A 69,222-nucleotide genomic window follows, 5' to 3' on the forward strand; every position below is an offset into this window, starting at 1 on the left:
TTCCTGAGGTGTGGTCACGTGCTAGCACAGGGAATCCGGTCATCCCTCAGCAAGGAACTGGGTGCTCTCCCCTATTGCACCTAACACGTTCAATTGAGTCATGTTATAAGACAAATTATAACTGATGTTACCACTAAACACTGTTTATAAGGACAAAGGGGCAAATTTACTAAGCGGCAAAAATTCGCCAGCAACGGCTTCGCAGGCAGTGCAATACTTCGCCAGGCGAAAATTCGTGCAGACAACTCTCACTGAAATGCAAAGTTGCGTCCAGGGCGCCAAACGCTGGCGAAGTTGCGCTAGCATTAATTCAGCAAGCAGAGCGATTTTGCGCTATCGTTGGCTAATTTGCATACGGCGGGAAGTTAAAGTTGAATGGCGGTATATGTTGCAGCAAATACATTGCATTACACAAGCCCAGGGAAGTTTAATAAAAGAAAATAGAGTTATTATATTGCCCTACACATTGGCCCAGTGTATAGTTTATGTGCCATATGTTAGGAAATGTCGGGGGGAAGCTGGTTACCCCAAAAACAATTTATGCTCTTTTGCAGCCTATCATCCTGAAAAAAGGAAAAGAAGCCAGCGTTTTTTGGGACTTAGAAAACAAAGTTCTATCTACTCTATTGCACTTCGCTTGGTCTGAGGTGGTGAAGGCAAGTCTGGAGCAAGAGGTAGTGTTCAGTAAAATCTGCATCTTAGTGAATTTCTGCAGTTACATCCCTTCCCCAGAGCGCAACTTCGCCTGGTGATTGAGTGTGAATGAGCGCCAGCGTCAGTCTCTTTCGCTAGCGAAGTTATGCCTACGCCCATTAGTAAATTGGCAAAGTACCGAAATGACGTCAATTAGTCACTTCACCCTTTAGTAAATTTGCCCAATAATTTAAAGGATATTCACTAAACCACTGTTTATAAGGACATAATTTCCAGGATATTTATGAATCGTCAGTATTATAAGGATATAACTAAGAATGGGGACTTCAGCAGGTACCTTTTTCATACATATGCACTGTAGGTAAGAAAGCTGCTGATAAGTTGGATTCCTATTCAACAGTGTAAAAAAGTTAGGGAACTACAACTAGGGTTATTTGATGAAGGAAACACAAGAGCCTTTACAATGACTTTTAGAATGTAAAACTAGGCACCCTGAACCTCTGTTAATATGGGTTTGCTTCTGCAACTGTCAGACGCTAGGAATATAAATGACACCCTGGCTCTGTTCCAGCTACTTAAACAAATAATTAAACTAAAAGGACTCCTATCCAGCTTCTAAAATAACTGCTTACGGTGCAAGAACATTTGCTGAAACTGAATAATGTGGATGTCTGATTCATCTGTAGTAATAGCAGGTTAAACTGCTGGGGTTGTTCTTCTGTCTGCAGTAATGAACAGGACAAGGAACAGATCTGGTCTTCCTGCTTCAGTGACTTTGCATAAATTAGTAGACTTAGATCCAGGAGATTATCTATATACCATCTATGCTACTATTCTATGTTTAACTATTGAACTCTATGTTATACTTTGGGAAGAGATAATGAGTCAGTAAAGAGTACTATAATGGCAGACATTATGCAAAAATATAGACTAGAAAGCTGAACCTGGAGTCAGTGTACTGAATGGTAAGCAAAGTTAAAGAAACAAGTAAACTGAGCAGTTCAGGTAGGGTTCAGATGATAATACACAGCAAACATTCAGAAATGGAAAGAGGGCCATTATTTTTATGCCAAGTGCAATTTCAAAATATTTTTAACCACAGTGCAGGGATTTTGCCCCCATAATTCCAGCATATTTGCAGGCTCGATGTACCTGACGTAAAGATAAACCAATAGATTAAAATATGCGCAATTGTACTTGCCCTTCACTTCACAGTTGTGCTGAAAATCTTTGTTCCTTGGATTGCGGGACTTCAGGTGCTTGTCATAAGAATATATGCCTGCTTCAGATTGTTGGGATGTAAATGCATTGCACCAAGAAAATCCTGGAGCCACCATCACTTTCGGATCCATTGTACACAATTTACAAGAGGGCTGCTGCACCAAGCGCAATTATGATGTCTTTTTAAAAATGGATGATAAGGACTTTGATTTCTTGTTATAATAAAGCTGTGGCCAACCCTTAACCACATATAATCTGGTATCTGGTGTCCTTTATTTACAACAAAACATTATAAAAATAAATCCAGCAGCACTCCGATATGTGATTCAAATGTTTATTCGTGCCACCAGCAAAGCGACGTTTCGGGCTTTTCCAGCCCTTTATCAAGCCCTTTATTTAAGACAAAACATTCTACTCTGTCATCAATAAAGTAGGAAATGATAAACAAAGAGCAGAAGGAGAAGTTAAAAAATAAGCAGTAAGTGAAAAACAAATGAGAAAATAAAAGGAAAAATAGAAATATAAAAACTTGATTTTCACAATTATCCAGCTACTGCAAGGAAGGATGCACACAGATACAAAATCTTACAGATAACTAAGTACCTTGACTGAAGCTTCAATTTAAATTTCACAAAGGCAAGATGATAGAGGGAAAAAAGAAAAAGATTTCTCAACCTTTTCAAGAGCTGGTCACATTGGAGAGGATTGGGATTAGGGGTTGGCCCAGCAGGAGGCCTCTGATGATGGGAAATAGCAAGATATCGTTCTTATAATAGCATCTAAAAATGAACATGTGCAGCAAGTTTTCCCATAATGTTTGTGCCTACATATACGTTTTGTGATGCTAACATACAGTGCCTTGTATCTTTAGACTGCCAGCAAAACAACAATACACATTGTAAGCAAAAATGTGACCATAGATTTACAATGCTCTCCGTTGCTCAGTTTACAGTGCTACATTTATTAGCATGCAGCATGTTGTACTATGTGGACCAGAATTATCAGCATCACCAAGTACCCTACTGCAAATGCTACTGGTGCATACCAATTGTCAGTTTAATAGTTATAATAATAATTTTTAATAATTGTAGTTCAAAATCAAATTTCTGTAATATAGAAGCAATGTTACACTATTCTCAAAGGAATATTGGAGACCAATGGTCCCAGTTTTCACAATATTCGAGAAAGTTACCACCGCACCCAAACCTGCATAAATATTTTGTTTCCAGTAGTTTTTTATATAGATTATATTTCACATTCATAATTTAACAGTAACAAAAAAACATCCCAGATAGGCCTATGGGGGGTATTGCCAAATCAAAGTAGGTTTCAAGACCATCAACCATTGTTTCTATATAGATATTAGATGCTTACCATACATCTTAGCAACTCATAATTTGTCAATAATCGAAATTAGCCTCTCAGGTTGGAAGCATATGGTGACATTGTCCATCATGTTCAGGTCATTTCCCACTTAAAATTATATAATTTGTCCTGTGAACTACTTATTTGACGTCCACTAGAGGGGATGTCCAAATAATTCCTATATGGATTTTGGCTGCCAAGAGTAGTTTTTGGACAAATTTATTTTCATATTTAGTTAAATTGCATATTTTATTTCCCAATAGTACTACTTGTATGGTTGGTGTTGTATTGATTGATGCCAATTCTGATATCATTTCAATGATCTCCCCCAAAAAAGCTGAAGGTTTTAGGGCAGCAAATGTGATTAAAGATTAATTCTTGGTTAAAATTTCTGGAACACATTGGATCAACTTGTGCAGGGATCTCCAACCTTTTGAACCTGTGAGCAACATTCAGAAGTAAAATGAGTTGGGGAGCAACACAAGCATGAATGTTCTTGGGCTGCCAAATAAGTGCTATGATTTACCATGTGGTAGCCCCTACATGGATTGTTAACCTACATTGAGGCTCTGTTTGGCAGTACACCTGGTTTTTATGCAACCAAAACTTGCCTCCAAGACTGGAATTTAAAAATAATCTCCTGTTTTGAGGCCACTGGGAGCAACATCCAAGGGATTGGAGAGCAACATGTTGCTCACGAGCTACTGGTTGGGGATCACTGAACTTGTGGGTAGATCTTATGTAAGGTTTTTGGTGTGAAGTAGACCGTGTGTAGTACCTTAACAGAACTTTCCCTTAGGAATACTATATGTTGCCACTGTTAGCCACTACAGTATATGTATATAGTGTCTGTACATATATTTGGTAAGCATGGATGCAGTCAGTTTGTACACGATAATACCACGGGGCACATTTACTTAGCTTGAGTGAATGAATAGAATAAAAAATACTTCGAATTTCTAACGTTTTTTTTGGCTACTTCGACCATCGAATTGGCTACTTCGACCTTCGACCACGACTTCGAATCGAACGATTCGAACTAAAAATCGCTCAACTATTCGACCATTCGATAGTTGTAAGTACTGTCTCTTTAAAAAAAACTTCGACCAACTACTTCGCCACCTAAAACCCACCGAGCATCAATGTTAGCCTATGGGGAAGGTCCCCATAGGCTTTCTAACAAATTTCTGATCGAAGGAAAATCATTCGATCCATGGATTAAAATCCTTCGAATCGTTCGATCGAACGATTATTCCTTGGATCGTTCAAACGAACGAATATCAGTAAATATATATCAGATATTCGAAGTTGAAGGATTTTACTTCGACGGACGAATATCGAGGGTTAATTAACCCTCGATATTCGACCCTAAGTAAATGTGCCCCCACATGTTGCTGGCATGGAAGCAGTGCGACAATCTCTTGAAGAGTAGTTTTGTCCTTATTCTGGTCCTCCAATTACTTGAGTTGACATTATACTTGAACTATTTTCATTTTGAACAGGATTATTATTTAAAGGTATCTGGTATGAAAATGGGTGCTGCCATGCACCTGCTTATGCCAATTTATTTATGCACCAGTATGAACAGCGGCATATCTTGCCATACTTTAATGAGAGGTTCCTTTTTTTTTTCTTCGCTACATTGACGATATGATTATTGTGTGCATGCCACTGAATTTCAATACATAGAAATGGTAAATGAGCTTAATTTGACAGCTTAGTACGGTTTATTTTTGACATCCATCCTTATGAGTCATTTTTTGGATGTTGTCCTTATGTTGAATATCAATTTATATATCGCTTAGATTACTCCTTGTGTAATAAACCTACGGACAAAAATGTCTTTTTACATTATGATAGCTACCATCCTAGCTCTATGAAAAAGTCATTACCAATTTCTCAGCTCTGCAGGGTTTTGAGGCATAATTCTGTCCATACTGTTTGTGAAAAACAAATAACACATGTGGACCCAGTTTAAAGAAAGAGGGTACACGGCAGAGTGTTATGTGTGGCTTTAGATAAAGCCCAAAAATGCCATCAGGGGTTAACTAAACAGAATGAAAGCCACTCCGGTATGGACTTTAGTACTACATACAACTTGTGCACAAGGAGTATGGACCGATTTGTTAGAAATCAATGGAATATTATATGAGCTGACAAAGATCTGGCTAGAATCATTCCAGATCCTCCCAGGATTTGTTACAAGAGAGGCACTAACTTGAGTGATATGCTGATCAAACATGATCCAGTGCATTGTTATGTTAAGAAAACGCACACATGGAGAACTGGAGCTAAACCTCTTTGCTTCCAGTGTCCCAAAATGTCCCAAATGTAGGTATATGACACCAGGGCAAACTTTCTTACATACACAAACTGGCAAAAGGTTTATGATTAGACACCATATTACTTGTAGTACTATTTATGTGATATACTAAATTAAATGCCCTTGTGGTTTGTCATATGTGGGAAAAACCGGATCCTTAGACTAAGGATGGATGCACATCGTTCAGCAATAAGTACTGCTTTCAGAGATGGTATGTCAAATAAGCCGGTGGCTAAACATTATTTAGAGCAAAGACACTGACAACCTTTAGTTATAAAGTATTGCAATTGACCACATCCCATCGCTGAGTCAAGGTGGCGATAGATCCAAAATTCTTCTCCAGAGAGAAGTCTTCAAGATAAAAAGACGGAATACCCTGGCCCCTCATGGATTAAACGAAAATTGTTCTTTAATGTGTTTTTTAAATCAAAGGTGACTTCCTTCAAGCTCTTGTAACAATATCATTCTATGATACATTTTTTGATACATTTTTTGTAACTGTAATGCTGTATCAGGGGAATGTAATAAAAGTTGCAAAGAGCAAGACAATTTGCACCAATAAGAACAAAAATCCTCATCTCGCAATGTAACATTGTTCCTTAAACTGTTATTACATTGTGAATTTTAATTGCGCACTCTTAAGAAGTGCTTAAAGGTGTTGCAATCTTTTGGAGCAAACATAACGACTTTTTTCAGTAAGAACTTTTATTACATTGACGCAAACTATAAAATTTGCGGACGGTCTTCCACTGTCGGAAGTGGTCGCTTAACAGTTTCCATGTTCACAAAAGCTATATTAAATTCGTGCAAAGCAAAATTTGTTTGTGCAAAGGCATAACATTTTGCTTTGCGAACAGTTTTTCCATTACCGACTTTTATTACATTCCCCCGCATATATTTCTTATTTTCTGTGTCTTATGTTTTTAAACAAAGTAACTTCTTGGTTATGTGGATACTCTACATCTGTGTTGGTTTTAACATTCAATGATTTTTTTCTCCTTGGTACAGGGTTGTCCCCTTTTACTTTGCATATTACCGGGGTAGATGTACAGTATGTAATTGGATGGTGCTCTTTTGTTCATATGACTTTGCCTATTACACATTATTGAGTGAGTGATTCTATTTTAATTAATGTGGTGGTTTAATATCAATTATGGTCTTGAAATAAAATAATGTTTTTTAAAGAAGAACTAAACTCGACCAGAAAAAATCAAGGTTTAATAAATGGCTGATAGCTTTTTTGCATTATTTATTGGCTTCCTTTTACCTAATAAATGTTTTGGTTGTCCTAGCTAACTTGAACGCCTTAAAAGCACGTATTTTCTTACCCACTTCAACACCAACACTTCTATCAAATCACAAAAGCTATATTTCTGAAAGGATTTCCTCATACATTGTAAGATGACTATTCTCTGCTTTTGCTATTTTGTTGTACTATAATCTAAGGGGCCGATTCACTAAGCTCGAGTGAAGGATTCGAATGAAAAAAATTCGAATTTCGAAGTATTTTTTTGGTACTTCGACCATCGAATTGGTTAAATTTGTTCGAATACGAACGAAATCGAATGAATCGAACGAAAAATCGTTCGACTATTCGACCATTCGATAGTCAAAGTACTTTCCCTTTAAAAAAAACTTCGACCCCCTAGTTCGGCAGGTAAAACCTACCGAAGTCAATGTTAGCCTATGGGGAAGGTCCCCATAGGTTTGCTAACCTTTTTTTGATCGAAGGATTTTCCTTCGATCGTTGGATTAAAATCCTTCGAATCATTCGATTCGAAGGATTTAATCGTTCGATCGAACGAAAAATCCTTCGATCGATCGAACGAACGTTTAGCGCTAAATCCTTCGACTTCGATATTCGAAGTCGAAGGATTTCAATTCGAGGGTCGAATTTCGAAGTATTTTTTACTTCGAAATTCGACCCTTAGTGAATCTGCCCCTAAGTATATTTGAGTAATCTGAGGATATCATAATTGCCCAGTAAAATTTACTGCCATTCTCTCAATAGATTATATAAAAAACATTTTATTTTTGTTAATAAAAGTGTCATATTCCTCTCATTTTCTTTGTTATCCCATGCAGGAATAAAGTGTGGGTTGGCTTTGTTTGTAACAGTGTGAACTGATCATTTATATTGATGGGGTCGAATCTGTGCTGTTTTGCTAATTTACTGCAAATTTGTGCCTGGCAAATGTATTTGCCCATCACCAATCATTTATTTCAAAGGATACGTAGATTGTGTCCTATTCCAATGAACAATGGGCCAAATTCACTAACCTCTGAAAATTCACCAGCGACGGCATCGCTCACAGCGCTTGGCCAGGCGTAGATTCACCAGGACAACACTAATTCACTAAAATCTGAAGTTGCGTCCAGGGCACTGAATGCTGGTGAAGTTGTGCTAGCGTTACTGTGCCAATCGAAGCAAAGTTGCTCTAGCGTTGGCTAATTTGCATACGGCGGGAAGTTAAAGTTGAATGGACGTATATGTTGCAGCCAATACATTACACTACACAAGCCCAGGGAAACCTTAATAAAATAAAGTTGTTATATTGCCCTACACATTTTTTAGCCTATCACCCTGAAAAATTTCGGACTTATAAAAATTTTCAACTATTTTTTTTAGGAACTTCTATCGACTCTATTGCACTTCGCCTGTTCTGAGGTGGCGATAGCAAGTCTGGTGCAAGAGGTAACGTTCATTAAAATCCACATCTTAGCGAATTTGCATAGTTACGTCCATTCACCAGGCGTTAGGGAGCGAAGTACCGCTAGAGTCGATCTCCTTTACATAGCTAATTTTCGACCTGCGTTAGTCACTTCGCCCTTTAGTAAATTTTCCCCAATGAGTTATTTAATTGTTGATATGCTTTAGCAAATTTATTATTTGAATAGTGTTCTATAAAAAAAACATTCAAATTACTGTATATGGTTTTGCTAGGACTCTTTAAGCTTAATTCCTCTGTTTTCCCCTGAAATATTTTAAGCCCTGCAATATTACTTATTTCTGAAAGTAAACAATATAAATTGGTCAGAGACACTAATGGTTCAATCAAGGACAGCAATATATCATCCACAAAAAAACAGAATTTATATTCTGTATTGTGGATATTAAATCCTTTAATGACTTTATTTGTTCTGATCAATATTGCTTTTGGTTCAATCACTATCAAACAATGCAGGGGATAGGGAACAGCACTTTATTGTTCATTTTTGAATTTCAGTTGATTGTGGATAAATTGGTAATTTTAAGTTTTCTTGGAGTTGACTATGAAGATTTTCATTCATCTACGTCAAATAGGTAAATCTAAAAACAACTGGACTTGCTGAGTAATCAATGAAGATGTTTCACTACTCATCCGAGCAGCTTCTTCAGTTCAACTGCCGGGATACAGATGTTAGAACAGCATTGTATGTAGCAGACAGGTGGTGTCGAAGGCCCCTGCCTCTATTCAGGGATAGTTTCTCCACCTTGACAGCTTGGAGTTTATGATATAAAGTTTTTTTATTACTGTTATAAATCAGTCTGGAAATTGCATGTATTCTAACAGACTTTTCACTCAGCTTTTTCTGTATCCAATGACACATGGTGGTTATTTACTAAACTCCGAATGCAAAAATCACAAAAAATCCTTGATTTTTTCTTTATAAAATCTGACTTTTAAAAAAATCACGAATTTTTCATAATTTATTAAACCCTGAGGATGGAAAAGTCGGAATCTGAAAATCCGGCATCTCAGACCTGTTGAGGTTGCATACAAGTCAAAGGGAGAAATGATTTTTTTGATGTGCGATGAGTTTTTGTGCAAACTCTGAAAATTCCTCAAAAAAATTGTGAAATTCTTGAAAATCGGATGAAAAAATCCAAAAAAAATTGTGAAAATCTAATTTTTTTTCCTGCAAAGCAAATTTTCGGTAAAATGTAATAATAAATAAGTGTAAAAAACCCGAGTTTGTAGCAGAAAATATTGAGATAAATTCAGACCACCTAAACATCCCTTTATATTATTTTTATGTTATGTTATATTTATTAGTTGGCATAATCAATTATGTTTAAATATCTTCCTGTGCATTGTATTATTCTTGGCCTGATGCCCTTTGAGAAAGTCAATCTCTTCTTCTACAGGATTTTCACATCCTGGTTCAATAACATGATGGGATTATAATTTTTAGCTTGTAATATATTTTCAGAGGGTTTTGGTAATATTACTATGGTGGCTATGTTTGCTTCTGGTAACATAACGAATAAATTATATGTCAAAAAGTAGTATCATTTACTAATGTTATTAGAGACCGATATCTCGCAGAGGCAAGTTATGGGTAGGTGGAAGGCTGAATTCACAATCAGCCCGGGTGCTCCCCGACCTCTATGCACCATTCCAAGCCCGACTAGCGGCAGCAGCACTTGTTTATATACTTACACTTGCTCTGCCCCCTCCAATGACATCATGGAAAAAGCACAGGTATATAACTGGCGTGACAAACAGATAAAAAAAATTCACACAGTTCATTAAACAGATAGTTTACATCATATTAAGTGGCATATTAAAGAATCTTACCAAACTGGTCTATATATTTAAGTAAATCTTGCCCTTTTACATCTCTTGCCTTGAGCCACCATTTCGTGATGGTCTGTGTGCTGTCTCAGAGATCACCTGACCAGAAATACTACAACTCTAACTGTTACAGGAAGAAGTGTTGAAGCAAAAGCCAGAACTCTGTCTGTTAATTGGCTCATGTGACCTAAGAAGTATAGTTTGTTTTATTTGTTGTGTGCACAGTGAATCCTACGATCCCAGGGGGCGGCCCTTATTTTTTAAAATGGCAATTTTCTATTTATGATTACCCAATGGCACATACTACTAGAAAAGTATATTATTATTAAAATGGTTTATTTACATGAAGCAGGGTTTTACATATGAGCTGTTTTGTGCAATATCTTTTTATAGAGACCTACATTGTTTGGGGGGTATAGTTTTCCTTTAATCAAAATGCATATATAGCTGTAAGTGATGTTCTGATACAAAATTCATATATGACTCATCTCAAAATAATTTAATTCATTCTTAAAACTATATAATAACATTCTTCCCTGTTCCACAGCTGCTTTCATGCAATTGTTAAATTTCTTAATAAAGGCAGAGGCAAACTGATAAATGCTATATGTTATACAACTACGGTATATGTATTCATTTACAGTTCTACATAGAAGTATGTATGTATTTGTGTATTTGTTTGCTGTTATAGGAATATACGTTTTTGCTATATTGCACACACATTTGAATGCTGGGCTATACAGTTGTACAAAAGAATTCTTTTGTGCACACAGCCTATGGAAAATTAGAGGGAACATTGTAGGAGACACTAAAAGAGTGCTATAAGAGGAAAGATGAAAACCTGAATAGGGTAGTGTTTCCATAAAGCTACACCCACCCTCCAGATGACAAATACAGTGCCCAGATTCCACAGAACTTTCCTTTGCGGACATTAATGCCTCCAATATCAGCATATTTAGGCACAGGATAGAGAGCAGGCTTAATATAAAAATGAGAATATGAGTGGCATTTCAAGTTCATTTTTTATTTGCCTCTATATGTAGCTAATAAAATAAATATATCATTATTTTTTTATTTTGAGCACTTCCATAGCTTCTGCTTAACCCACTAGCTACTTCTCTGCATGCCGTTCCTTTTACAGTTTTCTTATTTCCTTTGAAATCTTCCTCTCAGTCCTATAATAATGGTATCCTTTCATGATAATCACATGATCTTATTTCATATGGTTGTGGAAAAATAAAAGAAATAAATAAATAAACGAACTAAGTATATAAATACATCTTTTTATATAGAAATTAAGGAAAACACAAGAGAACTAGTTTTGATAAGTATTTCCTAATTTCCTATATTAAGCACAATTTAGCAAAACATTTTACTTTTTTTTTTATTTATTTATTTTTTTACAGTACAGCTTTAGTCAGACAGCAACATAGCATAGTCAGCTTCTTTGCTTTGCAACAAAGGCCCTAGAATTCTAACATGTTATTTTCTTCTCTGGTAAAATACTCTAATCCTTTAATCAGCTGTTACAGCGTCTGCAACAGAGCCGTTGTTATCCAAACTATTTTAAGCATCTGAAACCATTATCCCTGTATTGTAATCAGCAGTTACAGTAAAGCGAGTACCTGCCTCTGCTCCTAGAGTATATCATTAATAGATTAACAGGTCCTGCGGTAACAAGGCAAGTATTCAGTAAAAGGACCTCATGTTGCTGCTTGCAGCAACCGAAAGTTTCTAGTCAGAGCTGAATGAAACAATAGTCTGACTTAGATACATTGTGCATTTTCATCACTTGAGTTCTGGCAGATGGAGTCATAGAGCAAAATCTGTTACTTTTACATTGACAAGCTCCGGCCTCTATTATCAAGAACTTTTTTTCAGGTCTCACACTTAGGACCTCTAATCTCTTGTGTGATATATTTCTGTAAATGGTGTTGAGGTTTTGTGGACAACTGCTGAGCATGATGGCACTTTACAAATAAAACGTAATAATAATTACAGGTGCCCTGCAGTAACAGATAAAATGGTTGGTTACAGTAATGGAAGCCTATTCAAGCTGCTGAAACATCTGCTTCAATTACTGAAATTGTTGGTTGCAATACTGGAATTCCTAGTTTGGCTGCAGAAGCAGATGGCAAAAATAACTGGACCTCTGTTCCAACCAGAAAAATGGCAGATTACGATAAATGGTGTAGGGTCAAGGTAGGAAGTTCCAAATTACAAATGGACTGTTAAGGTAATAATGCTAAGACAGATGGGAAAAGTAATGTAGATACAATGGCTTTGCTGCCAGCAGAAATGGTTATTATTATATACAGGATTGTTGTCTGTTCAGCTATTAAGGGTGCCAAGGTTCCAGTTCCAACTATCAAAATGGCTTATCAAGAAGTGAAGTTAGTCCTTTTGCCCATGAACAGATGGCTAGAATCATGTTGTGTATCATAGAGAAACATGGTTAGATGAAGACCTGTGTCTCTAGATAATTAAACATGCAGAGGGAAGTGCTTCTCTATGTATCTGGTAGACAAGGCTGCATTTCTCAGTCTCTTTTCTGATAACTGTATGGAAGATGTAGAACATCATGTCAGCTGTGTTCCAGAATCTGTAAAATCTGTTCAAAATAGACACAAAATTTATTTTGGAAGAACCAACACCTTGAAAGCCAAAAAGTATTTTTTTCTTCGAAGTGAGGTAATTTAAATAGCAATGCGATTTGTTTGGTTTATTAATAAAGTCCTAAAGTTTTAGGAAACCTTTCTGAAGTGGCAGGAAATCATAAGGGTAAGTATTAAGTCCTTCCTAATCTTAAATTTAAGTTGGGGAACATAATTTCTCATTTTTGATAGCTGGAAAGCCCTGGTCAATGTTCCAAATGCACAGTAAGTGAAGTAATAATCTTCTGCTCCATCTTGTGGAAAAACTGGCTCCTACAGTGTAAATTTTGTGTCTCCAAGAGAGGCCTAGGTTTCTGCTAAATGAAATGATGTTGAGCATAACAGGCCCAGTCACCTCCACCAATGGGTTACTAATCTCTTTTCTAGCTGTCAAAAGGGTTGGCTTGGGTAACAGGCCCTGTGTGTCATCTGCCAAAATGGATGTTTGTTGCATATGAGAGTGAGTTTTATTGCAACTGGACCTTTGTTCCTGCAGTCGGAACTGAAACATAATGAGTGTTCTAGCTCTGGTGGAATTACTATTTAAAAAATAAAACCTGTCTTCCACCTGCTGGAACAATACTAAACAAATTAGCTTCTTGAGCTTTATTGGATGCAATCCTAACTTGTAAGCACAGGAGTAGGACAACAAAAATGCTTTTAGATTGTTCAAAAAAACTATTTGCTTACTGGTTCCAGTATTCATTTCATCGTCCTCCAATGGGTTTATTTTCCAATGTTAAGGCCCCGTTAAATTGAAACAAAAGCAGAGAGCTCACACCCCTGGGTAAATACATTTTGTGGTATCAGTAGCTGTGCTGGGAGACCAACATCTGCTTCAAGGGTCAAAAATCCTATGAAAAAATGCCAGCACACTGAAAATTTGAAGTAGTGTAAGGTTTATTTATCCCCAAAACATACAGAAAAAAAGCAATGTTTCAGGCCACCCGGTCCCTTTATCTAGGCCCCATAAATTGTCTAGGCACCATGCCATCCATAACAGAACAGACATTCAATACATGCTTAAAATTAGGGATGCACCGGATCCAGGATTCGGTTCGGGATTTGGCCAGTATTCAGCCTTTTTCAGCAGGATTCGGCCAAATCCTTCTGCCCGGCTGAACCGAATCTTAATTTGCATAAAATAGGGTCAGGGAGGGAAAAAATTCATATGAAAATTAGTATTCCAATTTGGTTTGGTATTCAGCCAAATCTTTCGCAAAAGATTCAGGGGTTCGGTGCATCCCTACTTTACCTTCTGGGACAATTTAAAGTTGGCTTTATTTATTTTTTTAAAATTTTGAGGTATTTCAGTTATTTAGCTTTTTATTCAGCAGCTCTCCAGTCTGCAGTTTCAGCAACCTGCTAGGAATGCTTGACTGGAATATGAATAGGAGAGGGCCTGCATAGAAAGATGAGTATTAAAAAGTAGCAATAGCAATACATTTGTAGTCTTACAGAGCATTTACTTTTTAAATGGGGTCAGTGACTCCTATGTGTAAGCAGGAAAGAGTCAGAAGAAAAAGTCAAATAATTCAAAAACTATAAAAAAAAATAAAAAATAAAGACCAATTGAAAAATTATTTAGAATTAGCTATTCTATAATATACTAAAAGTTATCTTAAAGGTGAACCACCCCTTTAAGAAAGAATACGATAGACAGGGGTTTAACTGTAGACATAGTAGAGTGGTTGTTTGGGTTGCAGAAGAACAGGCAACCTGAGAAGCAGTGACAAGCAAAACTGGCCTTGTCCCTTTCCCAAAAAAAACTGCAAAATCTCAGAAAAATATGTGAAACTACAACATTTTGCCAAAATTCTCCAAATGCATTGGAGTCAATGCGAAGGTGAAATGACATTACAGTGAAGGCATTTTGTAGCTCTGCAATATTATATACATTGCCGTACCTTGTTAGAGAATCGTCTCTAGAGAAAAGGCTCCCATTTTGCCAAGTACTTCCAAGAATGGCTAACAGCTTCTTAGACAGACAGAGGAAGGGCTAAGTGGTTGGGGAAGGCTCCAATCTGACTGGTTGATTTGGAAGGCAAGAAAAGCATAATAATTGTTTTTTTAATATTGGTGTGGAGGCAGCCAAGAGAGTACAGTGTGCCTAATTCTGAGCTTTGAGAAGGAGACAGCACTTCAAGATGGAACTGCTTTGAGACAGCTGTTGTTTCTACCCTTCTCATTGTACTTCAATACGACCCAAGTCGTGATCCCGAGCAGGGTTTTTCCTGCTTTAGTGATATTCTAATGTCTACAACTAGTTGGGAGCACTTTCAACACTGCAGACGAATCATTCAACAGAGGAGTTAGATAGCTTCTATCTGGTTAGCTGCCCATTGTTCTGCTGATAGGCTGCTGGGGGGCATCTTGCAGTGTAGCAGTAAAGAGTGACAAGTTTATAAGGGCACAAGACACATGGCTGGGGCACCTGGGAAATTGCCAGCATGTCTAGCACCATGCCAAATTTCAAAATTGAATCTAATTTTAAAAAAATCTGTTTGCTCTTTTAAAAAGTGGATTTCATTGCAGAATTCTGCTGGAGCAGCACTAATAACTGGTGTGTTTTGAAAAAAAAACATGTTTTCCTGTGATAGTATTAATTAATCAAACACCTGATGAAATTCTAGTGCAGATTTGTGACAATTTTGCTGTGAGACTGAACCAGTCAGGAAAGTTTACTTATCCATATTGGAAGGTCCAGACTTCTTTATTTTAATAAATGTGTTCCATGCAGAACTTCTCCCTAAAACGTTGGCAGCCCTAAAAATGCCACAGTGGGGCCTAATAATAGAGATAAAGAACATCATTGAAGACTATTTAATTCAACTGCACCCAGATGACATATTTTAATCAGATACCTCTTAGTCATGTTGCTTTTTAGGAAATATTCCCAAGGGTCATTTTATCCATTTAAGAAAATTATAGCCCATGTGAAGAAGTGTTTAACTGTTATGCTTTGTTTGGTAATAGAGGCTGCAGGGTTTTCACACACATTCATACTGCACAATAAATCATTTGAGAGTTGTTAAAATACATAGACTCTCATTAGGAACACTTTTTTTAATTAAAAGAGAAGAATGGCTGATATTAGATCTTATTACAATGATGATACATTTACTACCATCTGCAATTAATCTGAGGGAATTAATCTGAGGCATGTTATCCAGTAGTTTGGAGTCTGTCTTGTTTGTATAATCTGATACATGCTATGTTATTTACTGTAAATAGAAGGTGAGATATACTAAACCTTTTACATAAATGTTTCTTACACATAAGTAAATTCATCTATCTCACATGTCAACATCAGCTGCTCCCATATGCATATCCCTTCACTGGCTCCCAATCTCCCCTAGAATCAACTTCAAACTACTCACACTTACATTCAAGGCCTTTAAGAGTGAAGCCCCTGCCTATGTTTCATTACTGATCTCCATGTACTCTCCTTCACGCAACTTTCGCTCTGCTTCTGACCTTCACCTCACTTCTCCTCTCATCACTTTAGCCTATTCTCATCTACAAGACTTCTCTCGGGCATCTGTTTTTCTCTGAAACTCTCTGCCACGAGCTGTCAGACTTTCTCCTTTTTTCCAAACTTTCCAAAGCTCCTTAAAGACCCACCTGTTTGGGGGCATAGCAGTGTAGAGGGACCAGTGACCAATGATCAGTTTGAATATATCATTGTATAAAAGTCAACTTACCAATAGTGATGGGCGAATTTATTCGCCAGGCGAATTTGTGCGATTCGCCACCAGCGAATAAATTCGCGAAACGCCCGCAAAAATTCGGACACCGGCGTCAAAAACGGGCACCGGCGTCAAAAACGGGCGCCGGCGTAAAACAACAAGACGCCGGCGCCGTTTTGCGAATTTAGCGCAAAATTCCCAAATTTACTTACCAATATTTTGGGACCCTAATTGGAATTTGCTATGGGGTCCAGTAACATCTAGTAATGCCACTGCTTGGAATAAGACACTGGGCACAAACAGTCCAAGGCTGGATCACAGGAAGGCTACAGTTTAAATGTGAGCTAATATTTTTTAAAGGTGGCCGTCATCCAAAAACTGGTTTATTACGTATCATGAATGATAATATAATTTTAAGCAACTATCCAATATACATTAAACAATCATTTTTCAGTGGGTTTAAATTTATTTTTAAATGTCATTGAAGTCTAAAGCTGTGTTTGTTTATCCCTTTCTTTCTCTATGGTTCTTAAAACAATGTAACAGGAGTTAGAACTCTTCCAGTTATTTTAATCAGCTGCCTAGCAACACTGTCAGGGGTCAGAGGCTTGAGTACAGAAAATGTAAACAGAGAGATACTGCTTTAAATAGCAATTACATTTACAAATAACAGTAAAACCATTGTAATGAACGTATATTGGAATGTTGATTATGCACAAAATGGTTTTTGGGTGGAGGACCTCTTTCATATATGTTCCTCTTTATTTCCAAACATTTAATTGTGATTTATTCACACTGCACTTTTTTCAGTTCAGTTGGTATCAGATAGTTCACCAGAAATAAAGACTTTTTCCAATTACTTTCTATGTGTGACTGTTTTTCTAATATTGAAAGTGTCATTTTTCACCTTCTAAAGCATCTCTGGTTGGGGGAGGAGGGTAGCCGACTCTGTAAACCAGTGGTCCCCAACCTTTTTTGCCCCAGGGACCGGGTTTCAAGGAAGACCATGTTTTAAAGATGGGGGGGGGGGCATATAACAAAATATATACTAGTCACAGTGCATATATAATTAAATTATTACATATATAATGCAAATCTAATGATGACATTTTATATTATGCACTTCATTTCTATTATTAATACAACTCACTATAATAGAGAATCAGTGGAAGACCTGAGCTTGTTTCCCTGAAGTTTTGTGGATCTTTAGAAAGCTTCACCCATGCGTTGCTATGGTGACACGGCTTTGAAGAGCCGGCCTGGTTCAGTGCCCCGTTCAGCTAAACCCTGCTGTAAACTATTCTAAATTGATACATCTTTGTCCCTGCTGAGCAGAATCTCAGTAAAGGCAGCTGTTAGAAATGATACAATAGTTGCTAATACTCCACAGATACTGCTTAGAAATGTATCAACTAAGGGGCAGATATATCAAGTGTTGAATAGTAAATTCAACACTTTCATAATTCACATTCAGATTTTAATCCCCTAATTTGAATGTAAATTTGATTGTGAGATTTATCACTCTCGATCATGGAAACATTCCTAATTTGAATATTTGCCACCTAAAACGTGCCGAGTTCATGAACAAGTCAACGGCAGAGGTCCTTTGAGCCATTTGGAAATGTTAATAGCCTTCCTGACATTCAAGTTTTTTTTTCTAAAGAAAAACTCGATTTGTACGAATCGAATACAACTCGAGTGTTCGGGTCGGAACCATTCGAATATTGGACATTCCCCTTTTTTCTTAAATAACCTCCCAGTCGAATTGTGACTATATTTGAATTAAAAAAAAAATTCACATGAATCTGAAATTCGACCTTTGTATAAATGGGTCTTTACATGTTGCAAAATTGTAACAGTTTAGAGTCTGCACCTGGATTTAAAAACACCAGAGGCAGGGACATTTAAACTTTAAACTTAGATTTTGGAAAAACAGTAAAAAATAAAAGATGGAAAGTAATTGAAAAAAGTCTTTATTACCGGTGAACAATCTGAAAACAATTGCACTGAAAAAAGTGTTTGGAAGGTGAACGACTCCTTCAAATGTGGTTGATGTTGACACAGGACAAGCATAAATGAGTGATCAAATTCTCAGTAAATACACATATACAGATATTCCAAACTCCACCTACTCTTAGCTAGTAATGTACACATTCAGTGTAATACCTGCTACAGTTTACGCCTTTAAGCTCAGTCCTGTAAGCACAAAGCTGTGTTTGTTTAGAGGGTGAGGTGTCTCCAAGCAGCAAAGAATCCATCTGAAACAGTATGACTGTTATTACAGCTACAGTTTGGCAATTGTATTCAACTGCTTTTGAACCCAGAGGAAATAATACAAGCAGAGGCCCTGAACGCCATGCAATGAATGTAAGGATATTCAAGCTCTATATTCAACAAAGGTTAAGTAGAATTTTTATATACATTTTCCTAGCTGTGTAAGAGATTACTGTAATTTGGGCCAAAAAGACCTGGATTTATCTAGTGGCAAGGAAACTGTGCTTTCATAAAACACACTCCAGTCCTTGCGTTATTCCACCAAACCTGCTTATCACAGTCTATTTTACGTAATAACACAGGATTTGCAGAGTTTTGGGTTGATTATCGTTCTTTTCCGTGCTTTAAATTTCTAAGTTAAGCTCTCTGACCTTTTCAAACATCCTATTACTTACTCAAAGCAGTTTATTGAAATGCTAGCTCATCTCCCGTTGTCTATAATGAGAATACATCCAGTGCTCCTAACGGGCTGTCAGCACGACAAGGCACAAAAACATTCTTGAAGAATTTAGTAATGATACATTTTTTTCCATTAAAAGCAATGTTATCATTTAAAATCCTTGTTGATATAAAATGTTTAGCAAATCTCTTGTGCAAAGGTACCTAAATGTCACGTCCTCCTTATCAGGCTTAACAATTATAAGTAATGTTTTGACGTGTTTTTGGCTATTCTCGTCTGCCATTTCTCCCTCAGCATTTTTCGTGCATTATAATTCCAGCTTAACGACTGCAGTTTTGAATTCGAAAACAGCAAAGAATGCTGAGATATGAAATGCTAATCTGAATAACCAAACAGCCATTCACACAGCACTGATTTACTAAACCGGATAACAGGGTAGAGAGAGACATTTACAAGCACATAAACAAGACTATAGAAAGGTTTCTGCTCCAGCAAAACATTTTTAACAAGACATTCATTTTCCTCAATAGAATAATTGAAATCCATAAAATAACAAAAATAACTGAAGGTGCAATACACATTTAAGGAAAAATGTCTTTAGGGGATCCAATAAGGGGTGCCAATAGTTGATAGCAAGCAGGGCAAGATAACGACTAGTGATGGGCGAATGTGCACGAATTCCCGCGATTCGCTGCCGCCAAATAAATTTGCGAAACCGCTGTGAAAAAAATGGATGCTGGCATCCATTATTTTGGACGCCGGCGCCAGCGTCCATCAAAAACGAGACGTCGGTGAGTTTTGCAAATTTTTCGCCGTTTCGTGAATTTTTTCGCCGTTTTGCATTTTTCGGCAAAACGCCCCAAACTCTCCCATCACTAATAACGACAGCAGGAGAACAAAATGATATTAAAGATAGTGGCACTCCAGGAGATTCCTAGCGGTTCGCCACCCACATGATTTTCATCTTAATAGATAATTGCTCCTCCCTTAACTTTAAAAGTAATTGTCTTGACCCTGACAGGGCGCTTGTGGTTCAAGGTGATTATTGATTGGAAACGACACAGTAGTTGCCTGACCCATGAGTGCAGCTCATGTAAAAGGTTTACTTTTAGTTGGTCAGATTATACTTTTAGTATAGTTTGAATTCCATGGTCAGATCTGATCTTCCAAGGTATTTTCATGGCTCCCTGCCTGCTGATGATCTCACTGGACTTCTGAGTATGGCATCAGTATTTCAATATAATCTAGTTCACGGACATGTAATATGTCAGCTAATTGGCCCAATAGTGCACATCACTGGTATATGATTAAGTCATGGAGTCCATCAAGCTGGGATTGCCTGCAGTAGCGTAACTAGAGGGGGGTGGGCCCTGGTGCGTGACGCGCAGCCGGGCCCCGCCCCCTCCATACGGCCGCATTTTCAGTGGCGCACAGCCCTGAGGGGGTGCGGGCCCTGGCCCAATTGCACCCCCTGCTCCCCCGGTAGTTCCGCCACTGATTGCTCCCCTCCACGATTAAAACCAGCCACAGAGGCAACAAGTAGTGGAACTGATTCAGAAATTTACTTTAGCCTGTACTTGTCATTAAGTTGTCTTTTGGTATAATGTAGAGAGTGATATTTTGAGAATATTTGCATTTGGGTTATCATTTTTCATTATTTGTAGTTTTTGAGTTATTTAGCTTTTTATTCAGCAGCTCGCCATTTTGCAATTTCAGCAATCTGGCTGCTAGGGTCCAAATCACACTAGTAACCATGCATTGATTTGAATGAGGGACTGGAATATGAATAGGAGAGGGCCTGAATAGAAGGATGAGAAAATAAAAAGTACCAATAACTATAAATGCCTTACAGAGCAGGGGGTCAGTGATAAAGACCAATTGAAAAGTTGCTTAGAATGGGCCATTCTATAACATACTAAAAGTTAACTTAAAGGGATACTGTCATGGGAAAAAAAATTTTTTCAAAATGAATCAGTTAATAGTGCTGCTCCAGCAGAATTGTGCACTGAAATCAATTTCTCAAAAGAGATTTTTTTATATTCAATTTTGAAATCTGACATGGGGCTAGACATATTGTCAATTTCCCAGCTGCCCCAAGTCATGCTCTGATAAACTTCAATCACTCTTTACTGCTGTACTGCAAGTTGGAGTGATATCACCCCCCTTCCTTTCCCCCCCCCAGCAGCCAAACAAAAGAACAATGGGAAGGTAACCAGATAACAGCTCCCTAACACAAGATAACAGCTGCCTGGTAGATCTAAGAACAACACTCAATAGTAAAAACCCATGTCCCACTGAGACGTCTTCAGTTACATTGAGAAGGAAAAACAGCAGCCTGCCAGAAAGCATTTCTTTCCTAAAGTGCAGGCACAAGGCACATGACCAGGGGCAGCTGGGAAATTGACAAAATGTCTAGCCCTTTGTCAGATTTCGAAATTGAATATAAAAAAAATCTGTTTGCTCTTTTGAGAAATGGATTTCAGTGCAGAAGTCTGCTGGAGTAGCACTATTAACTGATGCGTTTTGAAAAAAACATGTTTTCCGATGACAGGATCCCTTTAAAAGTTAAAACGTCTAAACCTTGTTGTATTTCACAACAGCTTTACACACACACACATATATATATTTATATTAGAAAGCATCAGACCCACTCATGGATATAATACAGAGTGTCTTTACAAACTCCCCCACATCGGCGCGGTTCGGTTCTCCTTGAACCATCGTTAGGCTTAAGGAGAACCGAAACACGTTGACGTGGGGGAGTTTGTAAAACTTTAATAAAGGCACTCTGTATATTATATCCGTGAGTGCTCCTGATGCTATTAATACATGTCCCAAATGAGGAGCACCCGGGAATATACTGTATATATATATATATATGTATATATATATATATATATATATATATATATATATATATATATATATATATATATATATATACATACATATACATATTTTTGTGGATATGTCTATATCTATAAACTAATTCGATTTATGTAAGCTTTCATAACTGAGGCACAAAAGCTCTCCGGCTGTATAATTTACTCTGCCACCTCTTATACAGCATAACTAAAACTAATCATGTAATTTCATGTAAATGAAGCTTTGCAAATTCCTGATTGTTCTAGGTTGCGGCAAGTATTCATTTAAGTGCAGCAGTGAATGTACAAGTGTGCTGAGTTTGTAATCTTTCTGAATATATTCTCAGAATTGAATCTTTGTTCATCACAGTAGTGCAGTGGTTAGTAAAACGGCCTTGTCATTAGCACTCCGGCACTTGCGTTGACAAAATGAGCCTATTGTCTCAAGATAATGAAATTATGTCTAGGTGTAAAAAATCTTAACCTGAATGTTACAAAGCTTTGGATTTTTGTTTTTCAGCTCTCCAATGTAAAAATGTAAATTTAGCCTGCTGAGTATGGGTTATGTACAAAGGCCCGCTGTGCAGGTTGTTTTAAGTTTCAGACATGCATAACATTTGGTTTGCAGCAATAGATAAAGATTTTGAAAAGTTGGAAGGCCTCCGTCTGCAACTAAATTCCGAGAAGGCATGTCTAATCCAGAATATGAGTTCAAAGGCACTTCTTATTGTATATTATATATTTGTATTATATATTTGTAATTCTTCTTTTATTTTCAACTTGTCTGTTACACTCTTGTAAAAGTGACAGCACCATCCACTGTCACCACTGTAATGAGCTTTGCCCTAGATCTATATTGTGGTATATCAGTTTTTAACAATTTTTTTAAGTTTTTAAAAAATATGATTTCTTCTTGCATTCGCCAATTACGTCTCATTACTCTATCTGATTAAACAAGCAAACATTTCACCTTCTCAATACTTTAGACGTATTGCACATTCTTGGATAATTGACCAATCCCAAGTCTCCAAAAAGAGTGAGGATCCATGCAAAACATTGCTGTAATGATTTTGTTGCCATATGGAGAATAAAAGCATTCAAATATAAAAAGGTGCTATCATGTTGCAATGGAATCTATCAAGAATATAGCCTGTGAGTTGACTGCAATTTTGTGTTATCTCCGCTCACTACAAATTATTTATGTAATGCCAAAGCTTGTCACACATGCTGCCTGAAAAATCTGTTTCAACATTGACAGTTATAAATAAAATATTCCTTTTATTGCATTTTTAGAGTCTAATTCATGGCATCAAGCAAAACAGAAGGAACATGGACAGCTCTGCAGGAAAGGTAATATAATTCCACATTTATGTATGATTATGTTATATACTGAAACAGTAAATGTTACCCGCTGTTAGACAACTGAATGGACACCAACCTGGAATCTGTAGCATGTCAAGATTTTAAAAATTCCATTATGTTTAGTTAGAACATAGCAGATTTATGTTTGTTTAGTACTGGAAATAACACAGCAATCAGTTGCACTATGTTTGAATTGCTTTGTAACAACACCCTGGTTGAGATGCTTTGTAAATGATTTTAAGCAATATCTCTGTTCCATTCACCTTTATATGCACATAGCTAATTCAGTTCATTTGCAAGGATAGTTATTTTATATAGTTCTGTAGTACATTTAGGGGGTTATTTACTAAATTTCAAATTAATCTAAATTTCAAATTAATCTAAATTTTTATAAAGGTAAAGTCGACCAAACTCCCTTCCAGAAATTTAACAATAATTTTTTGCGAAAAAGTCAGATTGACTAAACCTTGCAACAAAAGTGAGAGTCAATTCGTATTGTACATTTAACACTCCGAAAACTCAAATTTTCGCTGCGAAAACTCGACTTTTCGGATTATTGGAAAAAAACCCCAGACTTTATCACATTCTCCAGTGCAGATCACGATGTCAAGAAACAACTTTAGGGACATCTGCCATTGACTTCTACATGACCTAGACAGGTTTGAGATGGAGTCGTTTTTGAATTCTGATTTTTAGCAGCTTGGGGTATAATAAATCTCAAAAAACTTGAGTTTTTATTTTTCCACGAAAACTTTGAGTTTTACCCTTAAAAACCTGGACCTGATAATGTGAGGTTTAATAAATGGGCCCCTTAAGATGCAGCTCCCAGCAATACCTGCTATTTGCTAGTTTACAAGTTTGGGTAATCCTAGCCAGACACTGAGCTCCAGTTCATTTAGTAGCTGAATGGAAAATGCCAGATCAGTGGCCATATATTTCAGAAGATGCTGGAATTCTATTCTGGAGTGCAATATCTGGAGCTCTCCCTTAGGTATCATCAGTGTGTATATATGTATGTCTCTCTAGGGCTTATTCGTCACTGTAACTATAGTTGCTGTTGAGCAAAATACGGATAGTCTTTCCTGAGAATTAATGTCTTTCATTAAAGGTATTTGTGTCCAGTATTGGACTGGCCCACCAGGATATTAGAAAAACTCCCAATGGACCTAAGTGTCAGCGGGCCTCCTGCTCATCCAGCCATTTGCCTTGTATTGCTATACCATTCCCCATCTCTATATGAGGACAAAGAGAAGAAATGGAGGGAAGGAAGTGATTAAGAAAATAAAGAAACCGAATAAAGAGAAAAAGAGAAATTATTTGGAGAGTGGAACAGAGATCAAAAGTTTTCTAGTCGGCTAGTGCCCCCGTCCGACACTATTTGTGCCCAAAGCTGCTTATTTTACTTCCACATAATTGCACTTCACCTCTCCATTTATTCTAGGTATATAGATGTGTGTGTGTGCTTCAACCACCTCACAAGAACCCCTTTCAGTCACAGTGCAGAGCAGTCCAAAGACCCTTGCCAGGGGCCAAATATACAGCAGAAAAGAGAAAAAACTGCAGCACCTCTTAGTTGCAAAATGTGAAAGTTTGTGTTTATTGGTCAGTAACCAACAGGCAACGTTTCGGGCCTAGTCTTGCCCTTTCTCAAGGCTTGAGAAAGGGGAAGACTATGCCCGAAACTTTGCCTGTTGGTTACTGACGAATAAACACAAACTTTCACATTTTGAGACTAAGAGGTGCTGTAGTTTTTTCTCTTTTCTGATCTCTATTTATTCTGTCCTGTCTCCTGTTACACATTATGTGCATCTCCATCTTTTGACACTTTTATATACAGGTATGGTATCTGTCATCCAGAATGCTTGGGACCTGGGGTTTTCTGGATAATGGATCTTTCCGTAATTTGGATCTTCATACCTTAAAGGTCCCCATAGACGCAAAGATTTCTCTTGCCGAACAACCGATTTTAGCGAAATTCGACCAATCCTTCGAAATTATCGTGCGGTTAGTGGGATTCGAACGATCGAACATCTCATTTTTCAGCCAACATCTGTCAGGAAATTGATCGGCCAGGTTAAAAAAGCTTTATCGATCCCAGTGCAATCTATCTATGTTTGCAGGGCCAAGCAGGCAGCTCCCCTTTGTTTTCCTGGCAAAAAAAAATCTTTTTAGTTGATGGACAATTCATACAATCGTGCGATCGGTCCGAGATAATCGTGGTCTCACGATGATGATTGGATCTTTTAAAAATCTCAACATCTATGGCCAGCTTAAGTCTACTAGAAAATCATGAAAACATTAAATAAACCAAGTTGACTGGTTTTGCCTCCAATAAAGATTAGTCAGACCTCTAAGTGGATCAAATATAGGGTACTGTTGTATTATTACAGAGAGGAATTTATAAAATTTTGGTTATTTGGATAAAATGGAGTCTATGGGGACAGACTTTCCATAATTCAGAGTTGTCTGAATAACATGTTTCCGGATAATGCATCACATACCTGTACCAGTATCCAGCATGGATAAACACAGCATACTTGTGCCTAAAGAATCACGCTTAGATCTCATTTTTATGTTGAGTTCTGGAAATTACATAATTCCCATTCTGAAAAAAAGTTCAGCACAAATGCATCTGATTTCAATCAAACCCAATTACACTGGAATTATGGGAAAACAGCTGCATTCTTGATAAAAAGCCATGGTGACTTGCAGTTGATATTGAACTCTAAATGCCAATGTCTGTATTTGTGTGTGATTAAAAATCAGTTCAATAAATACAAATAAGTCATATAAGATAATAAATTTAGTGTCTTCACTGTTAGGCTTAACTTGTCTTGATCTACAGATATACAGATTTAAATTTGCAATTGCAATTTTGTCAGCCTGGTAAGCCTTTTATGAGATACACAGATACACAGAGCATAAGGTAGGGCAAGAGGACAAGGAGGTGTGGCCATAAACCATATCGATTTTAATAGGTGAATATGTGTGATCTAGAAATTCATATTGTCATATTTAGCATTTGCATCCATCATATCAAACATATTTTAGTTAGAAATAGTTACATCTGGTGCCCATAGTCATTAATACTTTTATATCTCAAAATGTCTTTCCATGAAATGACACAACCAATGCAGACTTCTTCCATTTCTGTGCCAACAGAGGAAAATATTTTTTAAAAATCTCAGTTTGGAGTGTGTTCTTCCTTCAGGATCCCTGGCAAAGTACTATTGCCATGTTTTTATCAACTTCAGGCAGGTGTCACTTAGAGGTCCGACTATGAATAATGAGTTGGGTAGATATTTCTGCAGATTTCGTCCATATACTGAAACAAGTTAGATCCACAGGGAATGAAGAATATCGTAATCATTATGAAGAGCTTTACAGCACGTTTCTTATCTTTAAAAAGGGTCTACCAGCAGTACAAGCAATACCTCTTTTTTGCATGAAACTGGACTTTAGATGTCATCTTGTGTGTTTATTTTTTAGTTTAACCCGCGTGAGGGAGCAATATGGGCTTTTACCACGTGCGGAGTGGGATAATCTGATTGCTATGACCTCCTACGAAAATTCAGAAAGACTGAGAAATAAAAATAGGTTCAAGCCTTTCCTGCCAAGGTATGAGTGAAAGCTGCATTATTTATAATAACAGAATCGTTTTTCTTCATGGTTTAGCTGTAATAATATGGTCTGAGCAAATTTTTACTTCTCCACTAGCCATACCCTCATAAATCTGATTTCCCAGTTAACATTTTTTACAATTTGTGCCTATAATTAAAAATGTGCTGTACAGTAGCAGGGCTGAATTTCCCTTTGCTCCACTGAACGATATTCTGATTGTCCATTGGCTATCATCTTGTTTTATATTCTATTTAATCTTTTGAAATACTTTTTAAATGATGTTCCAGTTTTCAGGCTTTAATGAAGATGCCTGTATTCATTTGATTTCACGTAACTAACGAGAGTGATCCTCATTCCTCACTATAAGCACAAGATCAATCACACTACCTGCATGTCTCCATAACCATTAGTCTGCGAGTGTGCCCTGAGATGTCACTCACATCTTCTACTTCACAGGGCTCAATACAAGTGCAATGTGCAAAAATGCACACTTATCTTCTTTTTATTACTCACAATGTAGCATTTCTTTTCCCAATTTCAGCATAATAGAAATTTACCAATGTGACTTGGTTTCTGCTTATTTTTTTCTTGTGTGGGAGTAAGTAGCATAACGTCTGGCATGTAGATACTTACAGCACAAGTATCAATCTTAATTATTTAGGTACAAGTCAGTTATTAATGTAGGTGTAATATGAAAAGGGAACCCTGGTTGATTCTAGGGCTCTGCAGCATTCATACACACTGTGCTTTGAACCTTGTCCACAAATTATCAAGCAGGATAAATTGGAATATTGGACCTAGGTGCAAGTTGCAAGGAGCAGGTATAGACGAACATACCTTTGTGAATGACCTTAAGTCGCATGTAATTGTGCACTTCATTTGGCATTTGCACTTCTATTTGTAAATGAACCCTTATTTGTTGTTAAAGGGTTTGAGTATAAATCACTAACCTTCCATTACATTTTCTCTCCAAGAAGTGCTTGCTCCATTAATAGTCTTTAATACAATAACGAATTCTAGCCTTACATAAAATGTCTTAAACCCAATATATGGCTTGCACACTGGCCTAGGAACAACCCAAAGCTGGACCAATTTTTTTTTTTTATAAAGTCCAGGACCAGAATCTTTAGGTTTCATTTAGTCTACTTTATTACATAAATACATGTGCTGTTCTATTAAGATTTTATAATGTGAGCATTGACAAGGGGACTCCTAAATTGACCCTTCACCTTCAGCCATCCCATTGAACCCCATTGTTACATAGCGTAATGATACACCAGGAGCCAGAAATGGTACAGATGGCCACAGCATTTATGCACATTTATCAAATAAATAGGACCTTGCCAGCCTTACCCCATGGAAATATACAAAGCCAGATTTCCATAAGAGATCGCTACTATGCTCTGCCACTCCACACTTGAGATCAGCACTATTTCAGTCATTCCTATAAATATAGAGATATGAAAAAAAATGTACTCTTCACTATTCTCTTTTCAGCAACCTGTCCCTCTTCGTGTAAGAGTCGGAGTCAGATTATGAATGACAGTTAGGTCAAATACATGTGCTTCCTTTGCCTATACAATGTATTAGAGCTAACTGTCTTTCAAAATATCTGACGGACACAAAGCTGCTTATAGAGAGAGACTGATTGCTGAGAAGGGCAGAGTGAAGTCGTGAACAGTAACTTCATTTTATCATAAAACAGTACATAATTTTTAATTGTTTACATGCAGAATGATTCTTATATAAAACTAGTATTACATTTTGATTTTCACAGTAGTTCCCTTACTTTTAAGTTAATTGTTACTTTGCTATAGAATGTCATATGCAGAGCAACTTTTCAAATGGTTTTCATTTATTTTTTATAGGTTCTGAATCATTTGCCTTCCTCGTCTATCTCTTTCCAGCTTTCAAATGGAGGTCACTTACCCAGGCAGCCAAACAACTATTGCTCTGTGAGGCTGCAATTCTGTTATTGTTACTTTTTATATCTTATCTTTATATTAAGGTTCTCTCCTACTCATATTCCAGTCTCACTGTCTGGCTGATAGGGAAAATTGGACCCTCATTACAAGTGAATCTTGAGATGAGAATTTATGTGGGTGAAATTCTTTACTCTTGTGTTACTAATGAAGAGCATTCTCCATTAAATGCCTGGATACCATTAAGAACAAAAGTACATGCAATATTACATTGCACAGCCTGCATATTATAAATGTAAGTTAATATCTGTGTTTTTACTCCAGTATTCAGTTTAAAGAAGGAAGCAATTCATATTTTGAAAACCTGGTTCATAAAAACCAGACCAGGTAAGCCTTACATTATGACCTTTCTTTTATTAATCACACAGGAAAACACAACAATAGGAAGCAAAAGTTGAAATGGGGCAACCATTATGATCCATTCCTCAAGTATGGAGGAAGAGTCAAGTCACTTAAAATGAAGTTCCAAAGACACTCCTGTCCTCCAATTCTATGCATTATGACTCCATGTTCTTTCCCGCATCAGCATATATCAATATATCTATAGAAAGCAACAGAGCAAAGGGGTCTTGTGGCAAATCAAGTAAAGAAGTGGGGTAATGGATACTCACCCAAAGATATAAGTCAAAAATAGGGGACCCCTTCCCAGTGAAGCTGCTAATGGATTTTAAGTACTCCTAGACAATGTTACACTGTTTTGGTATTTAAAGGAGAAGGTAAGCTTCCAAAGCAATTTATTGCCAATAGCTTAGCCACAATAGTGCAAGCTATAACACTATATTTATTCTGCAGAATGCTTTGGCATACCTGAGTAATCAGTTCTAGAAGCTCTCTGTTTGTTTAGGATAGCAACTGCCATATTAGCTTGGTGTGACATCACTTCCTGCCTTAGTCTCTACCTACTCACTCATAGCTCATGGCTCAGATTAAAGCATGGGGCAGAGGAGGGAGGGGAGGAAGCGAGGGGAGCAAACTGGGCATTCCTAAGCCCAAGCCCTGGAGGTCTGTGCTGAAAACAGGAAATCTGATATAGAAGCCCATGTGTACACAATAGAAGGAAAGAAGTGCAGTGTTTCTTTTGACAGAGGACTTTGAGGGTTTACTGATATATTTATATAGACATTTCTGATAAAGCTTATTTAATTTAAGCCTTTCATTCTCCTTTAAAGTCGGTTGGAGGATTCTGGAAGTTCTAGATTATTTTTTTATTTTTTTTGGCAGCTGTTTCTTTTTATACGGTACCTTGTGGGGTATTTGATATACTTTACCACAAAAAAAAATATTGAAAAGAAAAAAGCATAGGGAAACGTTACTGGCTACTGAATCTTACTGCAAAGTCTGTTATGGGCCCCTGTCCTTGAAATAGAGGATCTGTTCTGCACACCTCGTTGGGTTGTAGAGTCTTATATCTCTATTGTCTCCATTATTATTTGTATACCTTGAATATAAACAAACAAAATACCCTGAAGTACAGTTTCTTCTCTTCACCCAATGCTAAGTAAATTCACAAGCTGTTCCGGAAAACAGTTTACTTAGCAGACAGGGAGTCGCTGAGAAGACATTCTATTTCTTATATGCTTTTCCCCACAATGTGCTGATGTTAAATTATACTGCAAACATCTCAGACAAGTTCTCTTCAATACGGGAAGTACATTAATACACATGATGCATTATTTTTGTAACCAGCTGTATATTGGCGAACGCTGCCAAAATGGAACATCGGCTTTTTAGCTTATTTTAAATGCTAGCTTCATGTTTTTTTCTATTGAGCAGGAGAGAAAAAAATAAAGAAGACAAATCAGTTTTCCGTGAAAATGTACCTGTAATGAAAAGGGGACAGCATGACAAAACAAATCCCAAATTGGTAAGGACTTCACAGCTTACAGACACCCGACCTGAATGCAAATGCACTATTTATTGTATAGTAAAGTCGCTTAGCATTGCCTTTTATTGGATTTCACATTTGAAGTAATTTGAGATCCAATTTGAATCTTTTTTTTTCTTTTCGTCAAGGCAAAGATTTTACTGAATTTCTTTCGCTATATATTTCTTTTACTTAAGGATCTATTTTGCAGTAGAAGGCTTTTTTTATCATTTAAACAACATGGTGTGTCTATTTGAAGCATACCAGAAAGAAGTCTAAGGCCTCCCTTAAGAGAATTCCGATGCTCTTGGCAAAGTTATAAGGGATTGCCTTCCTCTAATCACCTCAACACCACATACCAAGCACTTACTCTCTAAGCACATCCAAATATGTGGGTCTGCCTGTTACTTACAGTAAAAATGACTTGTTCTTATATTGTTTGTATTTTGGGCAAACAGCCCAACAGACAAGTCTGGTATTAAAAACAGAATTTTAACCTAAACAACTGTTGTGTCTGTTTGCTTCAACTAAACATCAGCTTTGCTTTTTATGTATATTTAATGCATACATTTATTTTTCCATAGTCTAGGGACAAACCAAATTATTTTCTAACTAAAAATGTAATAAATTGCCTTTTTTGGTTTACTCTGGGGCTTTAGCTGTACAGGTATAAGACCTGTTATCCAGAATTCCCGGGACCTGGGTTTTTCTGGATAATGGATCTTTCTGTAATTTGGATCTTCATAGCTTACGTCTACTATAAAATCATGTAAACATTAAATAAACCCAATAGGCTAGGTTTGCTTCCAATAATATAAAGTACACAAGCTACTGTTTTATTATTACAGAGAAAAAGAAAATCATTTTTAAAAATGTGGATTAGTTGGATAAAACCGAGTCTATGGGAGATGGCCTTTCCGTTATGGGTTTCTGTATAACAGATCCCATACCTGTACAAGTTTCTCATTGCTAAGACACTGCAGCATTGCTTGTCTAAGTGGAAATGCCAAGCTGCTACTTTATCTTACTGGTTATAGTCCAGAGGTGGGCAACACGATCTGAACTAGGGTTGGTTAAGTTAAATTTTTAACCAGGCCCCTCTGCATGTAATCGTGGGTGTCCCACTATATCCCCCCTGCCACATATATCTTCAGCTCATCCACAATCCTGCACCACACATACCCGCAGGTCGCCAATGCTGCACATACTACCAAGGAAGCAGGTCCCCTGTACCCATGAGTAGTTAAACAGTTTGGGGTACTGGGTAGATACCTCTTCTTCTTGCTTTCCCCTATTATCAGCTGTCAGAAAATAAGTGAATCAGCATGGGTCAGGAGATTTACACATGTTTGTGCGCGGGGAGTGGGGAGGTACATGTGCAAGTGCATAAAGTCATGCTAGAACTCTCTGAAAAAAAGAGAGTGATTCATAACCCATCTATCTAAGTTTCCTGGTTTCCCCCCGCTACCTCATTCCAATACTACTTTATCAAAAGATTTTCAACAAGGCTTTTTTTTTAGTATATGCTGACAATAATTTATGTTGGATCTATGGTGTTTGTTTTAATTCAGTATGAACAAAGGCAGATATGATTGCAAGATATAGAGATTTAGTAAAAATAAAACATGAAGTCAGACATAATGACAAAAATTGATTTATGTTAACATAATGGCAACCATGAGTCTAAATTGCCAGCGGTTGTAGGAACTTCTGACTTTTTTCATGTGGCCCATTCACTTGTATGGTGCTCTGTATATCACAACTGCATAATATGTATTATATACTAGCCCTGATGATCTGTGCTAAAATCAGGATTGCCTTTTCTCTTGTCAATTAGGAACAAGACGCAGTTAGATTCTTCTTAACAAGTCAACACTTTGCCTGGAATTTTATTGATTCATTTACGACTGAAGTTTTGCTGGAAGGCATTCTCCTCGATGTGGTGATCGAAGCCCTAACTCAGAAGTCTACAGTGGTATGATTTATTAGCTTATGTACAACATCAGTTGGAAGCAAGTGTTATGACAGAGCACAGAATTGTTTTCCCTCTTGACTTCTCCCTTGACACATCTAACATACCCATTGCCCAGAAGTATATACAGAGTTGTTGCTTTCTACTTGATAAGGGCTTTTTAGTGTAATTCCTTATTCTGCTTTCCAAAGTACGTGTAATCCTTTTCCTGCTTAGGATACAAGGAAATGATATGTAAGCCTTTTATTCCCTTTGCATCTTATCACAGGAGAGATTTGTCTATATTTCCTGTGAATAAATGATCACTGTACTTTACCCATAAAAAATAAATAAGCCCATGTGAAAGATAAAGCCCGGTAATAGCAACCCAAAAATGAATGGGGCTTAATCATCAGCAGTGTGTTGAACTGGGAAATCGTTATTCCTTTCCAAATGACATATTTCTCCCATTAAAAAGTAAGTCACCCTGACATATTTTAGAAGAAGTAGTGTCATAAAGACTTCCAGTACTGTGATTTAGATCAGTCCCACAGGGCATCAGGAAGTAACTTTTTTCAAATGCCATGCTTTTTATGGAAACAGCATGCATTATTCCTATTAAAGTGTATTTCTAAGTTATTCTTCACACATTTACAGGCTCATCTGAAACCATGGAAATCTGCTAAAGAACTAACAAGACAAAAAAGTTCAAAGTAAGTTTGTAACATCAAATATTGCAGAATATAGTATATATCAGTAATAATACATTTAGCAGTCCAAAATGCTAAATGCATAGGGAAAGGGAAAAAAGAGCAAAACATGTACTGTAGCTGTGTCTTTGCTGGCTTAGTTTTTTGGTAATATGTTCTTGAAAACGAAATTAATGTCCATACCATTTTGTAAAAAAAAAGGATTTCTGCTAATACGATTGTTGCTGATGATAAAACAAGTAAAAAAAAATCTTCAGGGGGCCCGGCTTAGTTGCACGGACTCACACCATCGCTGACTTCTCTTTCAGCACAAACATCAACCTCTTTTGCACCATCGGAAAGCCTCAGCTCCACCCCCGCCGATATAGGGGGATTTCAGTTCCGCAGACCCCTTGGTCTGGGCCACCCTGTCCCCCAGGCCCGTAAGCAACTGTGGGGTCTGCTGTATTATAGTTACACCACTGGGCATCACTGCAGTTTTTGAAATACAGGATATTGCTCATCTGCCGCACATTTGCTAATAATTACCTCTCCACAGTAGTGGTAACAGAAGATACAAATAACAGCATTCTAGTTTGCTGTAACCCTTTCTTGGCATGAAAATCCAGGGCCACAGTGTGGTGCTAACAGTATAGATCCCAAGCCTCCATTAAGTAGGAGATCCAATGGAGATAAATATCTGGAGAGATTTGAGGAGCTGTTGCCCATAACAATCAATCAGATCTTTGCTTTTGTGTTCTAACTTATAGGTGGCTGTTTAAATCGAATTGCTGAAATCTCTCCAGATATTTATCTCCAATGTTAGTAAACATGCCCCTATGGTCTGCAAAAGTCCCAGTGGTAATGGAAAACAAAGAGATTCTTCAAGGCAGAGCAGATGCAGGGGAGCAGTCTGGCAGCTTTAATCCACACTGATGCTTGAAATGCTGGTGTAAGAGAAGGCTTCCTGAAATCCTGAGATCCACTGCACATAGGCTGATGGGTAATACATAGTCCAGATCCAGTGTACACGCTAGCAACTCACTACAGGGCTGAAGTCTTTTCTATCCTACAGGGATTACTTCCCTAGCAATAGCTTAGGCCTGCTCCACTAGTTCCATTCACTATGGTGGCTGGATGGAAAGTTTTAACTAACTTCCTGTGCTCTGACTATGGGATTCCCTATACGGGTAAATATAGGTGACAGGTGACACCCCAGGTTCCTACTAGCAAGTGCAAGTCAATAGGCACACTCACACAAGGAGGGATCCCAGGCTGGCTCTCAGTATTACTGTGCAGAGTCAATGCTTTTCCTACTTCTCATCTTCTGGATAAAGCTCTGCCTCACTTTCAGGTGGTGAGCAGCAAATCCTTCTTGCTGATTGGCTAGGCTGTACTGAAAACTGTCGCATTGCAGTACAAGCAGTGGCCATGTTTTTGGTTGTCACAGGGTTATGCATTTACGGAAAGGGCAAGTAACATTTCAAAATATCTTTCAGTACAGTGTCAATAAATATTAGTATTGGCTGGGCAAAATAAGGTTAGAGCTCTGTCATAGGCTTGGATTACAATTTATCTTGCATTTATAACTCGATTGAATAATTTAGTGCCCTGTTCTACAGGTTATAAAAGGTTACATGTGGCTAGATTTTTGGTACAGCCTTACAGGCACAGGGGACATTATACTGTATCTGCTATATCTAACACCTTTTAATATAGAATTTCCACATTATGCTGTAAGTGTTTGCTTTGCATGGCTTCACACATGCAGCTCAGAATGGAAAGGATGAAATAGTTTCCTATTTCTGAAGAGAGGTTTGTGGAATGACAAAGAATGACAAAGAATAAGGTAGGAAATATATTCCAAGAGAGGTGTGTGTTGGCAGGTAGAGATTGAGAAGCAGGGTCAAATTTAGGGTTGCCACCTGTCTGGTTTTGACCCAGACAGCCCGTTAATCTGAAGGACTGCCCATGTCAAGACTGCCTGCCCAGTTTTCCAAATTAGGATTCTGTAAGATTGACACAGCGATCGACCAATTGCAGATCGCCATGCCATAGCCCTGCCCCCAATGTCACAATCTGCCCCCTATGCATCACAATCTGCCCTCTCCAAGTCATGGCCCGCCCCCTGCCTGGTCTACACTGGGTTAAAAGGTGGCAACCCTAGTCGGACACCAGTAGAAAAACCCGGTGGGTCCTAGCTCTCGTTCGCCCCGCCAGCCCAGACCCTCTCCCTACCTGAACCGCTGCCCCAGAACTCCCTCTGCAGCCCCCGTTGTGGCTAAAGAAGGTACACGCATGCACATTCATTCTGTCAGTTGGTGGCTTAATTGTAATGAATTAATTGCTTAAAGTGGCAGCAACATTTTGTTATGATTAAATTGCTTAGAATTATATCACTAATCTAAAAATATAAATAAATATACCATTTATGGCATATATAAATCAGTGCTAGGAAGGGTAAAGAGAACCACAGATGCAATGCGTGGTTAAAAGATGTTTTACCACTTTGTTTGTGTGACAAAAAGCCATGTGATTTTAAGAATTCCAACTGGATTCAGCCAGGCACTTGGACTTGACCGAATCCTGTTGCAAAAGTCAAATCCTGGATTTGATGTATTCCTAATTTTAATATGCACTGTTAAATTATGACCTATTTTCTTTGAAAACAGCTTTATAATTATCTAAATTTATCACAATCTTAATGTCAGTGGTGGAAAATGGCTGTGCCAGTTTTATTTAAGGGTATAGTGAATGCTGAAATAAAAATAGTCCACTCCTCTACTCTACCTATGTAAGATAAAGGTACTGGAGCATTTTATCATATTCCAAAATTCTATCTTAATAATTTGTGCATCTTTTGGCAGGTTTTAGCAGCGTACTGGACTGATATATCCTTATGGCCAACATCAGTTCAAAGAATGGGAAAGTTTGCATTTTGTTTGCTTCTCTACACCATCACTCTGCAAGAGCTATTCTATTACCTTTATTATGATGAGATACACAGCTTCAGGGTTAGAAACAAAATGATGTCCATGTCAATTTAAAGGTGGAACCATCTAATATGCCTACCAGGCAAGATCTTACTAAAACATGACCATCACACTCTTAGATCAATAGATCACTCATCCACCCCCAAGGAACTGCTGAATTCATGCACAATTAACTAACTTCCATATTTTTCTATCTAAAAAAGCTAATAATGAAAAACATCAAGTTATGGTTTTTGTAAATCCCATGGGTACTGTGTTCTGTGTGTGTGTGTGTGTGTGTGTGTGTGTGTGTGTGTGTGTGTGTGTGTGTGTGTGTGTGTGTGTGTATAAATATGAAAAACTGCAGCACTCCCTAAAGTCAGTACTAAGGTGCACATGTCAGCTACAGCACTGCCTATATGTGTTCCAATATAGAGAACCTACCATTGGCAAAACTTATATTATATGTTATATACTATTTAATTAGCCTGTACAAATATGCCAACTTTTCAGAGTGCTATGGCACCTTTAGCAAGCCACAAGAAAAAATGATATAACACAGTCTACCAAATAAAACCTTATAAGAGGTAACAATGGATAGGACACAAACAAAATAACATCATCATCCCAAAATGTTAAACATCCATTGTAAGCATTCAGATGCTTAGTAACCCACCAAATCCTAAAATAAAAAGAGAAACCAGAAAATGAGAAAGCTACAACTATACATAGTAATTATAATCCTAATTAAATCCTGATAGAGATAATGACCTCAGCTCATGATTCCCCCTTAAGACATGGTATGGGTACATGTTCCAATACCACATATTTCAATTTAGATTATGAACGGCAAGCACCTATAGCCAATAAATGATATATGTGTCTTGACTGGTAGTGTGGTCTTACCAACATGTGTGAGGCCAACATAAACACAAGGTCATGTACCACAAATGTTGTTAAAGTTAAATGTTCCCTGATCTATTATCTCCTTTCTGTGTGGGGAGTCTAAACCATTTCCCTTTAACACATAAGCATTAGTTGCAATAAAGGCAAGGATACATCTCCTGAGACATTTCACCCCAAACTACATCACTACTACCGGTCCGGGATATGTTATTTTTAGCACTCTCCAATGTCCAATGAGGCATGGATGTCACCTACTTGCATCACTGGACCATACAAAGAGACAATGGGGATACATGATATGTCTTTTCTGGCCTTACTGCATGCTGCTTTTGTGCCCTATGAACAGTTGGTTTTGGATAACCTGTACAACAAACTTATATATATGTATGTGTATATATATGTAATTGTATATACATGGATGTGATCCATTATTCGGAAACCCATTATCCAGAGAGCTCCGAATTACAGGAAGGCCATATTTCCTTAGCAATAAAACAGCACCTTTTACTTGATCCCAACTAAGGTATAATTAATACTTATTATAGGCAAAACAATCTTATTGGGTTTATTTAATATTTAAAGTATTTTTAAGTAAACCTAAGGTATGGAGATCCAAATTGTGGAAAGATCCCTTATCCGGAACACCCTAATTCCTAAGCATTCTTTATAACAGGTCCTATACCTGTAATTGTTCCTCATGTCTCTTAGGAACACTTACTTAATATATAACCCTTGAGAATTAGCTAACAGGAATAGAATTTCTAATGTGACTGGATAAAAACTGCTATAACTAAGCAGGTAATTTCTGTCTATACAGTTGTGTATAAAGGGGACACAAAAATATAGATATTCCAGCACTGCCTAACCACATAATAAACCTTGTACAGGTATGATATCCGTTATCTGGAACCCCGTTATCCAGAAAGATACAAATTACAGAAAAGCCATCTCTCATAGAATCCATTATGAGCAAATAATCCAAATTTTTAACAATGAATTCCTTTTTATCTGTAGTAATAAAACAGTAGTTTGTACTTGATCCCAACTAAGATATAATTAATCCTTATTGGGAACAGAACCAGCCTATTGGGTTTATTTAATGTTTATATGATTTTCTTTAGACTTAAGGTATGAAGATTGAAACTATGGAAAGATCCATTATCTGAAAGCTCCAGGTCCTGAGCATTCAGGATAACAGGTCCCATACTGTACTAAGAAATAGATGTGCTGACCACCAAAACACAAACTGCACAAATTTGGTTAATTTACATACAAAAAAGTATACAAAGTTGCACCATGAAGATTCTAGTGCATTTTTTCAATCCACACGTATGAAGTCACTTCCCTTGTTATCCAAAGCCTGTCTACGATATCTTTAAAGTGATGCTACAATTAACTTCTCACCTTTTTCCCTCTTATCATTACTTAGGGGTTATCATAGAGACAAATTAAAACTAAACTAATATTGTAAAATGAGCCAAAACAAGCAACCAAAAAAATCCATAATGAAAGCTACAGATTAAACAAAGTTTACATAATTAAAACACAATCCATAGCATGAGGGTGATATAAACAGGCGACATTAGAACCCATTACTGTTCCATGCAATTGTAAATAATACTCCTTAAGGGTCAGGCCACACATGGCATTTTGGGGAGATTTTGTCGCCTGGCGACTAATCGACTCGTTTTTGCGGCGACCAATCTCCCCAAACGCCTTCCCTGAATATGCGCAGGCTTAAATGAAAAAAACGACGGCGCTAATAACACGCGGCGATTCGTTTTCCGAGGCAACTTCGGGCGACTTCGGAAAGCGAACCGTTGCGTGTGATTAGCGCTGGCATTTTTTCATTCAAGTCACATCCATTGTACTTGGTATCCCAGTTTGTCACATCCATTCCATAAAACTTGTAGCTTGTCCAACAAAGACCCCACTGGGCAGATAATAAAACCTATTCCTCTAACTATGGGATAGTCTGAAGGTTGGTTTGTGAAATTTGCAGGTGAACTGCAAGCGTTTCTCTACCACCAAAAAAATTTGTAATGCAGGACAAATTAAATATATTGCCATATCTTCTAAGAATTTAAAGTAATTGTTCAGTATAAAAATAAAAACTGCGTAAATAGATAATAGGCTGTGCAAAAAAAAATATGTTTTCAATATAGCCAATTAGACAAAATTTAATCAGGAAGTAGTGTCCTGGCTATTATGTTAGACATCCATTCACTCCAGCCTTTATACATTACATTTTTGGCTAACTAACTATATCAGAAAAAAAATATTTTTACACTGAACTGCTCTTTTAATAATCTTTTTCATAATATCATAAATGAGATCAGTATTTATTTGTAAACACTCAATCATCAGGTGATTGTGTAATAAGAACAATCTCACCACCCTTATCTGATGGCTTGATTGTTATATCAAATCTCTGTTTATAAATTCACCAAAACTTAAAGGCAACCCCAAAAATAAAGAAAAAGAAAACATAATTCTAAGCAATATACATTTATTAAAAATGATCAGTGCTGTTAAAGTTATTTGTAAAAACAATTGCTATTGAAAGCAACATTTGCTTAACCTTAACGCCTGCTTGTTACTTTTTAAACAATGTTGCAAACGTTTTAGTTCCCCAACAAAGACAGGTCTGTTAATCAGCTGCCTTGTCTTACATTGTATCAACAGTCTGATCCACAGGGCATTGAATAGAAAGGGACAGACAAACACTGTTTTCAAAAGAAATACATATACAAACAACTAGAAAACCATAGAATATGTGTAATGAATGTATACTGCAAAATTGCTTAGAATTATGTTTTCTTTTATTAGGCAAAATATTATTTTTCAGGCTGACATTCCCTTTAAACTGGCATGAACCCAAGGCCAACCTGTTCCTAGGTGTTCCCCCAAAATATCATGCTTTACTTGCTTGATATAGGTCTCCACTGCAGGTACAATACATTGTAGGTAGCACAAACCCACTCTTTCAAAAGAAACCAAATGTTTGCATAGAAAGTGCATTATCTGGAAAAAAAACTGGAAGTTCCACATAAGGATTAGCAACATAAAGGACTTTTCTAAACTGGGAAAAAGGCATACATAATAACATCAAGCTGAAACAAGTACAAAGGAGATGAGTTATTTGTGTATTAGATGTAGTTCTTGGTTCCTTAACTGTATAATGGACAGATTATATACTACAGGTATGGGACCTGTTATCCAGAATGCTCTGGACCTAGGGTTTTTTGGATAATGGATCTTTCCATAATTTGAATCTTCATGCCTTAAGTCTACTATAAAATCAATTAAACATTAAATAAACCCAATAGGCTGGTTTTGCACTAAATAGGGATTAATTATAACTTAGTTTGAATCAAGTACAAGGTACTGTTCTATTATTACAGAGAAAAAGGAAATTATTTTTTTAAAATTTGTATTACATGGAGTCTATGCGAGAAGGCCTTTCTGTAATTTGGAGCTTTCTGGATAATGCATCCCTAGATAACAGATCTTATACCTGTACATGTTTTTCTGGGGCTGCTGTGTCCCCCAATGTTTCTGGTAGGGCTCTCCATCCTTTTGGTGTTTAATACCTCCGCATCTAATACTTTTGCAGTGTCATTAAAAAAAAGTCACCAATGCTCATATGCCCCCTTCGCTCATTGTCACTTTAAGGTTGCTAGCATCTGCACCAGGACCACGTGTCCCTCTAGACCTTTAGAACCTGCCCTGACCTATTTATAAGTTCCAAAAACAAGCTCATACATTTTGACGGTAGTTCAAATAGTCAGCTATTTGATGTTGAACATTAACTGAAAGTTTCATTGATCCTTTTCCAATTCATTATTGCACAGAGAAACATTTCCAGTGTCACTCATGGATGAAGTGCTGGTTGAAATCTTGAGAGACCTGTCTGTTGATGTAATCAGAAGTGTAATACAAGAGTTTGTGGATGATCACCTCTTGAAAGCTGCCCTTTATAATTTCATGGATGAATTAATTACAGAAGTGACCCACAAAGAATTATCATCCGTGGTGAGTTGCATATTTCTGCAATTGGAATTGACATATTGAAATAAAAAAATAGATGCATTCTGTTACATTTTTTTATTGTAATTGTGGTACCAGATGCAATCCTTTAACTCTTTCTGCTCCTGGGAATCTATGTTTACCTATAGTACTGAATACACCTATATGTAAGCTTAGGTTTTCCTGTGGTTTTCATGACATTTCATTACTACTGGTCAGCCAGTAATTCTGATCTGGTTCTTGAAAGCAAAAGATCGGGGTCTTTATTGTGGTCTACTACACATGAAACAACCTTTAAGGGTAATACAGTCACTTTGTGAAAGTGCATAAACCCCCATATGTAATAAAAGACACTAAGTTTGTCCAGGAGCAGTTACCCATAGCAACCAATAAGATGTTTGTGTTTAAACAGGTGACCAGTAAATGCTAGCTGCTGATTGGTTGCTATGAATTACTGCTCCTGGGCAAACTTAATGCCTTTTATTACATAACACGCTTAGGGTTTTACTTGCCAGATCTAAACTGGCTAAAGATATCCAATGTTGATGCAAGATTATGCATTTATATATAAATGCAAATAGCAGTGTGTTGAGCATTTCCTTAACTGAGAAGGATCTAGGGGTTCTTGTAGATAATAAGTTGTCTAATTCCAGGCAGTGTCATTCTGTGGATACTAAGAAAATAAAGTGATGTCTTGCATAAAAATACCTTGTCTTGAGTATGCAGTGCAGATTTGGGCTCCGGTCCTTAAAAAAGGATATACATGAGCTGGAGAGAGTGCAGAAACATGCAACTAAACTGGTTAAAGGTATGAGAGTAGACTGGGGTTGTTCTCTATGGAAAGAAGACACTTGCATGATTACTTTTTATAAGAACGTTAGTGGGCATTATAGCTAGAGGGAGATCTATTTTTCCACAATAAGGACAGCTGCATCTTGAACAAGCATTAAATCATACGATACTAAAATCTACACTTAATATAGATATTGGTATACAGAGTTCATGTGAATGTTTGGAGGGGTTGGAAATTCACGAAATGGCGAAAAATTCTAGTTTTTGATGCCGGCGTCTGTTTTTTTTACGCCGGTATCTGTTCTTTTGACGCCGGCGAATTTTCGCCAGCAAATTTGCCGCGAATTTGCGCCTGGCGAATAAATTCGCCCATCACTAAGTATTACCCATTATCTAAATGAAGTAAAACTTAATTATGCATTCAATAAAAGGTTTTACATACGTACATGAAATATATATTAAGTAAGAAAATGAAGATATAAATATCCAGATGAAATTCACAGTTTTCCAGTAACTGGAGGGGGTTACTATAATTTTCATTTGTTTTTTAAACTTAAAATTCTCGTTTTTTTCTAGCAATTGTTAAAGGGAGCAAAATCAAAAATGAAAATTGAATATAAGCTTCATATCTGGAAAATAACAATCTTTCTAAATAGATAACAATGGAAAATTCTGTACTGTTTCTCAAATAATTGTGATAATCTTCAATCTCTCTTCATGCCTGAGTCAGAGTTTGAGTTACAGCTCTAATACCGTACATCATTGGTTTGTGCTCCATGTGCCCTGGACAATGCATTAGAGATGTTAGTTGTCGATCAAACACTGAATATGATTTCTACATGAAGATCAAATGAAGAGAGACAGGTTGCTCAGAGGGATATACTAAGGAGTAACTTCAGATAATTTCAGAAACATTGTCTACAATGCAGATTTTTATTCCCCATAATTTAATTCGTAATAAAGTTGTGAGTTGCATCTCACAGATGCTTTAAAACAATGCAAATGCACCTGTGTCTGGTATCAAACCAAATGCAATTTGCATCACTTCCAGCACTTGGAGTAACATTTGCATTTTATACTTGTGGCCCATAGTCTGCTGTGCCTTTAGACATAGCCTGCCTTTTGGGATTATTGCCATGCCCAAGGTCTGCAAATTGAAATGTTTACGGTATAGAAAGATACTGAATGTTATTTATACTAACATCAGACTATGAATAGCTGTCACTTTGAACAAGCTAGTAAGTTGGAAAAAAATGTACAGAATAAAAAAATGTTTGAGTGTTGGGGGTGGTCCAGGGGAGACATTAAGATGCAATCAAGACTAGAAAATAGAAAAGCATACAGTATACAAGAAGCCAACGGATTATAGAAAGGTGTTTATGATCTTTTATTGAAAACATAAAAATTACAATAAAACAATTCAGGTGAACATATTGACTGATGCTACAAATGGTACAGAGTCAGAAAACTGGATTGTGCCCTGCCAGTGTTGAATCTACAGTTAGTAAAGTCAATTCTGCGAGGTCAAGGTTACAGTCGCTTTTGAAAAGCAGCAATGCAAATAGACAAATGTACTGGTTAAGATATCAGGCATGAAAAAGAACCCCCCATAAAATGGTAAAATGTGTAAAAACAGCCAGGTAAGAGATGGAAACTTTAACTTAAGAGCTAAAGAGTTTTGCTTTAGAAACTAGGCAAACCAGCAGGAAAGGCCGTTGATTTTCATTTCCTTTTGAACCAACTCTTACCTCTCAATTTGTTGTTCCAGACATGTTCCTCACAAATGTAATACCCAGGGTTAATGATGAGCAAATCTGTACTGTTTCACTTTGCCAAAAAATGCCAAACTACTGTAAAATCTGTGTAACGGCAAAATTTCGCAAAACACGTTAAAGTCTATGGGGCATTACATGTAAACTTGCCACTGCGTTTATATATTTCTATGTGTCATGACAGCCATTAAACATGAAGTTGGCAGGCACTGCATTTACATACTATCCCCAATATGTAATATAAGGCACTACATTTGCCCAGGAGCAGTAGCCCATAGCAACCAATAAGATGTTTTCATTTAAACAGGTGACCAATAAATGCTACCTGCTGATTAGTTGCTATGCTATGGGCTGCTGCCCCTGGGCAAACTTAGTGTCTATTATTACATAACCCCCTATGTGTATTGGCAGGCATTAAAAACTAAAAATGTACTGTTTAGTGTTTCTCCCGTTTCGTTTCGCGGACAAATTTGTGAAACTCGAAAATTGACACCTGCATCAATTTTGGATGCGCGTCTGAAAAGTAGTTTGCGTCAATTTTGATGCCTGAGTTAAAGTCAATGGGTGTCCAAAATCATTCGTAAATTTGCGGCAAATTCGCCCGAGGCAGATTGATTCTCCCATCACTAGTACTGTTGCTCTGCGCTGGTAAAACTGTTTTTTTGCTTCAGAAAGACTCATGTAGTTTATATAAACAAGCTGCTTTGTAGCCATTGTGGCAGCCATTGGTAAAAAGGAGAAAAGGTTACATAGCACATAACAGATAAAAAAAACCCATTGTATTGGTCAGGGTTTATCTATTATGTGTTATGTAACCTGTGACTTTTCTCCTTTTTTCCAGCTTGATTGGCTGCCCCCATGTCTACACAGCTGCTTGTTTATATAAACTATAGAAGTCTTTCTGAAGCAAACACACAGCTTTTACCAGTGCATGCTAACAGTATATTTATACGGTAATTACTTTAAAATGCTTTCATTTTTTGGTGTTGCCATTCCTTTAAAAATGGAGTTGGCACTGCATTTATATACTGATATGTACTATAGGCAGCACAATATTTTATTAAGGTAGATCTCAAGATGAAGGGTGGGTATCAAGAGTAAATCACAGGGTGACAAAGTCTGGGCACTCTCTGAGCAAGAAGTGAATTATTAGCATGTTTCATGAAACTTTTCACCTTCACAGTGAAACTGTGAAACAGAGATTTGTGGCGAGACCATATATGGAAAAACAATTCACTTATCATTACGCAGGATCTGAATTTCAGTAGAGGACATTGGGAAACGTGCCATTTGGAAGGCCAGCTGTGAGTCTGAAACTCAAAGTCCTACCAATATGACAACATTGATGGTCAAACGGAAGCATAGGAATAAGCTTCATTATACTATGATGTGGCCATGGCCTGCTCTACACCAAATAAGTACTCCTTGGAATTGATCAGTTTTGCATGTTCTGAGGTCTCCTGTATAGTGGCAGCCACTTGGACAAGTCATCAACACTGACAGCACAGTACTAATAAGAGAAGAGCAGCAGTTTGGAGACATCAAACAGTCTGTAGAACAGAACTTTAGTTATTGTTTAGAAATAGTGTATATAATATATGAGAGAGATCACAAAAATAGTAAAACAAATGGGAAAGGAGAAGAAGGAAAAAGAAAAAGGGATGGTTAAATTGATTGTAATCTAGAGGGGCCTTAAAACACACTTACAGATTCATGTTGCACACATGTGATCCTGCTCATTTTTCCCTACATATAGGTATTTGTTAGTACAGATGTGCACTTGACCTTTTTTCCATTTAAAGGAGAAGGAAAGGCATCCTGCACTTGGGGGTGCCAAATGTTAGGCACCCCAAGTGATTGTATTGACTTACCTGAAACCCCGGGCTGGTGCTCCTACCCGGGGTTATACCAGTGAGCACCACAGATTGATCCTCTTCCAGAGTCTTCTTTCTTCAAATTTCCCGGGCCAAATGCATGCGCAGTTGAACGAAATAGCTGACTTTTTAGTTAAAGTTCGTCTTTCCGCTCTGCTGCACAAGCGCAGGCGCGCAAAGGAAAGAGGAAGACAGAAGAGGATCGCTCCGTGGTGCTCACTGGTATAACCCCGATCCGGTGCAGTTTTCTGCTGATAGGAGCACCAGCCCGGGGTTTCAGGTAAGTCAATACAATCACTTGGGGGTGCCTAATATTTAGCACCCCCAAGTGCACCAAGTCTTTCCTTTTCCTTTAAATGGATGTAAACAATCAGTTTACTTGGTTGTTAACACTATTTTTTTCTGAAGACTTTGTGAAAAAGGTCATCTGAGATTTCTGATTTCTTTCCTGAGCATAGAAACCAGATCAGAAGACTTCTTTGTATTTCTTTTGACATATTCTACTTGACGGTACAGTCAGAAGAACTGACCAGCAGGTGGTGCTGTTATTAAAAAAAAAAACATTATATTAGCATCTTAATAGCTTTGGAGCAAAAAATTAATATAAATTGAGAAAGTGCTTGGAAGAGCCCTCTGAGCAATTTTACATTCATTGTATTGCATATCCTTTAACACTGATGCAGGAACTCTTCGTGTCAATTGCATTATCAGATGATAATGCAAAACTAGATTGCCGCTCCTTAAATGTCAGATTTTATCATATGTCAGTCATACGTCCAATTTCAAGGCTTGAGTTTATGAAAACCACCCCATCAGTGTTATTTGTGCTGTTATCTGTGACCTTGATGTAAATGGTGATCATACATATATTGAAAATTAAAGCTCATTCTTTAGTTAGTTTGCAGTGTGGATGTGTTTAAAACTAAGATGTACTGCTTTTTTTCAGAGAAAGGAAGTTGTGGAAGACTTTGAAATAGAATTTTTCCTTGAAAGTATTATTCACCCAGTTATTGATGAAGAAGTAAATGTCACAGTAACTGCTGTCCTTAGTGAATATAATGAGCAGATTTCTGAACTTCAGCAGAATCAGGTAATCAATTTACATGACACATCTATCTATCTATTTATCTATCTAATCAGTTTCTTTTTAAATTGTATCTTAAAGGGGTAGTTGACCTTTAATTTAACTTTCAGTATGTTATAGAATGGCTAATTCTAAGCAACTTTTCAATTGCCCTTCATTTTTTCTTTTTATAGCTTTTGAAATATTTGCCTTCTTCTTCTGACTGTGGCCAGCTTTCAAATGGGGGTCACTGACCCCATCTAAAAAACAAATGCTTTGTAGGCTATAAATGTATTGTTACTGCTTCTTTGTATTACTGGTCTTTCTGGCCCTCTCCTATTCATATTTGAGTTACTTATTCAAAGCAATGCATAGTTGCTAGGGTAATATGAACCCTAGAAACCAGATTACTGAAGTTGCAAACTGGAGAGCTGCTGAATAAAAAGCTAAATAACCCAAAAAACACAAATAATAAATAATGAAAAGCAATTGCAAATTGTCTCAGAATATCACTCTCTATATCATATCATAAGTTAATTGAAAGCTGAACAACCCCTTTAAATCATAGGGCTTGTTTATTAAATTAGGACAAAATTCAGAGTGCATAACCCAAGTAGTGATGGGCGAATTTATTTGCCAGGAGCGAATTCGCGGCGAATTTGTGCAATTCGCCGCCAGCGAATAAATTCGCGAAACGCCCGCGAAAATTCGCGGAAAAAATTCGCCGGCGTCAAAATGGTTTTTTTTCGGCGCAAATTCGCCCATCACTAAACCCAAGTGCAAAGTACAAAACACTGTTTTCCTGCCCACAAGGTGGCTCCCCGATATTTGTGTTGCCTCTGAGATAAGCAGATTATCCAAATTTGATTCGAGTTTTTAAAAAAATTCTAATTCTGTTTAAGAGATTTATTATACTCTGGCCCTTTAAGAATTTGAATTAGACTATTCGCCACCTAGAACCTGCCAAATTACTGCATAAGTCAATGGGAGAGGTCCAGGGATCAATTTGGTGATGTTTGTAGCCTTCCTGACATTCAAGTTTTGTATAATTTGTATAATAATAATAAATCTAAATTGATTCGAGTTTTCGGATCGGTAAAATTTGTTGAGTTTTAAAAATTCAATTTTTTTAATAAATTCCCCTCAATCAAATTTCAAACTCAATCAATTTTAAGGGAGTTTAAAAGATTGTGATTGTACCCCGCTGTGTCTTTTTTAAGGTGATAAGTTGCTGAGAATATACAACCTTTTGGAGTTAAAAAGAACTCACATGAATTCAACCCTTGATAAATGTTCCTCTAGGTGTCATGTACTATCTGCCATGTTTTTTTACACTTTGCTCCCTGCAGAATTGCTGGAAGTGTCTGCACTGTATCAGACTTCAACACAACATAAATAAAGCAATGCCTGTGATTCTGGACACATTTGTTCTCTTAGTGTGATCATAGTGATCTTGCAATTCTGTCTGGACTCTAAAGAAATGACCTCTAATCAAGCTTAGACAAAGCTAAATTAGTGAGATGATCTAGGAAGGCTTTGAAAATGCTTGGAATTCTGATGGAAAATAACTGGTTACCAGATAATGCCAAAAATCAGGGGGGCTTCTAGAAATTGTAGCTAGTAGTTCTGCACTGATTGCATTTAGTTTAAATGCAAACAATTAGCAATCAGTGCCTGCAGCCCAACTTTAAAATATTTGCAGCTCTAAATTTTTCATTAAGCAGATTCATGTCTTTTTGTCTGCCTATATATTATAGCAACAAAGACTTTTGATGCAACAGGCTGGTGTGCAGCTTTTATTAGCATTCACATTATGAACAACAAAAGCAGGGCACTTTTTATGATTAAACAATCAAAGATCCCCAATGCACAAAAGAATATGTATTTCCTAGTATTTATCTTAAATACAATTTACAGGGATCAAAAATCCTTCAAAAGTAATGCAACTTGCAACCACCTTTCACTGAAGAGAATTTAGGGCTGCTTATTGAAATATTAACGTGAAGAGTAGGATAATAACGCATTTATATGAAAGAAGTCACTAACTGAAATACCAAATGGGAAAATAAAGATTGGGAAAAGGTTCTCACAGCTTTGATCTTTGTGGACATGCATGGCAGCTCAAAGAGAAATGTAAAAGCAATATGGCATAAAACCATTTTAATGCATAATAAAAGCAGGAAAAATAGTACACGAGAAACATGTCCAAAACTGATGCATATTAACAAAAGAGAATTACACCCCAAAATGAATTAGGTTCAGCGGATATGTGTCAACTGCTGAGACATGTAGAAAGGTGAGCCAATGCAAAAAACTGAGAGGCATATTTATTAAAGGGTCCATTCACCATTTCATTTGTTAACAAAAAGACAAGTGGTGCAAAAAATGTACTTTAAAGCAATGGAGATTTAAATTAGATTTAAAGAGAACATCAACTTTCTCTAAAACTCTACTTTGCACTCCCCAGTAGACTTTCTAAACTAAAATAAAGAATATTCTTAATTGAGAATGCATCTCCCCAAAATTATGTGAGCAGAGTCAGACTGGGCCAGTGGGACACCTGGAAGAACCCAGTAGGCCTGGCCATCGTGGGTTGCGGCTAGTGTGGGGGTCCAGAGGGGGTTTTGCAGCTGAGGTAGGGGGCCAGACGGGGCCCCCAGTCCAACGCTGTATGTGAATCATTATTACTAAACAGTAAAAACAAATATGTCTAATGCAGTTGAACTTATTGCATCAGCCTTAAGGTTTCTGAAAATGAGTAATTTTCCAAACTTTAATAGCTTTAAAGTTATGCATAGGGGCTCACCATCTTGGATATTGTTAGGAGTGTCTGAAGTAAAATAGTTTAAATATTCGATAATCAAAGTACTGTCTCTTTAAAAAAAACTTCAACTTCAATAGTTCGCCAAATTAAACCTGCCGAAGTGCTATGTTAGCCTATGGGGACCTTCTAATCCATTTTTCTAAATTTTTTGAAGTTAAAGTAAAATCGTTTGATCACACAATAAAATCGTTCGATCAAAGCATTTTACTCCGACCGCAAGACGGTAAAAAAACTTCGACTTCGATATTCGAAGTTAAAGTATAGCCATTCGATGGTCGAATTTCGAAGTATATTTCACTTCGAAATTCGACCTTTGATAAATCTGCCGCTTACTGTACATTTCATTGAGCTTTAGTTCTCCTTTAACACCGGGATTACTGTTCATTTTTTATTTTCTGACTGTATATTTTAACAAAAAAAATAAAAACAGTGGAAGATACAGAGCTGTTTTGGTATCCAAAACTATATTGGTATTATAGGGCCTAAGGGATATAACCCAGCAAGATTTAGGTAGAACTTTTGAAACAATTTAGTGGTACCAATAATTTGCATTATTTTAACCCACGAAAATATCATGCAAAATCTGGTACTGATTGATAGTTAATGCACACACAGTAGTTGGTAAACTAAACAACTGGTGTATTAGTTTCCCTCTTACTTGCTTTTATTTTAGACAAACAAAAACTCCTAACCGCTGGCAATAAGGGCCTCGCTAACTAACTAGGGCAAGCTCAAACTAAAGAAATAATGTCCTAACTAAAGAAACTCTCTAACTAAAGAAATAATGTCATTTACTCAGTCCCCAGAAACACAGTCTATTAAATCTTCAAGCTCTCCTTTAATGTGAATAATGCCTGCTCTACACTACAGGGGACTGCTGCAGGACAGTAGTAAGTGCTGGGCTCCAGCACTACCTCCCTACATGTCATTGCCAAGGGACTAGAGATTTTTTTTTTGTTTTTAAAGTTGAGAATCAGCCCCTACATTGTCAGTCTTGTTTCCAGGCCCAGATTTGTGTCAAGGACACAAAGGTTCAGGCCTAGGGTAGCATAATTTAAGAGGTGGCACGCTGCCCAGCTGCACCTGAAGCTCCCTTACATCCAGAGCACTGGAGACTGGGCACTTGGCAGATATTGCCCGCTGTTAAAATCTCTGCACATCCCTGTGCTCTGGATGTAGGTATTAAAGGAGAACAAGCCCCTCTTAGCTGCCTCTCTTTTCCCTCACTGGGCATTAGTTAAAAAACAACCCCTTGAAAAAATCTGACCCTAAAATGCTGAGCAGCGGAGCTTTAGGGGGCCATCTTCCACTTGTATCTTTCAGGCTCAACGTCAACACAAAGCTTGCTCGAGCATGCACAGTTGGGCCAAGTCAGGAATCAGCTTCAACTGGCTCAAAATGGCATTGAGCACCGAAAGAATATGAAGTGGTGGAAAATGGTGTCCTGCAGATCCGCCGCACTGCCCTGCATTTTAGGGTCAGATTTTTTTTAAGGGTTTGTTTTTTGACTAATGCATAGTATGGGGAGGAAGAGGAGAGGGGGCAATGGCAGGCAATTAAGCAGTGATTTTGGTACAGGGGGTTAAGTTCTCCTTTAAGGATGCGCATGATTGTGAGGAAGGAGGTGGGCACTGGGGGATGACAGCCTCTGGTCACCCTCAATACAAATCAAGCCCTGCTTGCTACTTGCCTGCAGTTACCACTGCGTTAACTTTATAGAGTTAGGAGAGTGTAAAAGAAGAAGTTTTAGGGAAAGTCTATGCCCCTTCAAAAACAGTGCAGCTCCACAGCCACCTGATAAACAAGCATTGGAAGTTTTTGAAAACTTGTAGAATTTTAAATACAAAAATGAAAGTCAGTTTAAGATTGGCTTAAAGTGCTACTAGCACAATAAAGCCACAACAAAGTGTGTGTTCTGGTTGTTCTATTGTGAGCCACCACAAAAGCTCACAATCTCAAGAAATCAGTAGTGATGGGCGAATTTATTTGCCAGGCGCGAATTCGCGGCGAATTTGCGCGATTCGCCGCCAGCAAATAAATTCGCGAAACGCCAGCGAAAATTCGCGGAAAAAAATCTTTTTTTTCGAAAAACAGACGTTCGCCAGCGTCAAATACGGGCGCCGGCGTCGAAAAACGCAAATTCGCCCATCACTAGAAATCAGGGATTCCAGTTATTACTGTATCATGCCGTCATTTTTCTAAAAATCAAAAAATGTATTCTGAAGCTTCTAGAGTACACAAAAAAATGAATTTCTTTTATTTATATTAGGTTGGCATGTTGATTTTAAAACATGTTCAGTGACAAGTAGTGATGGGCGAATTTATTCGCCAGGAGCGAATTCATGGCGAATTTGCGCGATTCGCTGCCAGCGAAACGCCCGCGAAAATTCGCGTCAAAAATTCGCCTGCGTCAAAAAAAAAATTTCCGAAAAAACGGACACCGGCGTCAAAAACGGGCGCCGGCGTCAAAAACGGGCATCGCGCGAAATTCGTGAATTTTTCGGCGAAGCGAAACAGTGCAAATTCGCCCATCACTAGTGACAAGATGTCCTACAAATCAAAGTCAACGGGGCCTGTTTTCTTCTAGAAATCTTGCAGATTTGATTAATGACAACTTTATTATTATGAGTTATCATTCAATTGTATTCATAAATTAATTACTCATTATAGTCATTTTATTAACATCAATAATCAATCATTTTCAACTCATATTATTATAGACTAATTCAGGAACATTACATTAACTTTTATTGTTTCTCCCCAGTTAGATCTACCAATGAACAATTTACATGAAAAACTAACATTGTTTCTCACTCACTGAACAATTTTTTAATTTCACATAATGGCACTGTTTGGGTGTCAAGAGAATTGGGTAACAATTTTGGCACTGGGCATCAATGCAGTCATACTGGAAAACAAATCTGTGTGCCAGAAAATCTGCAATAGAAGCAGTGATCGCCAGTTTAGTGGAACAACTCTTGGCACAATACATTATCACACTCTACTGCACTTTAGCAAACAGACACCAGATTTGGAACTTGAAATGATGTGGTGCAGAGCTATTTTGCTGTTATTGTGATACAATGGTCATTTGAGCGGGCAGCGGGATTTAAAGATAACTTTGGGGAAATTTTGATATCTAATCCATTTCAGGTGTTAGTCACGTTTGATGTCCAGTTAAGGAAATGACAATGGGCTTTTTCTTTGAAACAAAAATTGCATAACAACAGCAAATTTAATTCTGAATAATATTCAAATAAACATTAATTATATTTTTTTAAGGGGCATGTAAAGGCAAAAAAATAAAATTCCATTTTCACTTTTATTTTTTTTATTACTCTAATTAAAAAATGTGTACCGTTGTTATAATAAACCTGAAGGTATACAGTAAAATTCTCCCTTCATTCACTGCTGTGGATAGGAATTGTCAGACAGTCCCTAACTGCTCTGCAGGGAAACAATCATAATTATGAACAGCAGGGGGAGCCCCCACCTTGCTTCCCAGCCATGCAGAACTCAAGCAGCTTTGTGTGTTTCCCTGTAGAGCAGTCGGCAACTGTGTAGAGATTTGTATTGGATTTTATTTTTGCCTTTACATCACCTTTACTGTTTCCAACTTCGGCTGTAGGGAAGATCATGGAGCCAGATTTAAACAGCTGGGATTCTATTTGGAGGATTATTTTGCGTCGAAGTTTGAGTTGGAGAAAGTTTGTATTAAACAATACAAAAACTATAAAATCCATATTAAATTACATGATAACACAACACATGACAAGAACTCAGTGCAGTCTGCCTATTCTGATTATTAAATAGGTCTTGCTGTATCGGCTTCTGGCAGATATTACAGGTATGGGACCTGTTATCCAGAATGCTAAGGACCTGCGAAAGATAACGGATCTTTCCGTAATTTGGGTCTTCATGCCTTAAGTCTACTAGAAATTCATGTAAACATTAAATAAATCCAATAGGCTGGTTTTACTTCCAATTAGGATTAATTATATCTTAGTTGGGATCAAGTACAAGCTACTGTTTTATTATTACAGAGAAAAAGGAAATCATTTTTAAAAATTTGGACTATTTGGATAAAATGGAGTCTATGGGAGACAGCCATTCCATAATTCGGAGTTTTCTGGATATCGGGTTTCCCGATAAGGGATCCTATACCTGTATTTGACTTGTGCTGTTTTGATAATTTATGACGATCCCTAAGCAGACCACACTGAGCATGTGCACAGTCTTGGTCTTCATAGATGTTTAACAAAGTTACAAGATGGTGGCCCCCTGTGGCCAACTTTAAAAGCATAAATCATTTGTTTGATAAGGCTTGTGGTGCAGTAAGTTTATGTTTATATTTAGTATACAAAATACAGCATTTCTAGCCTTGTTCTATTTTAGACTTTACTTCCCCTTTAATGAAGTTATTTGAAAGATTCCCATAATGCCTTGCACTATTCTATATCATTGCAGAACATGCGAGGAATTGTGGGAACCGGAGTCATGGCTGGAAAGGAGCTAACTACCTGCAACATTTTTCAATAGTTTAAGTTTAGGCCAGCAGTGTAAGGAAGAGCAAATCAGACAAAAACTGCTTTCTGCTGCAATTACATTTCCAAATGACTTTATATATTTGCTTTAATTATACAAAATGTTACATACAAACACTTTCATTTTTTTATTTTCAGAATTAAACAGCAAAATAATTCAGGTTTAATGTTGTATTTCAGATTACGGTCAGTGCAAATAAATATCTAACAGATATATTTATTTTGCATCATTTAATTGGAATGATTGGAACCAATAAACCAGTGCTTTTTGAAAAGGATTCGTCTTCAATTCTGATGGACAGTAAGTGCCAATTACCATATGCTGGATCAGTGTTGGACTGGGACACCAGGGGAACCTGATAACAAGGGCCCAGCCGGCGGAGCCCTAAAAGCTTTTCTTATTATTGAGAAAAACCCTTGTTACCCCCATGTTTGAGACATTCAAATGTAGTTCAAATGTAACTGATCTATATAGCCTAGAAGGTACTGTTTTTGCCCACTAGATGTCAGTTCACTAAGGTCTATGGGAAACATTTTATTCATAAATGCCCATTAGATACCAGTTCACTGGCAACATTCTATTCATAAATAGTGATGGGCGAATTTATTCGCCGGGCGCGAATTCACAGCGAATTCCTGCGATTCGCCTCCAGCGAAAAAATTTGCGAAAATTCAGCGCAGTTTCGCTAAATTTTTGCCAATTTTCCAGCGAAACGCCCCAATCCGCCCATGACTATTCATAAAGATATCACATACAATTAGAGTAGTTACTTCCAAAAAGACACATCCAGGCCAATATATACCTATACTGATATTTATATTCCAGTATGGGAAAATTCTTTATTAGGCCACTCAATATGATATAAACTATATGTTTGTTATGTGTTCATTGTGGGGTATAATTTTTCTCTAACACCCTGTATTGTATTGCCCCATACGTTTCTCGCTGTCCTGACACTCCCAATCTCAACTATGTTGCGCCAGAAGATTTTTTTCTGTTAGTAGCCATAACTATTCTTCAGAAAATTAGTGGAGACAAAGCGCATGGACTTGTCTATTATTTCATGAATCCAAGAACTATTGTGAGTCAAACTTAGCAATATCATGTTTTTCTCTGTATTACTGCTTACACACAGACACACATCTCTGCACACATACACAAACGTGCATATACACAGATAACTTGCTGTTAGGAAGCACTCTAAATTTTTAAGCGGCTTTGTATTTCAGGTTTCATGCTGGATGTTCTTTTAAGACAGCATGTCAGAATTCATCAGGAACAGCAAGCAACCTTTCAGAATTATCCCATGAGACACTTCCATCAAAAAGCCTTTAGCAGAGTGGTATGTGCCTTCAGATATTCCATTCTCAAGCAAATACAAATACTCCATTTTGTCAGGCTAACAATCCCAAAGCATTTCTTTAATAAATGTAGAATAAAAGTATGACGATCTAGTAGATGTGTAATTTAGATAAGAATGCACTTAAAGTGCCATGGAAACACCAGGCATGTAGAGCAATATAATTATGCAGCTTAAGAGTATAATATTTAATTTTTTTGTAAGATTCAAGTTTGGGCACAAGTTTATGCACCAAGCACAATATGGTGACGGAGTAAGTAGCACAGTAGATCATTTAATGGATAGTATGGTTCATTTTCAATCACGCTATTTTGGATGCAAAATTTTGAACAGAATCAGACTTTAATGCTGCACCCTGGAAGTGACATCAAAATTAGGGGAAATCAGGGAAAAGCAGACTTACAAAACCAGGTGCTAATTTGCTCTTGTATTGGTGCATCGCGTGTAGATTCAAATTAGCATGCAGTTGCATTTACACTGGAATTCTGGGTTAAAACACTGCATTGCGAGTAAAAATCTACATGTGCAAATGATCCCGTTTGTCCACTGATGATTGGTCTAAAAAGCCAGTAGCACTAACAAATGAAAACATCATTAAAGCACTTACATATAAGGTTCACGCTGTACTGAAAACATGATATTTGTTTCTGAAAATACCAATAGTTTTTTTTTCTGGCAGAGGGTTCGTGAATATGTATTATATAAGGCTTCACTGAGCACAATGCACCAGGTGGAGCTTTGTTTACATAACGGAGGGAAGATGGCTGAGTACAAAAACAAACAGGGCTTAGATGTGGGTAGACGATGAAAAAAACAATGTATCAAGTAAAATCATTTTCAGTTTTGCCCGTTTGTAACAAGGAAAATGAATTTGCACAGACACTATGAGCTGAACCACTGCAAGTGCTCCACTGTGGCTCAGTCTGTGTGACTACTGGGGATTCAGCATCAAGTATAGTTAGTTCTTTTTAAAAGAAAGGATTCAGTTGTGTCATTCAGATAAGCCCACACCGGGGCTAATCCACTTTTAAATACTTTTATTTTAATCTTCCAAAATAGGGCACATTCAAAAAGCAAAGTGCCAAAAGCTAGCAAAAATTGCCCTGTTTCTTAACCACAATGCAACATACTTTTCAATAATTCCAATGTAACTGTACCACTGCAATCCAGTCCTAAATATTTCTGTCATTCAATAAATTGCATGCAAATGAGCTTGCACCTGTATGGGAAGGATCGCCTTTCGACATAGATTGCATGTAAATGCTTTTCAGATGTGATTCAGTTGAGGCAACATCAAGTTCCTATAGGCACAACATGCATAGGGAGCCCTGTACTTATCTGGAGTCATTTACTGAGCACAAGACAGGATGAAAAGTGGTGTGAACGTCCATGATTTTTGCACTCTGCCCCAATATTTAGCACTCAATTTTGGACCTGCACCCTTCCCATGAATACAGCACTTCCTGCATTTGGCAGCACTCTATTCATCAACAATAACTGAGACTCTTTGTGACTCTAGTGACATTCATTGACACTTAGAAAGTAAGAAATGGACCTATTTATCAAGTCTATGCAGTTTGCTGAATATGAGACTTGTAAAACATCCAACTCTACTCACAAAATAAAAACAAAGGTGTGCATCACAGGACTGAATGAAATAATGGCATTGCTTCTCTTTGTTTCAGGCACTGGAGGTGCTGTTGTCGGAGCTATCTATGGAGATGGATGAAGATATGGAAGATATTCTAGAATATGAGAAGTATATAGAACTGGGAACTAGTGAGAATATTTGAACAAGATCACTCCATTTATGACATTCTCCAACCGTTTACTTCCCATTTGCAATATTTCTTGAATATCTGAGATAAAACCTGCCAAAATGTTGCTTTGGGGCAGAAGTTGGTGTTTATGGGCTCCCATCATCATGAGCCCATAATCATGTGTCATTTTATTTTGCCATGTGTTGGTTGTTAATAAGAGCCTTATATCACAGTGCTTTCCAAAGAAGGCTGCAGCTCACTCCAATTTGCTCCATTTAGCACAAGTATGGCGTTCATCTTGGAGGTTCCCTGCTGATGAAACATGAATGCACAACTGGAAAAAGTTAAGCAGAGATTCATCACATGGTGTCAGCTTTCAACTGGATAGTTTCGATGAATGGTTCAAGGAAAGCCAAAGTTTTGACCACATACTTATTCTATTCATAGACACATTTTATCTGCAATGTATAAGAACAAATAAAGGATTGGAATATAGCCACAGTTATGTCTGCATAGCAGTGCACATTATATTCTGTATGTGGGAAGGCACAGGAGCACATCTAGTAATGGCTTTTTGGTCCAAGCCACCAGTTGTAGTCCAAAAAAAATATTGCTGATAAAGTTATCCTGGGATAGTTCCAACAAATTAGAAAAATAGAAAATAAATAATGTATAAATATCTGATATTTACTAGCTTTCCGGCACTCTCCTGGCCCCACAGTGTGGGAACTGATAAAATAGAAGATTATAATGAAAAATAGATGAACTTTCAACTCCATCTCATACTGGGCTACTCCAACCATTCCACAAACAATTTAGGCTGAACCCTAAGGGCTGGATATTCAAGCTAAATACATGTTGGGACTGTATATATAACTTACATTAATGGTCAGACCTTTTGTGCCCATTTTAGCATTAGAGGAAGAAGCCAGGCCACATAAGTTTCTCCTTATAGAGTTGCACAGAGACAAGCCTATCACCTGCTAATCCTGCTCTACCACTGACAAGAACCCTAGCTCTGCTGTATATTTGCACAATGTCTGGAACACAGATGGGAGGGGAGGTTTAGGGACAAAATAACCACTGGAAAAACAAAGAAAATTTAAAAAAAAACCAAGGGAGTCAATGCACTACTTTTATTGTGATTAAATGCAGTTTCATATATTTTTATAAATAAATAAGTAAAGGATCTCCACTGTTTTAGTAATGTGACTTACTATAAATAGTCACTATTCATATGTACAAGTATTGAACATATTGTCCAGAATTCTCGGGGGCCTAGGGTTTTCCAGATAATGGATCTTTCAATAATTTAGATCTTCATACCTTAAGTCTGCTAAAAATCATTTATACATTAAACCAATCAGGCTTCACCTCCAATATTTATTACCTGTATCTTAGTTGGGATGGCATACAATGTACTGTTTTCATAATTATAGAGAAAAATAAATAATTTTTAAAACTTTTTTTCGATTTGGAGTCTATGGGAGACAGGCTTCTCATAATTCTGAAATTTCTAGATAATGGGCTTCCAGATAATACCTGTGTATTAAAGTTGAAAATATGATTTTGTCAATGTCCACAAGATGGCAGCAAACCCCTAAAAGTGCTGCTTTTTTTTATCATGAAAGCAAATCAATACAAAAAATATATGTTGATTTTTCTTTTCAAGGTCACTTAAAATGTAGCTTAATAATGTCATCAATAAAGGGAAGCCATTACCATGAACCTTTCTGCAGAGCTTCATCTGGCAGAGTGAATCTGCTTCCTATCTTCCCACTATCCTCCCACATTCCTCTACTATTTCAGCTGGTGGAGACACTTTGCCACTCTGTTCCACCTGTCATTCACACAAATGGAAATTATTTGTAAAGGCCAGTGATGTTTTACATTCATGTGAATAACAGAGAGGTATTTCCTTTTTTCTTCTACATGCTAACATGATACAAGGCTGGAAAATGACTACCCTAATTGCATGGGATTAGCTGACATCTCTGTACACAGTTTTGTCTAGTTCCTCACCGATATTTACATCACTCCTTTCTATAACCCCCAGCAGTGTATGGTAGTTCACCATTACAAGGCTATCTTTACACATGCTGAAACCAACTGCTAGCCACACTTCCCTCACCCCATGGCTGCTCAGAAATGAGAGTAGGCTGCAGCATGCATCTAGATTACACACTGTATAGCAAGATGTTGATTTAATATGTGTCACAATGTAAATGTAGATAAGGTTACAGTAAGCACATCATGTCTATTACCACACAGTCAAGTGCCGAATTTACATACATATCACATTGCTTCAAATAAATGATTGGATCCTGGGGAATGAGAGAGGTGTCAACCTGTATCTTGAATACTTGGCTCCACAGATTGATATCATTTGCTGTTTGGCATTTAAGTATTTGGCTATAAAGGGATTCATTTAAATCAACTTTCCATGGCACTCACATTTTGCAGCCAGAGCTGAGGCAAACACTGCATTTCTGTACAGGCACCAGGAGCAATCTCTAGTTGTGGAACTGAGTTCTAATAAGTATAGACTATAACCCAGCTATTACATACCCATATGTTACATTTTCCCGCTTACGTATGTTGTATATAAGCCACTTCATTTTTAATTGGCAGTTGCACAATACGAATGTTGTTGTTGAAAATGTTCAGGAGTTTAGCCGAATATCTGACCTGTCAGTAGGGGTCACACTAGTGTTTATAGCCGCGGCAGGTGCTAGAAAGACTGCTGAGTAATATATTGGCTCCTCTGATTATAAAAACAATCATTTACCTAGCCTTAAAATCCATAAATGCAAAAAGCTGTCACAGTTGGGGGTTAAAAAATGTCAGCCACCAATTGATCTGTCTGGCCCTACAGGCAGCGCCTTTCATTCTAATTCAAGCTGGCACACTGGCATGCTGGGGTTCTGTTTGCCTTCCTCTGGTTCAATATGGAGAGAAAAAGAGTACCAGCATATATATATATATATATATATATATATAACTATGCAAATCAATATGCCATTAAGCCTGCACAGAAAGTAAATATTCAAACACAGAATAACAATTGGAATTTGCACACAGAGCTGCATTCATAACTAATCCTTATAGTTAGCCTTACAGTGTTATGCCCCACAGACTGCTTTAGAGCTTGGCCAACCTGTTGATAACATCATCATTTTATTTATCTGGCACAATAAAAAGGAAGTATAGGGAACACCTGGGCTACTATTTGGAAGCAAATAAATAGATAGATGATACATAGATAGATAGATAGATAGATAGATAGATAGATAGATAGATAGATAGATAGATAGATAGATAGATAGATGATGGATGGATGGATGGATGGATGGATGGATGGATGGATGGATAGATGATAGATAGATAGATAGATAGATAGATAGATAGATAGATAGATAGATAGATAGATAGATACATAGATAGATAGAAAAAGGGTGATAGATAGAGAAAGAGTGATAGATAGAGAAAGGGTGATGATAGATAGATAGATAGATAGATAGATAGATAGATAGATAGATAGATAGATAGATAGATAGATAGATGATAGATAGATAGATAGATAGATAGATAGATAGATAGATAGAAGATATACAAATATATAGCTGTTTAGATAAAGAGATGAAAGATAGATAGATGACAGATAAATAAATAGATGGATAGATAGATAGATGACAGACAGATAGGACGATAGATAAATAGATAGATAGCTAAATAGATAGATAGATAGATAGATAGATAGATAGATAGATAGATAATTAGATCGATCGATCGATCGATCGATAGATAGATAGATAGACAGACAGATAGAAAGATAGCAGATAAATAGATAGAAGGATAGGTGACAGATAGATAAAGAGATTAAAGATAGATAGATGACAGATAAATAAATAGATGGATAGATACATGACAGACAAATAGGCCAATAGATGATAGATAGATAGACAGACAGACAGACAGATATACAGATAGATAGATAGATAGATAGATAGATAGATAGATAGATAGATAGATAGATAGATAGATAGAGATTCAGTTTTATATAGAGAGACAGCAAGACATTTGTAATAAAACATCCAATACCTGCATGTAACAGTCTGTACCATAGCGATTACTATATTGGTGATAGGGTCAGGAGAACCTTGTTTCAACTTTCCCCAAATATTTCACATTTGGTAGTTCACTGCCATCGTGTGGATATTCAATACATAACAGCACCTATACTGATTTTGCTTATTGTGTCTGATTAATTACAGGCTGCTGTTAATTGTGGAACAGTTTGTAATTATTTTATGCCATAGATGGGGTTATTTAAGTCTCCACATTGTAGTTGTTTTGAGTAAATGAGTAAAAACTTTGCAGCTGGTAATTAGCTAATAAATTATGCTTGATGCATCGTACTAGGAGTGCTATTTTACCTTGACACTTATATGAAATTAATATGAATAAAGCAGCTAGACCATATGGCATACACCAGATGGGATACACCCAAGAGTCTTCAGCTTCTGAGTCGTCTGCTTTGGTGCCAGTTGAAGGAAAGCATATATAATTTCAGTACAGGCGTGGGATCTATTATGCTGAAGTCTGTTATTCAAAATGCTCCGAAACACAGGAATGCCGTTTCCCATTGTGTCCATTCAAACAAAAAATCTTTTTTTTCTCTGTAGTGATGATAAGAATAATTCCATTTAGATGTCAAAGAAAACTTATTGGGTCGTCTTTTAATGTTTATTTGTGTTTAGTCACCTCAAAGCACGCTGCTCCAGATTCAGGAAAGCCTCGTCCATAAAACCACATCTCAAGATTCCTTAACAGATCCCAAACGTATGTTAATAAAGGAATACAGGAATGCCATCTGGACCTGTACAGTTCTGTGTGTTTGTCTTCTGAATACATCAGTAAAACAAAACAGTAAGTAATATACAGAATTGCTGTAGAAGTAATACAATTAAGAAAAGTAAAAGAAAGTGATATCCCTTAGATTTACTCCCATATAGGGACACCAAAGTGTACATTTTCTCTCATCTAACTTGCCACACAACTCAAGTTTACTAAAAATCATAAGCATACTTTTTCAAGAGAAATGTGCTGAATTTTCTCCTGGTGTAAATTCTCGCCAGCATATTTTCACCATAACATTGTAACATTGTAGTGGTATTTTTTAGAGAAATCATTAGAATTAAGGACACGTGAAGAGCTGTGCCTGCAGCAATGGCTGCAAAATGAACAGGTTGCAGGTGTACGTGTTTGTAGCACTCTGCGTTAAAACACCATTAGTGTGTAGTTGCGTCTGTGGAAGTCCACATTCTGGTTGGCTGTAACTTTTATTAGGCACATTTGCACAGAATACAGCAAAGTACAATGGTGCTTAGCGCAACTTTACAGAAGAGCATGTTTCGATACAAGTCCCTTTTATGTATGTGTCAATAAATTGCCCAAAACCTTCTTATGATTGTCCCTTCCTTACCCAGTTAAGGATCCTTCCCCTATATTCTCCTGCAAGAAAGAGCCCCAGTCTAATAGTGATACTTGTTACTTCAGTATCGACCCTACAACAGGGTCGCCATCAGAAAACACGGTGCCCCTTATAACAAAAATGTTTGGCCCCCAGGCCCCCACCACCACCACAGGCTCCGCCCTATATACCCCACACACCGAAAAAAATTAGTGGTCAGAGGTCCTCCCATAAAAGTTAAAAAAAACTTCACTGGTGGCCAGCCTCCCACCCCCACAAGTAAAAAAAACCCATTGGTGGCCAGGGTCCCCTAACAAGGCATAAAAAAATTGGTGGCCAACTCCCCCTTACAAGTTATAAAAACATTGGTTGGCAGGGCCCCATGGAATCTTTGTTTTTTAAAAATGGTAGCGAGGCCTCCCCTTAAAAGTTAAAAATACAATTTATGGTCAGGGGCCCCCTTGACCTTTTTTTTAATGGTGGCCAGCCCCCCCCCCTTTACAAGTTAAAAAAAAAAAAGTAGTCAGAGACCCCATATAAATATGGCCAAAAAAAAAAAAGGCCAAAAAATATATTGGCCTCTGATTGTTTAATGTTGGTAAATACAAGGTAGAAATAACATAAATGTGAGCTATACACTAAATGGTAGTGGTTCAAAGCTTTAATAGTCCTCCTTACAACCTCCAGGGCCCTCCTCCTCCTATGACACATCCTGAAAACCTTTTACCTCCTTCTTCCTCATTCTTAAAGGAAAACTATACCCCCAAAACGAATACTTAACTTGTTAACTTAAATTGGCCTACATTGTTTGGGGGTATAGTTTTCCTTTAAATTTGAGGGTGCGGTCAGGCAGGGGAGTGGGTCTGGGTCAACAATGTCCATGGGGGCTGGAGCCCACCGGGTTTTCTCCCATTCTCCCCCTGGCCCAGTCCGACCATGCCTATAACACAAGCTGGTTAATTCTAACTAAAAGCTTAGATATAATTCTCCCTCTCTATGCAGACAGAAGCTTTATCTGTAGATCCCAAGAGGAAAACTAAAACTAATCGTGGCCTTTTGTTTGTAAAGAGAGACATCTACTGGTAAAGTTGTCAAATTAAATTGAATCTGCAGAATATTTAGCAGTATTTGGCAGGTGCATCCCTATGGGTTACGTAAGTATGTCATAGAAGCCCCTCTACTATATAAAACTGAACAATGTTTTTTAGGGCACTTGCAATATTGAGGCCCCTGCTGTTGTATGCATTCTATGCCTTAGTGGCCTCTGTTATCGTTGTAGTTCTTCTTCCCTTATAATTAGGATTATCCTTGACAAACTATATGCAAATCTAAGGCACCACCCACTATCTATCTATCTATCTATCTATCTATCTATCTTTCTCTTCGTCTCTTTCTATCTACTATATATCTATCTATCTATCTATCTATCTTTCCTATATATATATATATATATATATATATATATATATATATATATATATATATATATATATATGTAGATACTCATACACTAACTATAGATTTTAGTATCACAACAGCCTTGGATATTATGCTTGTCCTTTTATGGTTCCTTATGGAAAACAAAGGCCCCATAATTAAAGGTGTTTAAAGAAACATTATATATTATATATAATCTTTTCATCTCTTCTCATTCCCCATTAATGATTATAAGTATGCAAATTTCTTGGCAACGTATTAATAATCAATAACATGTTAAACGATAGACACTGGTCCTGCGCTTGCTATTCTTATTTACCCACCCGCTTTATTTTCCATCTGTATTCCTAGCAGAACAGGTGGAAGCAGCAGAGCAGAGCAATGAGCCACTGAACAACGCTACTCTGTGTTCATAATGAAAAGGAAATTCCTCTTAATTATCAACTAACCCAGAGTCATCAACTGTTGGCAGTAAGAGTCATTATAGTTAAGAAAAACAATTGCGCTAATTACGCAAGCATAAAATGATAATGAATTTCACTAGGTTTAGATTATTGTTCAAAAGCATTATATGGTACCGTGCGATCCGTTGGCATCTGCCAAGTGACATGCAAATACCTAGAGGCAAATGAGATGCTACTCTGTACCTCTAAATGCTAGCACTATTCTTCTGCACAACTAATACTGTATGCTCAATGGTTCACAATGTACAATGCTTACCATTCAATATCCAATATCCATATCTGAGTGTGCCTAGTATCTACTAGCCAGCTGTTACTGTAGTTTGCCCTTTTCTTGTTGTTTTATGCTCAGCTAATGATTTGGCTGCAATCACAATGCCAATATAAGGCTTTGTAAAGTCAGTAGGAGCTTGAGATGGTATGCCTGTTATTGTAGCTATCAATGCACAATTAACATATTTGGAACACATTATTTTGCAGCGGTGGGAGCAAGTGCCTTCCTGAATGAGCACTCTGGTACTCACTCTTGCACCCCTTAGTGCTCTTGCACCTCCCATGGTCATAAATGTATCCCTTTTATGTGTAAAGACATGGGACCTGTTCCAGAATGCTCGGAACCTGGTGTTTTCCAGATACATGATCTTTGCGTAATTTGGATCTCTAGTCTACTAAAATATAATTTAAACATAAATTAAACCCAATAGGGCTTTTCATCCTTCAATAAGGATTCATTATAGCTTAGTCAGGATCAAGTACAAGGTACTGTTTATTATTACTGAGAAAAGTATCTTTAAATATTTGAATTATTTGAAATATTGGTAAGATGTAATACCCATAATTAGTACATAGTATATTGGACTCAGCATTTTTATGCATTCGTATTAAAAAAGGAATTCAGTCACTTGAAATGATCATTAAAATATAAATAACTTGTTTCAAACTGTGAATGGTAAGTAGCTTCAAAAGGCCTCTAGGTGGCAAGGTAATCCTATCATGTCTCCCTCGTTCATAGACTAGATGAAGTAATTAAAATGATTCTTTTTAGCATAGTGTGACCGATTGGCAGTGACCAAACAGCGGGTCTTGCAGCTTTGCCTTTAATTCCAGTTTGTATATCAGACAACAGGCTGCCCATTTGGACAAAACAAAACACAAAATAAAATCCTACTCCTGTCCAGAGGTTAACTAGACACACAGTTTCCTTTCTAAGGGTAGATGCGTCGTGTCAGATGTTCTGAAGAGACAGGAAGAGAAGGTGAAATTGCAGGTAAAAACTACATTTATACGACTGTCGGATGAAAATTGCATTGGCCATACCCTTACACGTCAGTCAGCTATCCTGAGCCTGACATAGAAACACACCAAAGGTATTCACCTGTTCATTACACTGTGGCTTCTAATCAGAGCAGTCTCTCTGAGGAGCTCCCATCTCCTCTCACAGGCCACACAGTGCTGTAAACCAAACTTTTTAACACCCAGCAGCTAGGTTAATTGGAAACCCATGCACATGCTTGCCTAGAGCTGCTGGCAGAAATATTGCTTCTTTTGCCTACAAAATCCCTCACTCCGCAATACATCCCTCTTCCCAGCGTAACATTGTAGTGTGGAGCGACTCTTGCCAGATTACTATGGACTCTGGATGGAGTATCAGCATTAGCATGCAGTAAGCCTGTCCTGTCCTTTACTAGAATTTAACTGGTTGTAGTGAGAGAAACCAGCGTGTTACTACCAGCATTTTTGTCTTTATTACTATGCATCCACTGTAATGGAGCATGGTCAGTAACCAGAGTAAAAATCCTACCCAGCAAATAGTATTTTAAGACTTCCGTAGCCCACTTTATTGCCAAGTATTCTTTCTCCACTGTGGCATATTTTTGCTCCCTTGGCAGTAACTTAAATATAGCACAGGGTCCTCCTCTTCCCCTACAAACTATGAAAGTACTGCACAGAGACCTACATCTGAGGCATCAGTTTGTACAAAAAAATGTTTTGAGACCAACACAGGGCTACTACAAAGTGCAATTTGTAAGTCCCTAAATGCACTTTCAGCTTCTTTGCTCCACCTAGTATTTTCAGGGGCCTTTTTTCCAATGAAATATGTCAGTGGGGCCGCCCAGGTGATAAAATGGGGTATAAAATGTCGATAGTAACCCACTAAACCAAGAAAGGCTCTGACCTGTTTTTTCCGCAACGGGCAAGGCCAGTTTTCAATTGCCTGTATTTTATTTATTTGGGGCTTAACTGTGCCCCTTCCTACCATATAACCGAGGTACTTTGCCTCAGACAGGCATACACAGTCCTGCTTCTCTAAATGACTTTATCACTGCCCCCACCTTTTCTAGATGAGTATCCCAGTCCTCACTGAAAATTACTACATTATTGAGATAAGCAGAAGCATATTGGACATGAGGCCTTTGCAACATGTTCATCGTTCTTTAAAATGTGGCTGGGGCCCCATGTAGGCCAAACGGTAATACTGTATAATGAAAAAGATCATCTGTGTCAGAAAGCTGTTTTCTCCTTTGCAGAGTCCACTAAAAAAATTTGGCAGTACCCCTTAGTGAGGTCTAATGTAGTAAGGAACCTTGCCTTCGATAACCTTTCAATTAATTTGTCAACCCTCGGCATGGGATAGGCATCAAACTTTGATACCTAATTGAGCCTCCTGAAGTCATTACAAAAACAAATTGAACCATCTCGTTTGTGTACAAGCCCAATAGGGCTTGACCATTGACTATGGGATTCCTCTATCACTCGAATTTTTTAAATTTTCTCAATTTCTTGACGTATAGGGTCCCTCTTTGCCTCTGGGATTCTATAGGGTTTAACTTTGACAGTGATTCCCGGTTCTGTAATGATATGAAGAACCATTACATTTGTTTTACCTTGTTTTGAGCAGAAAACATCTCTGTTATTATTTACAAATATTCTAGCCTCATTTTTTTGTTCCGGGGTTAGGTCTTCTGAGACTCTAACATCTGGCTCAGGAGGGGGCATTTTTGCAGCTACAGCAGCGCAAACGTCCCTATCTTTTCAGCCTCACATCACCATTTACTTTCTCTTGTTCTCGATTTTCATCAATAATTTCACCAACCGGTAATATATCATGGGAAGTATTTGGCCTAGCAACTCAAGCATTAGGACCATTTGACCCATTTAGCAGTGTATTCTGACCCCTATGGTTGTCAATCCTTCTTTCACGTTTAGACTTCCAGTTTTTACAGTTCTCAACATTGAGATCAGGATGAGTGAATGGGAGAACTCAGGCTTTGGCTTATTTAATTGTGCTTGTAACACGGAGGCAGAATTAGGGTAGTTGCTTCCCAACACTAGGTGGTAAGGCATATTTGGCACCACTGCAGTTGTGGTCTGGAAAGTCTAATCATAGTAGCCAATTGACATAGTAACTGTAGAATATTGTGCCAAGCAGCCATGAACGCACTTTATGTTGGCTTTTTTTTTTTGCGTGGGGACCAATAGTATTTACAAGACTAGCTGACACCAGAGTATTATCACTACCTGAGTCCAACAGAGCTGCTGTTACTTGTGTACAGGAAATACCAGCTCCCCGTGTTCTCCCAATAAACAATTCACTCTGCAAAAATTGTCCATGGTATTGAAACCAGATTCCATAGGTTCTTGGAACCGTGGACAGTTTGGCTTAATATGTCCCTGTTCCCCACATTCAAAGCATACAATTGTGATTTTACTCACTGGTGCCCCCTTTTGTGCAAAAACATTCCAACTTGAGGCCCCAGTTGCTGATCCACTCCTATCTTGCAACCTCCTTTGGTGTGTCCTACCAGAGTTCCCTGGTTTTGGATGCACAGAACTGCCAGAGTCTTGTCGGACCCCTGCCTGCCTGTTAACTCCTTAGCTGCAAGGTAGCAATCAATGTGTTATCATCACATATCATCACAGATTTTGGGGTTTCCTTGTGCCACCCACTGTCTCAGTCCTGGCTGCAACCCCCTGTAAAAACCTGTCCAAGACAATGGTCTCCACAATTAATGTTGGGAATGAATTCTTGGTTTTAACCACTTCCTGGCCAATCTTGGAGCTTTCTGTTCCTGATACTTCCAGCTGTGGCACAAATTACCAATGTGACGCCAGTTTGTGCATTGATGTCAGCTTTCAACTTGCCTGTAATCTGCTGCCTCCTCCTCACTCAAGTCAAATTAAGCTTTTTTGGGCATCTCCTAACAAGAAGGGCACCAGTATGCCAGTCCATTATGCAGGGGGTAATTTTTCCCTGGTGGCTGTGCGTTCAAATGCAAGGAGATACACTTGTACATCATCCTGTGGGGTCATCTTTTGTAAAAACCGACTTGCGTATATAGCTTTTCCAGAGCCCATACCATGGTTACCATTGCCACCCTCAGCAAGATTCTGTACCACCTGAGCAAGGAGTACTCTGTCTTCCATTTGAGCTTCTGCAACAGCACTCATCTGAACAGTCAACAGGCGGTTTGCTTCGGCAGC

At 37.5% G+C, this 69,222-nt stretch overlaps 1 protein-coding gene across 2 annotated transcripts; it reads left to right on the top strand.

Moving 5' to 3' along the window:
- The first annotated feature begins 18,667 nt into the window (after positions 1–18,667).
- LOC108696475 lies at positions 18,668–58,781 on the top strand. 2 transcript variants are annotated; one of them, XM_018225898.2, is made up of 12 exons: positions 18,668–18,864; positions 23,297–23,353; positions 26,855–26,983; positions 29,233–29,295; positions 30,742–30,832; positions 32,670–32,807; positions 33,441–33,496; positions 41,205–41,385; positions 46,764–46,907; positions 54,429–54,549; positions 55,479–55,591; positions 57,295–58,781. In XM_018225898.2, exons 2-12 carry the CDS (start codon positions 23,307–23,309, stop codon positions 57,400–57,402), a joined length of 1,191 nt encoding a protein of 396 aa, XP_018081387.1. In that variant the 5' UTR covers positions 18,668–18,864; positions 23,297–23,306; the 3' UTR covers positions 57,403–58,781. The 2 variants fall into 2 exon arrangements, with proteins under 2 accessions (XP_018081387.1, XP_018081388.1); XM_018225899.2 differs by having other exon boundaries at positions 18,668–18,832.
- The last annotated feature ends 10,441 nt before the right edge of the window (positions 58,782–69,222 follow it).

Source organism: Xenopus laevis, chromosome 7L, assembly GCF_017654675.1.
Source record: "Xenopus laevis strain J_2021 chromosome 7L, Xenopus_laevis_v10.1, whole genome shotgun sequence".
Classification (NCBI taxonomy): Eukaryota; Metazoa; Chordata; class Amphibia; order Anura; family Pipidae; genus Xenopus; species Xenopus laevis.

What these genes read in the sequence shown, in the direction of transcription:
- LOC108696475 (XM_018225898.2), top strand. Translation starts at nt 23,307, where the DNA reads ATGGCATCAAGCAAAACAGAAGGAACATGGACAGCTCTGCAGGAAAG. An exon ending in ACAAAACAAATCCCAAATTG is followed by an intron (nt 30,833 to 32,669) that starts GTAAGGACTTCA and finishes CTTGTCAATTAG; the next exon opens with GAACAAGACGCAGTTAGATT. An exon ending in ACAAGACAAAAAAGTTCAAA is followed by an intron (nt 33,497 to 41,204) that starts GTAAGTTTGTAA and finishes ATTATTGCACAG; the next exon opens with AGAAACATTTCCAGTGTCAC.